At 42.0% G+C, this 72089-nt stretch overlaps 3 long non-coding RNA genes across 6 annotated transcripts; 1 reads left to right on the forward strand and 2 right to left on the reverse strand.

Moving 5' to 3' along the window:
- Positions 1-8912: 8912 nt before the first annotated feature.
- Positions 8913-13535, reverse strand: LOC106572765 (uncharacterized). 4 transcript variants are annotated; one of them, XR_006759316.1, is made up of 7 exons: positions 13442-13535; positions 13088-13310; positions 12869-12958; positions 12667-12709; positions 10841-11024; positions 10360-10440; positions 8913-9719 (listed from the first exon to the last, which is right to left on the reverse strand). It is a non-coding gene; the product is annotated as an uncharacterized lncRNA (long non-coding RNA). The 4 variants fall into 4 exon arrangements; XR_006759318.1 differs by having other exon boundaries at positions 12642-12709; XR_006759317.1 differs by having other exon boundaries at positions 10841-12709.
- Positions 13536-13680: 145 nt separating this feature from the next.
- LOC123727352 (uncharacterized) lies at positions 13681-15540 on the reverse strand. The gene is made up of 3 exons (XR_006759321.1): positions 14869-15540; positions 13963-14282; positions 13681-13832 (listed from the first exon to the last, which is right to left on the reverse strand). It is a non-coding gene; the product is annotated as an uncharacterized lncRNA (long non-coding RNA).
- Positions 15541-17897: 2357 nt separating this feature from the next.
- LOC123727150 (uncharacterized) lies at positions 17898-18968 on the forward strand. Its single transcript, XR_006759090.1, has 4 exons — positions 17898-18165; positions 18288-18443; positions 18608-18695; positions 18829-18968. It is a non-coding gene; the product is annotated as an uncharacterized lncRNA (long non-coding RNA).
- The last annotated feature ends 53121 nt before the right edge of the window (positions 18969-72089 follow it).

Here is a 72089-nt window from a genome sequence, read left to right on the forward strand (position 1 = left end):
AATATGAACTTGATAGAACTAAAAATGCATGCATTGTCTAACATAATGTCCTAGGAGTGTCATCTGATGGAGATTGTAAAAGGTTAGTGTATCATTTTAGCTGGTTTTATGGTTTTGGTGACCCTGTCTTTGACTTGACAAAACATTACACACAACTCTTGTAAATGTACTGTCCTAACATACTCTAAATTTATGCTTTCGCCGTAAAACCTTTTTGAAATCGTAAAACGTGGTTAGATTAAGGAGATGTTTATCTTTCAAATGGTGTAACATAGTTGTATTTTTGAAAAATTTGAATTTTGACATTTATTTGGATTCAAATTTGCCGCTCTTGAAATGCACCTGCTGTTGATGGAGTGCACCACAGGTGGCACGCTAGCGTCCCACCTAGCCCCAAGAGGTTAACCTCTCTAGGCTAGGCGGGACGAATTCGTCCCACCTACGTAACAGCCACGGCTATTCTGTGGCGCGATTTTCAAAACCTTAAAAATCCTATTACTTCAATTTCTCAAACATATGACTATTTTACAGCCATTTAAAGATAAGACTCTCGTTAATCTAACCACACTGTCCGATTTCAAAAAGGCTTTACAACGAAAGCAAAACATTAGATTATGTCAGCAGAGTACCAAGCCAGAAATAATCAGACACCCATTTTTCAAGCCAGCATATAATGTCACCAAAACCCAGAAGACAGCTAAATGCAGCACTCACCTTTGATGATCTTCATCAGATGACAACCCTAGGACATTATGTTATACAATACATGCATGTTTTGTTCAATCAAGTTCATATTTATATCAAAAACCAGCTTTTTACATTAGCATGTGACGTTCAGAACTAGCATACCCCCGCAAACTTCCGTGGAATTCGCTAACATTTTACTAAATTACTCACGATAAACGTTCACAAAAAGCGTAACAATTATTTTAAGAATTATAGATACAGACCTCCTCTATGCACTCGATATGTCCGATTTTAAAATAGCTTTTTGGTGAAAGCACATTTTGCAATATTCTAAGTACATAGCCCAGGCATCACGGGCTCGCTATTTAGACACCCGGCAAGTTTAGCACTCACCATAATCATATTTACTATTATAAAAATGTCATTACCTTTTGTTGTCTTCGTCAGAATACACACCCAGGACAGCTACTTCAATAACAAATGTTGGTTTGGTCCAAAATAATCCATCGTTATATCCGAATAGCGGCGTTTTGTTCGTGCGTTCCAGACACTATCCGAAATAGTAAAGAAGTGTCGCGCGCATGGCGCAATTCGTGACAATAAAATTCTAAGTATTCCATGACCGTACTTGGAAGCATGTCAACCGCTGTTTAAAATCAATTTTTACGACATTTTTCTCGTAGAAAAGCGATAATATTCCGACAGGGAATCTCCTTTTCGGCAAACAGAGGAAAAAAATCCCAAAGGCGGGGCGGTCGGGGGTCACGCGCATAAGCTAGTGTCTCTTGATCGGCCACTTGAGAAAGGCGATAATGTGTTTCAGCCTGGGGCTGGAATGACGACATTCTGTTTTTTTCCCCGGCTCTGAGCGCCTATGGACGACGTGGGAAGTGTCACGTTAGAGCAGAGATCCTTAGTAAATGATAGAGATGGAAAAGAAGTTCAACAAATGGTCAGACAGGCCACTTCCTGTAAAGGAATCTCTCAGGTTTTGACCTGCCATTTGAGTTCTGTTATACTCACAGACACCATTCAAACAGTTTTAGAAAATTTAGGGTGTTTTCTATCCATATGTAATAAGTATATGCATATTCTAGTTACTGAGTAGGAGTGGTAACCAGATTAAATCGGGTATGTTTTTTATCCAGCCGTGTCAATGCTGCCCCCTAGCCCTAACAGGTTAAATATAAAAACAGCATTTTACATCGGCGCGTGACGTTCAGAAAATATTTTCCCTCAAATGCATCCGGTGAATCAGCGCTACAATTTACTAAATTACTATTCGAAAACAGTTTTTAAATGTAATATTGTCATTCAAAGAATTATAGATTAACCTCTTACATCTAGACGTTCCGCTAGCGGAAGACCTGCTCCAATATCCAATGATAGGTGTGGCGCGAATTACAAATTCCTCAAAAATCCCAAAACTTCAGTTTTTCAAACTTAACATCTCGTGAATGCACCCGCATTGCCAGATTTAAAAATAACTTTACTGGGAAATCACACTTTGCAATAAAAGGGGATGCTATGCTCAGAAAAATAGGCTAGGCGATACAGGTTAGCGCCATCTTGGAACAATCTAATATCAAATATACTCTTGTATACTAATGTAAATATTCCCTTACCTTTGATTATCTTCATCAGAAGGCACTTCCAGGAATTCCCAGGTCCACAACAAATGTAGTTTTGTTCGAAAAAGTTTATAATTTATGTCCCAATAGCTTCTTCTTGTTAGCGCGTTCTGAAGGCTACTCAAAATGTACCGTAGTGTGCGGGACTTGTCGTCACGAATGTGCAAAAAATATATATTTAAGTTCGTTCAAACATGTCAAACGTTGTATAACATAAATATTTAGGGCCTTTTTCAACCAGAGCTTCAATAATATTCAAGGGGGACGATTGCATTGTCTTACTAAACGTTTCGAAAGGGGAGGGTAGCCATGGGCGCCCACGTCATAATGGTAATGGCCCTCCGCCTGTGACCAACTTCCAAAGCCTCTCTTTGGGTCAGTTTGTACCATTGCAGATTCAAACCACATTGTAAAGACTGTCGACATCTAGTGGAAGCCATTGGAAGTGCTCAATGAATCCTAACTCACGGTGTGTTGTATAGGCAAAGTGCTGAAGGTGAGTCCACAAATCAGATTTCCACTTCCTGTTAGGTTCTGTCTCGGGGTTTTGACTGCCATATGAGTTCTGTTATACTCACGGACACCATTCAAACAGTTGTAGAAACTTTAGTGTTTTCTATCCAAATCTACTAATTATATGCATATCCTAGCTTCTGAATTTGCGTAGGAGGCCGTTTAAAATGGGCACGTATTTTTTTCAACATTCGCTATAGCGCCCCCTATCCTTAACGTGCGCTAAGAGGTTTTAACATTAGAAGCCTTCTCCCTAAGTTTGCTTTATTCACTGCTTTAGCACAGTCTGCCAACCCGGATGTCCTAGCCGTGTCTGATGTCTGGCTTAGGAAGTCCACCAAAAACTCTGAAATCTTCATCCCTAACTACAACATTTTCAGACAAGATAGAACGGCCAAAGAGGGCGGTGTTGCAATCTACTGCAGAGATAGCCTGCAGAGTTCTGTCCTACTATCCAGGTCTGTACCCAAACAATTTGAACTTCTACTTTTAAAAATCCATCTCTCTAAAAACAATTCTCTCACTGTTGCCGCCTGCTATAGACCACCCTCTGCCAAACACCTGTGCTCTGTACACCATATGTGAACTGATTGCCCCCCATCTATCTTCAGAGCTCGTGCTGCTAGGTGACCTAAACTGGAACATGCTTAACACCCCAGCCATCCTACAATCTAAGCTTGATGCCCTCAATCTCACACAAATTATCAATGAACCTACCAGGTACCACCCCAAAGCCGTAAACACGGGCACCCTCATAGATATCATCCTAACCAACTTGCCCTTTAAATACACCTCTGCTGTTTTCAACCAAGATCTCAGCGATCACTGCCTCATTGCCAGCATCCGTAATGGGTCAGCGGTCAAACGACCTCCACTCATCACTGTCAAACACTCCCTGAAACATTTCAGCGAGCAAGCCTTTCTAATCGACCTGGCCAGGGTATCCTGGAAGGATATTGACCTCATCCCGTCAGTAGAGGATGCCTGGTTATTTTTTTTAAATGCCTTCCTCACCATCTTAAATAAGCATGCCCCATTCAAGAAATTTAGAACCAGGAACAGATATAGCCCTTGGTTCTCTCCAGACCTGACTGCCCTTAACCAACATAAAAACATCCTGTGGCGTTCTGCATTAGCATCGAACAGCCCCCGTGATATGCAACTGTTCAGGGAAGTTAGAAATCTTTTCTAACAGGCAGTTAGAAAAGACAAGGCTAGCTTTTTCAAGCAGAAATTTGCTTCCTGCAACACAAACTCAAAAAAGTTCTGGGACACTGTAAAGTCCATGGAGAATAAGAACACCTCCTCCCAGCTGCCCACTGCACTGAGGATAGGAAACTCTGTCACCTCCGATAAATCCACTATAATTGAGAATTTCAATAAGCATTTTTCTACGGCTGGCCATGCTTTCCACCTGGCTACCCCTACCGCGGTCAACAGGTCTGCACCCCCCACAGCTACTCGCCCAAGCCTTCCCCATTTCTCCTTCTCCCAAATCCAGTCAGCTGATGTTCTGAAAGAGCTGCAAAATCTGGACCCCTACAAATCAGCCGGGCTAGACAATCTGGACCCTTTCTTTCTAAAATTATCTGCCGAAATTGCTGCAACCCCTATTACTAGCCTGTTCAACCTCTCTTTCGTGTTGTCTGAGATTCCAAAAGATTGGAAAGCAGCTGCTGTCATCCCCCTCTTCAAAGGAGGGGACACTCTTGACCCAAACTGCTACAGATCTATATCTATCCTACCCTGCCTTTATAAGGTCTTCGAAAGCCAAGTCAACAAACAAATTACCGACCATTTCGAATCCCACCGCACCTTCTCCGGTATGCAATCTGGTTTCAGAGCTGGTTATGGGTGCACCTCAGACACGCTCAAGGTCCTAAACGATATCTTAACTGCCATCGATAAGAAACAATACTGTGCTGCCGTATTCATTGACCTGGCCAAGGCTTTCGACTCTGTCAATTACCACATCCTCATCGGCAGACTCAATAGCCTTGGTTTCTCAAATGATTGCCTCGCCTGGTTCACCAACTACTTCTCTGATAGAGTTCAGTGTGTCAAATCGGAGGGCCTGTTGTCCGGGCCTCTGGTAGTCTCTATGGGGGTGCCACAGGGTTCAATTCTTGGTCCAACTCTTTTCTCTGTATACATCAATGATGTCGCTCTTGCTGCTAGTGAGTCTCTGACCCACCTCTACGCAGACGACACCATTCTGTATACTTCTGGCCCTTCTTTGGACACTGTGTTAACCTGTTATGGCTAGGGGGCAGTATTTTCACGGCCGGATAAAAAACGTACCCGATTTAACCTCTCTGGGCTAGGCGGGACGAATTCGTCCCACCTACGCAACAGCCAGTGTAATCCAGTGGCGCGATTTTCAAATACCTTAGAAATGCTATTACTTCAATTTCTCAAACATATGACTATTTTACAGCATTTTAAAGACAAGACTCTCGTTAATCTAACCACACTGTCCGATTTCAAAAAGGCTTTACAACGAAAGCAAAACATTAGATTATGTCAGCAGAGTACCCAGCCAGAAATAATCAGACACCCATTTTTCAAGCTAGCATATAATGTGACATAAACCCAGAAGACAGCTAAATGCAGCACTAACCTTTGATGATCTTCATCAGATGACAACCCTAGGACATTATGTTATACAATACATGCATGTTTTGTTCAATCAAGTTCATATTTATATCAAAAACCAGCTTTTTACATTAGCATGTGACGTTCAGAACTAGCATACCCCCCGCAAACCTCCGGTGAATTTACTAAATTACTCACGATAAACGTTCACAAAAAACATAACAATTATTTTAAGAATTATAGATACAGAACTCCTTTGTGCACTCGATATGTCCGATTTTGAAATAGCTTTTCGGTGAAAGCACATTTTGCAATATTCTCAGTAGATAGCCCAGCCATCACGGCTAGCCATTTAGACACCCACCAAGTTTAGCCCTGACCAAACTCCGATTTACTATTACAAAAGTTTGATTACCTTTGATGTCTTCGTCAGAATGCACTACCAGGACTGCTACTTCAATAACAAATGTTGGTTTGGTCCAAAATAATCCATTGTTATATCCAAATAGCGGCGTTTTGTTTGTGCATTCCAGACACTATCCGAAATGGTAAATCAGGGTTACGAGCATGGCGCAATTCGTGACAAAAAATTTCTAAATATTCCATTACCATACTTCGAAGCATGTCTTAAAAGCTGTTTAAAATCCATTTTTATGCCATTTTTCTCGTAAAAAAGCGATAATATTCCGACCGGGAATCTGCGTTTCGGTAAACAGAGGAAAGAAAACAAAGCATTCGGTCGACGTGGGCACGCGCCTGAGTCTCACAGTACTGTAACCAGCCACTACCCAAACGCGCTACTTTTTTTCAGCCAGAGCCTGCAAAGCCACGATTCAGCTTTTTGCCGCCTTCTGAGAGCCCATTGGAGCCGTAGGAAGTGTCACGTAACAGCAGAGATCCTTTGTAATGGATAGAGATGGCAAAGAAGGCCAAGAAATGGTCAGACAGGGTACTTCCTGTACAGAATCTTCTCAGGTTTTGACCTGCCATTTGAGTTCTGTTATACCCACAGACACCATTCAAACAGTTTCAGAAACTTTGGAGTGTTTTCTATCCAAAGCCAATAATTATATGCATATTCTAGTTACTGATGGCTGGGCTATCTACTCAGAATATTGCAAAATGTGCTTTCACTGAAAAGCTATTTTAAAATTGGACACCTCGATTGCACAAAGGAGTTCTGTATCTATAATTCTTAAAATAATTGTTGTGTTTTTTGTGAACGTTTATCGTGAGTAATAGGTTTGCGGGGGGTATGCTAGCTCTGAACGTCACATGCTAATGTAAAAAGCTGGTTTTTGATATAAATATGAACTTGATTGAACAAAACATTCATGTATTGTATAACATAATGTCCTAGGAGTGTCATCTGATGAAGATCATCAAAGGTTAGTGCTGCATTTAGCTGTGGTTTTGTTTTTTGTGACATTATATGCTAGCTTGAAAAATGGGTGTCTGATTATTTCTGGCTGGGTACTCTGCTGACATAATCTAATGTTTTGCTTTCGCTGTAAAGCCTTTTTGAAATCGGACAGTGTGGTTAGATAAAGGAGAGTCTTGTCTTTAAAATGCTGTGAAATAGTCATATGTTTGAAAAATTGAAGTTTTTGTATTTTTGAGGAATTTGTAATTCGCGCCACGCCTATCATTGGATATTGGAGCAGGTGTTCCGCTAGCGGAACGTCTAGATGTAAAACCCTCCAGACGAGCTTCAATGCCATACAACTCTCCTTCCGTGGCCTCCAACTGCTCGTAAATATAAGTAAAATTAAATGCATGCTCTTCAACTGATCGCTGCCCGCACCTGCCCGCCTGTCCAGCATCACTACTCTGGACGGTTCTTACTTAGAATATGTGGACAACTACAAATACCTAGGTGTCTGGTTAGACTGTAAGCTCTCCTTCCAGACTCACATCAAACATCTCCAATCTTAAATCTAGAATTGGCTTCCTATTTCGCAACAAAACATCCTTCACTCAGGCTGCCAAACATACCCTCGTAAAACTGACCATCCTACCGATCCTCGACTTCGGCGATGTCATTTACAAAATAGCCTCCAATACCCTATTCAATAAACTGGATGCAGTCTATCACAGTGCCATCCGTTTTGTCACCAAAGCCCCATATACTACCCACCACTGTAACCTGTACGCTCTCGTTGGCTGGCCCTCTCTTCATACTCGTCGCCAAACCCACTGGCTCCAGGTCATCTACAAGACCCTGCTAGCTAAAGTCCACCCTTATCTCAGCTCACTGGTCACCATAGCAGCACCCACCTGTAGCACGCGCTCCAGCAGGTATATCTCTCTGGTCATCCCCAAAGCCAATTCCTCCTTTGGCAGTCTCTCCTTCCAGTTCTCTGCTGCCAATGACTGGAACGAACTTCAAAAATCTCTGAAACTGGAAATACTTATCTCTCTCACTAGCTTTAAGCACCAGCTGTCAGAGCAGCTCACAGATCTCTGCCCCTGTACATAGCCCATCTATACTTTAGCCCAAACAACTACCCCTTCCCCTACTGTATTTATTTATTTTGCTCCTTTGCACCCCAATATTTTCTATTTCTACTTTGCACTTTCTTCCACTACAAATCTACCATTCCAGTGTTTTGCTTGCTATATTGTATTTACTTTGCCACCATGGCCTTATTTGCCTTTACCTCCCTTATCTCACCTCATTTGCTCACATTGTATATAGACTTATTTTTCTACTGTATTGTTGACTGTATGTTTGTTTTACTCCATGTGTAACTCTGTGTTGTTGTATGTGTCGAACTGCTTTGCTTTATCTTGGCCAGGTCGCAATTGTAAATGAGAACTTGTTCTCAACTTGCCTACCTGGTTAAATAAAGGTGAAATAAATCAAATAAATAAATAAACATGCTACCTCAATTAGCCCGACTAATCGGTGCCTGTATATAGCCTTACAAATGTTCTTTTTCAGTGTTGTATTTATTTCTTTACTTATCTATTGTTTACCTAATACCTATTTTTTACTTAAAAATCACACTGTTGGTTAGGGCCTATAAGTAAGCATTTCACTGTAAGGTCTACAACTGTTGTATTCGGCGCACGTGACAAATAAACTTAGATTTGATTTGATTCTGGTGGAACCCCCCAAAAATATGAAGAGAAGCCAGTTTGGATTTGTCCTTCGGTGGCAAACTAGCTAGTTAAAATCAGCCCTTTCCTAAATTAGTCATGGATGGAGATAAGGATTTAGACTTGTGGTTTTACTTAATTCTCCGTAATGGCCAATGATTATAACTGTGACTCTGATCCAACCATTAATTCATACACTGTTTCTCTGGCCTGAGAGGATGGAAGATGTAGTAGTCTATACCCACCTAGCAAAATGTAGTTGAAAAGACGACTACGCCCGACGTCCAATCTCTGTTTGGTTTTGGTTGAAAGTTTCAACGACATGAAAACAACTTAATTTCAACGTACTTGCAGCCTATAAACATGAACGCAGTATAAGAAAAATTGGTCTATGGACATTTTATTAACAATCATACATCAATCCAGTATTTACACACAGTATTTGTGTACAACATTTGTTCTAATTGTCTTTATTCCACTAATGAAGAAGAATGACTCAAATCATCACCTGCTCATATTTCAAACATCCAACATGAAAAAGGATACATTTATTATTCCATGCCTTACCATTAAGTGAATTTTTGCCATTTACATTTTAACAAAGGCGTTTCAATTCGGTTTTGATATTTCATGTAACATTTAGTAATCGTCATTATTTATGCAACCAACTGACAATTTTTTTTACAATTATATTGTTTGCAAATAATGGAGTAAAACAAGCTTTGGATATTGCGTCATATTCTTACTCTTTTAATCAATGGCATCAACATATTGCAAAACTAATGAACCCAATGACCGACCAATCAACATTCTTGCAAAACTAATGAACAAAAATGTGCAAAAGTAACATATATTTTGGTCCATCTTAGAATCAAAAACTGTATGAATTCAGTATATCTTCCTCTGTTTCAAAATTATGTAAGTTTAGTATCACCTTTGAACCAATCCAGTGCATTTTTGTTAAAAAAGTTTTTTTTAAAGTCAACAATAAGTCAAAGGATTCAACTAATGAAAACTGAAAGAAATAAAATGGATCAAACAGATCAATCCCACTTTTCAAGCCTGTTTAAGGCGTTTGGTGGTGGCGTGGTAAACACCATCCCCTGGCTCTACCAGGGAAATGCTTAATAAGGTGGTCTCTCACAGCTCTGCGTATGTCATGTTCTGTGGCCTTGCTGTTCCATTTCTTGACTGCCAGTGCAACACAGAAATAAACATATTTAGTCATGTTATGTATATCGAACACTCAAAGTAATAGTAATGTAATGTAGCATCTATGTCCTCGGTTACACTTGGCACTTAAAGGTGACTTCTGTCATCCGATCACTCAAAGCTGCATTTGGTCTGGATGCACAAAAGTCATTGTGCTTGCATTAGGTTCAGATCTGCCAGGATGGGCATTGTGTTCAGAATTTGACAGTCTGGACGCAATCAGGCCACCAAATATGTATAAGCTATGTAAAGAGATGGGGTGAATGAGTGTGTAAAGTACACTACACAAATTACTTTCAGAATAACAAAGAACAAATATGGGTGCCTGAGAGGAAATAAACTGTCAAAAGGGGAGAGAAACTACATGAATCAGTGGACAATTTTTCAATAATGTAAATGAACATGACATTTTTTTTTGGTTACTACATGATTTCCATATGTGTTATTTCATAGTTTTGATGTCTTCAAGATTATTCTACAATGTAGAGAATAGTAAAAATAAAGACCCTTGAATGAGTAGGTGTGTCCAAACTTTTGACTGGTACTGTAGATGATGGAACATACTTGCTATTGCTTATGTGACATAAATATTTACCATCTAAACCATGTGATCTCTCACCTCTCTGGCTGTAGAATTGTTCTCACTCAACAGCTCTCAAACTGTGCTCCACCCTCGCTGGGTCCTCAGAGGAGAGGAAGGCTGGTAAGGGATGGAAGGATGAATGGATCAATCATTCAACAAGTCAGTAAAATAAAGGGAGTGTTGTCTCACAGACAACATTATGTTAATAAATGTAGTGTATAACAAGAGGTGTCCCAGCTCTGAGTCTGGGTTTGATTATGATACTGCTATCTCTTACCTATCCAGCTCTGAGTCTGGGTTTGATTATGATACTACTATCTCTTACCTATCCAGCTCTGAGTCTGGGTTTGATTATGATACTGCTATCTCTTACCTATCCAGCTCTGAGTCTGGGTTTAATTATGATACTACTATCTCTTACCTATCCAGCTCTGAGTCTGGGTTTGATTATGATACTACTATCTCTTACCTATCCAGCTCTGAGTCTGGGTTTGATTATGATACTACTATCTCTTACCTATCCATCTCTGAGTCTGTGTTTGTTCCTGATTTCTGGGCCACTGAAGCAGACTGGGATGTTACTGCCTGAGAGGTTAGTCTGCCCTTTGACCTCTTGAGGAAGCTCCAATGTCATCAAGCGGCTCTGTTTCTTCATCAGACAGTGGAGTCATACGTGAGAGGAGCTCCTTAGTCTGCCATTCCTGAGGGAGAGAAACACAGGACTGATTACAAGGCAGCCACAGAGTACTGTAGAGGTACATCTCAATAGTCTACAGTGGCTTCCTCTATCTGCTTTCTTTCATTGTCACTGATCTGAACAGGAGACAGGTGAAAGCATTATGGTATTTCTTTTCACCCATCTAGTTTGTTATATGACTAGGAAAGTCCCTGCAATTTTATTTCTGAAAGGTGTTAGGCAGAGTGGAAAGTACCCAATGCTTGCAGGCTTAGATTTACATTCTGTTTACTATCTGTCTGAGTAGTCTGACAAATTCAGCATAATAATTCTGCTAAACTGTGAATAGTTGTATTGTTGTTAGATTAATTGAATTGAAGATACATTTATCCATTGATTGTAGAGATAGAAAACAGGAAGGGGGGGGAGTAATGAGGAAGGAAACGGCCTAGAGCTCAGAGTGAAACCAACATGTATAGTTGTATACAGGGAATGTTAGGGACGATTTAAAAGTCTGTTGCTCTTTTATTTGTTCAGTTCGATGATTTGCATCTAGTCGTATGTTATGACTATGTGGTTTGTGGGGGATGTTAAAATACAGTCAACTGTAAATTATATGTCTACAGTAATTCAGTAAAAAGGTACTTTTGGGTGAATGTGTTTCCCACAGAACTGTGGATAGAAGTGTATTTACTTGCTGGTAGTAGAACCGGTTTCACAAGGGGAAAAAAAGAAGTGATACTATCTAGGCTACATTTTCTAGGGCCAACTCAGCGGAACGTTTTTGAATTCATGCATATTGTGCAGTTGAAGGTCATGCTGAGAACCACCTTAATGATTAGTACAACTTTTATTCTAATGTTGTATCGTACAGGGGCCATGTGTGGGTTCAGTGTATCGTGCAGGCGCCACGTGTGGGTTCAGTGTATCGTACAGGCACCACATGTGGGTTCAGTGTATCGTACAGGCACCACATGTGGGTTCAGTGTATCGTACAGGCACCACGTGTGGGTTCAGTGTATCGTACAGGCACCACATGTGGGTTCAGTGTATCGTACAGGCACCACGTGTGGGTTCAGTGTATCGTGCAGGCACCACATGTGGATTCAGTGTATCGTACAGGCACCACATGTGGGTTCAGTCTATGCCTATAGAAAAAGACAAAATATAGAAGCGGTATAGAAGCGGTATTCATAGACCAAACAGTTTAACAGATTTTTATTCAGGAGAATCACATTGAATCAGGCTATTCATTTCAGTGCAGCTGCGATCTTATACATAACCATAGCCTAAACGGAACCGAAAACAGAGGTCATGACAAAGCCTGCACATTTCAGCTATATTTCTCATTGATTTAGCCCACTATCGCCTACAGATTTGATACATAAAGCCCTTTATTTAATCTGGATTTCACAAAAAATAGTCTGAATTGGATCCTTTGACTTCTTCCCGCGCCATATGTGTCCCCAATTATGCTAAATACTTTTAGATACTAGTGCACTTAAAACACTGACAAATACAGTGTTTTACTGACAAATACAGTGTTTTACTCCACTTTGGCAACCCTCATAAAATCCTACTTAGCAACAGTAATATGCCAGAAACCAACTTCAAGAAACATTTGAATGTTGATCACATTTACCACAGTGTACAGACTCTGGACGTACCTCAGGTAGCATTTGTAATGATGAGTGTGGTCAGAGCTTGAATCTGTGGGAGAATAAACCAGTAATGAACAAGGACCGTGTGAAAGTGAAGCTATAGTTTCATAGTACTTTGACCATATCTTTGTTGTCATCATTGCATTGATAAGGTGAAGTAATAGAGCATACACCTTTAGTCATATGGCTGAAGTTCTTGACAACTCACCATTTACAAAACCAGCACCTGCAAGATGCTGTACTTTCTTCTGTTTCATTGTACTACATTGCTTGGTGTTTCCTCTAAATCTGATGATGCCTAATAGAAGGAAACATATTAGTCAATAAAACATTTCTAGTTGATCCCAGAGTAAGTAGAACAATAATAACATCTGCTCAGCTAACCTTAGAACAGAGACTGTTCAACATGTAGATTATATCAACATACCTCTACAGCATTTACTGTCACTGGAGAAAAAGTCACTGTTGTTGGACTTTTTATCATCCTTAGAATTATAATTCTTATTATTATTATTACAGGAGCTATTAGGACTGATGCCACAACAACACCAATGATGATACCACTTTGTATTCTTGAGGATTGTGGTCCACATTCAGAATTGGACAAATTAGTTCCTGGTCTAAGTTCTTGAAGACCTAAGGATTTACACCTGTAACACATAATAACAGTCTGAGACAACAATTTTATCATTTAACTTTCCGTTTTGTTGTAGATTTGTACTTTAGTATATTGTATTATTTATCTTACACTTTTGATGTATGTAAACATATGTGAACTCACTCGGTGTGTGTCTGGCAGGATGTAAATGATCCATCTGAATAGGTTTCACCAGTACAGTCAGCACACACACTATCTGTAGATGTTGTTCCTGCATAAATACATAATTGCATTTCATTTTTCCCCCAACTAATTTAATTCCATTAACTGTTAATGATTATTCACACTGAAGTTACCAACTTGACTAAATTGAATTATGACAACACAATTAGCTTTATGACTGAGACAGAAGACCAGCCTGTGTGGCTGATGTATTGACCAGGTTTACAGCTGCTGTGTCTCTGGGCTGCTCTACAAACATCCTTAGTTGGGTCTAGACAGTAGAACCCCTCCAGTGTCCCACAGACTGTGTCTGATGAAGGTGTACATGGCTGCTTTACCTTCAAACCCAAACCTATAGAGAAAACATGGCATGTATTATCTGATGCAGATACAACTGACACATCCTCATAGCATAACAACATAGACTAACATATCAGTGTTTGTGTCTGGGTTTCAGTACAGACACACAGCACCACTCTTACCTGCATCACAGTTGGTACACACTTTGCATTTTATGAGACCATTGGGCTCATCAAGAAATGTAGAATCAACACAGGGCACACAGCTGGTGCTGGTGAATTCAGTACAATGCTTATATCCACGATTTCCTGGGGAAGAGAGAATCACAATGTCATGTTTTTCTGTTAGTGTTGATGATGTATTAATGTCTGGTGATTCATATGATGTAAAGAGTGTCCTTACCTGGTGAACACATGGGACAACATTCCTCCCCTATTCTGTACTCAGCTCTACCACATGCAATACAGCATCCAATGCTTACAAGCACCAATATAATAGGTATCTGGAAGTAGAGAAAATGTGAGAAAACAAATCACAAAAATCTAATCTCATGGTGTGTATTCATAAAACTTACAGAAGTAGTTAACAAAATTCTAACCCAAATATTCACATTTCAAATAAAATTAGAGTAATTATTTGGGACCATTTTAAACAGTATTTTGTGAGTGGTGGCACCCCCTGGTGTTTTTTTATTTTGTCTTTAAAGGTGTGACACCAAACCCAAGATAATCTAGGTCAGCAATTCCCTAACTCGGTCTTGGGTATCCCAAGGGGTGAAAGTTTTGATTGTCGCCCTAGCACTTCATAGCTGACTCAAATAATCAAAGCTTGATGAGTTCATTATCTGAATCAGCTGTTTAGTGCTAGGGCAAAAAACTACATGTGCACCCCTTAGGGTTCCCAGGACAGAGTTTGGGAAACGCAGACCTAGTCAAAATGTACATCTCTCCACCACGTTTTTTCTAAAAGGTTTCATTAAAGACAGAACTAGTAGGCTAATAATAACTCTGATTTATATTTCATAGGGGAAATATTTAAATTGATAATAGTTTTTTAAACATGCCAAGCAAATCAGAAATGTTTCTTACAGTCCATATCAAGGTTTCAAACTGTGCCATGGTTCCTCATTCCTCTCCAACTCACTGGAAGACCCACACACTGGATTTGTGAAGTTCTTAGGAGTTTTGAAGTATCGAGATGAACTGACCTGTTGAATTCATGTGTTTCAGTAAATGTAAATCTAATCTTTTAAATTTGTAAATGATGATATCTTACTGAATTGAATCACTGAAGAAAAAATGAATTAGCTAGTAATCAACTTTGAGAAGTATGAAACAGAATTAGGCATGTAGTTATTAGAGAATGTTGCCCTCTTTGACACTTGATACAGCTACGACCGGAAGTGATTTTTGTAGTAGGTTAGGAGAGCATTTCCGCTAACCCTAACCCCTTTCCTAACCTTAACCTAACTCTCCTAACCTGCGGTGTATAACATCAGTAGTACACTATAGTACAGAGATTCCCAAGCTTTACTGTACCAGTGAGTGAAGAAACATGGTCTTTCTCCTTTTTTAACCAGCTCTTTTTAACCAGCTCATGTTTAAAATAAATACATGTTAAAACACCACTGGAGTCTGGAGATACAACTCACCACTTTAACTGGGCCTCTGAGTCTGTTTTATCCCTGTTGTGCCATCTGTCTCTGCTTCTCTGCTGTCACTGTCCCTCTGTCTGTGATTCTCCATGTTCTGATCTGTCACTCTGTCTGTAACTCTGTCTGTAACTTTGTTGTCAGCCTGTCTGTCTGTAATTCTCCTCAGTTGTCTGTCTGTCTGTCTGTCTGTCTATGTTTCTTCTTGTTCTCCTCTGCTGTCACTCTGCCCTCCCTACCCTTTTGTCAGCAGGTGTCACAGCAGTTCTTCTGTCACCCTGTCAATGACATCATCTGTATCCAGGACCATAAGGATTTCCTTTTAAGTTTCCATCAGCATAATGCCTCCAAGTGATCGTATGATAGGGTGCTCCTGAGTCGATGTTTTATGAATTTGAGAGTTGAGAAGCTCCTCTCACGGGCTACCTGGGTGACAGACAGGGTGAATAGGAACTTGTACCCTAGGCCTATAACATGGTAAGCCTCTGTCAACAAGATGTACCACCGTAAACGTTGATAACAACATACACAGTTCTTACATGTTGAACAACTTGTATTCATTATCTCCATTTACTCTTCATCATGTCCATCTGCAGGATTCTCACTCAGTCCTGGTTGTGTACTTCTCCACTGCTGATGTTTTCAGTCTCTCCCATTGACCGGCAAGACTAGTCAACTCACACTGCAAAGTGCTGACAGCTGCTCGGCTGTCAAACTTACGCAAGAGTTCGCTTAGTTTCGCAAGTGATATCTGGGGCAATCCATTATATTGTATCTCTGAGAACCTGCTGGGGTCCAGATGAGTAAGGTCTGTGTACAATGTGCCTGGTGTCAGCAAGCGCTGACAGATGCTCTCAGTGACTGTATCCATGATGACAGAGTGCACCTTAGTCTTGTAGACCCTCTCTGCATCCCTATCATGGTATCATGGCATGATCTTCCTTTTCTTTGTTCTCTTCTGAGGCATCTCAGCTTGCACTTCCAGTTCATTGTCTTCATCCTGTTCTTGGAGCTTGTCAGTGGACAAAGCTGTTTGCAGCCCTCTCCACAGCAAGTCCCTCACATTCTTTTGCAGAGCCTCGTGTTCCCAATACCATCCCGCTGTCAGGATGTCCATGCCACTGGTTTGTAGGTACTTGGAGAGAGGGGACATTTTCTCAAATATAGACAGACCTGTTTGGGCAGTGAAGATTGTGTTGTACCTTGAGCAGGGCCTCTGTTAATGCTCTGGACTTGCCATGTACAGTTGGCCTTTTACCTGCCATCTCTTCAATCGCCGTCAAGCTGAGAATTACATCCACAAACAGAGCATTTTGTGGGTCGCTAAAGAATACAAAGACCTTCTTCAGAGCGGCATCCTTGGCCCACCAGCGTGTTTCTAATAACTACATGCCTAATTCTGTTTCATACTTCTCAAAGTTGATAACTAGCTTATTCATTTTTTTTTCAGTGATTCAATTCAGTAAGATATCATCATTTACAAATTGAAAGGATTAGGTTTAAATTTACTGAAACACATGAATTCAACAGGTCAGTTCATCTCGATACTTCAAAACTCCTAAGTACGTCACAAATCCAGTGCGTGGGTCTTCCAGTGAGTTGGAGAGGAATGAGGAACCATGGCACAGTTTGAAACCTTGACATGGACTGTAAGAAACTTTTCTGATTTGCTTGGCATGTTTAAAAAACAATTATCAATTTAAATATTTCCCCTATGAAATATAAATCAGAGTTATTATTAGCCTACTAGTTCTGTCTTTAATGAAACCTTTTAGAAAAAACGTGGTGGAGAGATGTACATTTTCACTAGGTCAGCGTTTCCCAAACTCGGTCCTGGGAACCCTAAGGGGTGCACATGTAGTTTTTTGCCCTAGCACTAAACAGCTGATTCAGATCATGAACTCATCAAGCTTTGATTATTTGAGTCAGCTATGAAGTGCTAGGGCGACAATCAAAACTTTCACCCCTTGGGATCCCCAAGACCGAGTTAGGGAATTGCTGACCTAGATTATCTTGGGTCTGGTGTCACACCTTTAAAGACAAAATAAAAACACACCAGGGGGCGCCACCACACTCACAAAATACTGTTTAAAATGGTCCCACATAATTACTCTAATTTTATTTGAAATGTGAATATTTGGGTTAGAATTTTGTTAACTACTTCTGTAAGTTTTATGAATACACACCATCAGTTAAGATTTTTGTGATTTGTTTTCTGACATTTTCTCTACTTCCAGATACATATTATATTGGTTCTGGAAAGCATTGGATCCTGTATTGCATGTGGTAGAGCTGAGTACAGAATAGGGGATGAATGTTGTCCCATGTGTTTAAAAGGTAAGGACCCTCTCTTTACATCATATGAATCACCAGATGTTAATACATCATCAACACCAACATATAACTTTATACCTCTAAACATTGAACCCTGTTCCACATAATGATCCAGCCATCTATAAAATAGGTGATAGAGATTGCATAATGTGTAGGCCTGGTAAGGAACTTGTGTATTTCTATGAAGGGTTAATTATAATAATAACAACAATAATAATTATGATAATAATAATACCAAAACATAATTATTTTCTGGTTTTCTTTTCAACAGGATATCGTGTACATAGTCATTGTACTATATCTAAACATACACCTTTCTGTGTGGCCTGTATTGACTCCACCTTCCTTGATGAGCCCAGTGGTAAAACAACATGCAACAGCTGTACCACATGTGATCCAGGTGAGAATTCTGTGTTCTGGGCATAAACACTGAGCTACTTTACTATATCATCTGTTGTTTTAATGAAATACAACAGACTTTATATTTAACTTCAGATAACAAGTGACATGTTTTCTCTATAGGTTTGGGTTTGAAGGTAAAGCAGTCATGTAGACCTTCATCAGACAAAGTCTGTGGGACACTGGAGGGGTTCTACTGTCTAGACCCAACTAAGGATGGTTGTAGAGCAGCCCAGAGACACAGCAGCTGTAAACCTGGTCAATACATCAGTCACACTGGTTGGTCTTCTGTCTCAGTCATAAAACTAATTGTGTTGTCATAGTTCAATTTGGTCAAGTTGGTAACTTCAGTGTGAATAATCATTAACAGTTCATGGAATTAAATTAGTAGGTGAAAAACGAAATGCAACTTTTCATTAAGATTTCAACATGTATTTATGCAGGAACAACATCTACAGATACTGTGTGTTCTGACTGTACTGGTGATACCTATTCAGATGGATCATTAACAGCCTGCCAGACATACACACAGTAAGTTCACATATGTTTACATACATCAAAAGTGTAAGATAAATAATACAATATACTAAACTACAAATCTACAACAAAACGGAAAGTTAAATGATAAAATTGTTGTCTCAGACTGTTATATTATGTGTTACAGGTGTAAATCTTTAGGTCTTCAAGAACTTAGACCAGGAACTAATTTGTCCAATTCTGAATGTGGACCACAATCCTCAAAAATTCAAACTGGTATCATCATTGGTGTTGTTGTGGCATCAGTCCTAATAGCTCCTGCAATAATAATAAGAAGAAGAAAAAAAAAGGATATATAATTCTAAGGAGGATAAAAAGTCCAACAACAGTGACTTTTTCTCCAGTGACAGTAAATGCTGTAGAGGTATGTTGATATAATCTACATGTTGAACAGTCACTGTTCTAAGGTTAGCTGAGCAGATGTTATTATTGTTCTACTTACTCTGGGATCAACTAGAAAGGTTTTATTGACTAATATGTTTCCTTCTATTAGGCATCATCAGATTTAGAGGAAACACCAAGCAATGTAGTACAATGAAACAGAAGAAAGTACAGCATCTTGCAGGTGTTAGTTTTGTAAATGGTGAGTTGTCAAGAACTTCAGCCGTACGACTAAAGGTGTATGCTCTATTACTTCACCTTATCAATGCAATGATGACAACTAAGATATGGTCAAAGTACTATGAAACTATAGCCTGATTCAATGCGATTCTCCTGAATAAAAATATGTTAAACTGTTTGGTCTATGAATACCACTTCTATCTTTTTGGTCTTTTTCTACAGGCATAGGCTACCACTAATATATCGGCCCATCTCTAAGCTCTCCTGTTTGGCTAAAATTCTAGAGTCATTGGTGAATAGGCAACTACAATCTTTTGTAACGTTCGTCGTAAGGAGTGGACCAAAATGCAGCGGGTATATTGATCATCTTCTTTATTAATGAAGGAAAAACACTTAAACAAAACAAACGACGAAAACAGTCCCGTAAGGTGCACAGACTATACAGGAAACAACCACCCACAAACACAAGTGAAAACACACACAACTAAATATGGCCTCCAATCAGAGATAACAACAACCAGCTGCCTCTAATTGGAGGTCATTGACAAAACTAACATAGAAATAGACAAGCTAGAACATAAACCAAAAACACTGAAACACACAAAACAAACACCCCCTGCCAGGCCCTGACCAAACTACAATAACAAATAACCCCTTTTACTGGTTAGGACGTGACATCTTAACTGTTAACAGTACTCTTTCTAGTAATCAATCTGGCTTTAGACCTAAACACAGTACTATTACGGCCACTGTACGTGTTGTAAATGATATTACTAATGCCCTAGATATTAGAAAGTACCTTGCCGCCTTGTTCATAGATTTATCTAAAGCTTTTGACACTGTAGACCATGCGACACTTTTGGGTAAGCTGTCGTCAATAGGACTGGGATTGGATGCCTGTCGTTGGTTTCATTACTATCTAAAGGATAGAAGTCAGGCTGTTGGAGTCGACGGCATCCAGTCAGAGCCATTGGAGTTAGTTAAAGGGGTCCCACAAGGTTCTATACTTGGTCCATTACTGTTCACTCTCTACATAAACAATATCGGTGATGAGATAAGAAAGTGTAAAATTCATTTATATGCTGATGACACTGTCATGTACTCTATCGCTTCAACAGCTGACCAAGAATTATCACTATTGGAGACAGATTTTAAGATATTACAAGGGTCTTTTATACAGCTGAAACTTGTTATAAATGCAAAGAAAACACATTTTATGATTTTTAATAGGTTCAAAATGTTGGTTGAAAATACACTTGCACTTACGAGCTTAGATGGTTCTCAAATTAATCAGGTCTCTGCATATAAATACTTGGGGAAATGGTTGGATGATAAACTGTCTTTTAAAATGCATATTGACGAACTTTGTAAACGGCTAAAAATCAAGCCAGGCTTCCTCTATAGAAACAGGACATGTTTGTCCTCTACAAATAGAAGACAAAATGAGCAAGCTACTTTTATGTCTGTTATAGATGATGGGGATATTATTTATATGCATGCTACGGCATCAACACTTAAATCGCTGGATGCTACTTATCATTGCACACTTAGGTTTATTACAGGTGCTAGCTACAGAACTCACCACTGTGTTTTATATCAAAATGTGGGTTGGACTTCGCTGTCCGTGAGACGAGAACAACATGCTCTCGTGTTTGTCTATAAAGCACTTCTGAATAAGCTACCTTCTTATTTATCATCACTCATCAGTATTAGAATTATAATTCCTAAAACCAGGTCTCAAGCATGGATTACACTTGATGCCCATGTGATTTCCACAGAGTTGAGTATGGCTGCCTTTTCCTGTTACGCTCCTTGCCTATGGAATAGCCTGCAGACCAAACTTAAACTTGACTCTTGTCCCCCTTGCTCATTTTAAATATTTATTGGAGAGTTTTTATTCTTGTATTGCTTGTAACTGTTTCGGGTAATGCAAGTTCTTGTACTGTTAGTAGAATAACCTGTGTGTAAATGTAATCTGTTGCTGTATTGTTTTTGTTATCTGTGATCGTTTTGTTTGTCTTGTTTAGTTTTTTAATCATTGTACCTAAACTGTATGTGTAAATATATATACGCAGGGCCCAGCTGTAAAACAGACCTTGGTCTCAGTCTGTGTTCCTAGTTGAAATAAAGGTAAAATAATAATAATAATAATAATAATAATATTCTAAATTGCGGAGACTTAGGCCACCAAGAACCCATGTTGAGTGTGAGCAAGACCTTCGATAGTCTAGTGGACTATGCAGAAATAATCGTGTAATTCATTATTGTTAAAGCCTATATCGCTATATATAATCTGGACTGTTGTTTTTACTAAGGTTTAGCAAACAAGGGGTAGCATATGCTTTTTGCCCATTTCTATAACGAGTTAGGCCTATATCCTCACATACCCCCTCACTTCAAGCCCTGCTTTTAACCATAAGACATCTCAGTGATTGTGTTTGTTAAACAGGTAAACTTGTGGAAAACTGGGAACTCTGGGGAAAGGACAAGGACAACACTAAAAGGCCACTGAACACACACGTGGCACCTGTACGATACACTGAACCCACATGTGGTGCCTGTACGATAGACTGAACCCACATGTGGTGCCTGTACGATACACTGAACCCACACGTGGACCCTGCACGATACATTGAACCCACATGTGGTGCCTGTACGATACACTGAACCCACATGGGGTGCCTGTACGATACACTGAACCCACATGTGGACCCTGCACGATACATTGAACCCACATGTGGTGCCTGTACGATACACTGAACCCACATGGGGTGCCTGCACGATACACTGAACCCACATGTGGTGCCTGTACGATACACTGAACCCACATGTGGTGCCTGTATGATACACTGATCCCACATGTGGTGCCTGTAGGATACACTGATCCCACATGTGGTGCCTATAGGATACACTGAACCCACACGTGGTGCCTGTACGAACACTGAACCCACATGTGGTGCCTGTACAAACACTGAACCCACAGGTGGTGCCTGTACGATACAACATTAGAATACAAGTTGTACTAATCATTAAGGTGGTTGTCAGCATCACCTTCAACTGCACAATATGGATGAATTCAAAAACATTCCGCTGAGTTGGCCCTAGAAAATGTAGCCTAGATAGTATCACTTCTTTTTTTCCCCTTGTGAAACCGGTTCTACTACCAGCAAGTAAATACACTTCTATCCACAGTTCTGAGGGAAACACATTCACCCAAAAGCACCTTTTTACTGATTTTTTTTATTTTTTATTATTTTTTTATTTCACCTTTATTTAACTAGGTAGGCAAGTTGAGAACAAGTTCTCATTTACAATTGCGACCTGGCCAAGATAAAGCAAAGCAGTTCGACACATACAACAACACAGAGTTACACATGGAGTAAAACAAACATACAGTCAACAATACAGTAGAAAAATAAGTCTATATACAATGTGAGCAAATGAGGTGAGATAAGGGAGGTAAAGGCAAAAAAGGCCATGGTGGCAAAGTAAATACAATATAGCAAGCAAAACACTGGAATGGTAGATTTGTAGTGGAAGAAAGTGCAAAGTAGAAATAGAAAATAATGGGGTGCAAAGGAGCAAAATAAATAAATACAGTAGGGGAAGGGGTAGTTGTTTGGGCTAAAGTATAGATGGGCTATGTACAGGTGCAGAGATCTGTGAGCTGCTCTGACAGCTGGTGCTTAAAGCTAGTGAGGGAGATAAGTATTTCCAGTTTCAGAGATTTGTGTAGTTCGTTCCAGTCATTGGCAGCAGAGAACTGGAAGGAGAGACGGCCAAAGGAGGAATTGGCTTTGGGGGTGACCAGAGAGATATACCTGCTGGTGCGCGTGCTACAGGTGGGTGCTGCTATGGTGACCAGTGAGCTGAGATAAGGGGGGACTTTACCTACAAAACGGGTGGCACTGTGATAGACTGCATCCAGTTTATTGAATAGGGTATTGGAGGCTATTTTGTAAATGACATCGCCGAAGTCGAGGATCGGTAGGATGGTCAGTTTTACGAAGGTATGTTTGGCAGCCTGAGTGAAGGATGCTTTGTTGCGAAATAGGAAGCCAATTCTAGATTTAACTTTGGATTGGAGATGTTTGATGTGAGTCTGGAAGGAGAGCTTACAGTCTAACCAGACACCTAGGTATTTGTAGTTGTCCATATATTCTAAGTAAGAACCCGTCCAGAGTAGTGATGCTGGACGGGCGGGCAGGTGCGGGCAGCAATCAGTTGAAGAGCATGCATTTAGTTTTATTTATATTTACGAGCAGTTGGAGGCCACGGAAGGAGAGATGTATGGCATTGAAGCTCGTCTGGGGGGTTGTTAACACAGTGTGAAATGTTTCAGGGAGTGTTTGACAGTGATGAGTGGAGGTCGTTTGACCGCTGACCCATTACGGATGCAGGCAATGAGGCAGTGATCGCTGAGATCTTGGTTGAAAACAGCAGAGGTGTATTTAGAGGGCAAGTTGGTTAGGATGATATCTATGAGGGTGCCCGTGTTTACGGCTTTGGGGTGGTACCTGGTAGGTTCATTGATCATTTGTGTGAGATTGAGGGCATCAAGCTTAGATTGTAGGATGGCTGGGGTGTTAAGCATGTTCCAGTTTAGGTCACCTAGCAGCACGAGCTCTGAAGATAGATGGGGGCAATCAGTTCACATATGGTGGACAGAGCACAGGTGTTTGGCAGAGGGTGGTCTATAGCAGGCGACAACGGTGAGAGACTTGTTTTTAGAGAGATGGATTTTTAAAAGTAGAAGTTCAAATTGTTTGGGTACAGACCTGGATAGTAGGACAGAACTCTGCAGGCTATCTCTGCAGTAGATTGCAACACCGCCCCCTTTGGCCGTTCTATCTTGTCTGAAAATGTTGTAGTTAGGGATGAAGATTTCAGAGTTTTTGGTGGACTTCCTAAGCCAGACTTCAGACACGGCGAGGACATCCGGGTTGGCAGAGTGTGCTAAAGCAGTCAATAAAACAAACTTAGGGAGAAGGCTTCTAATGTTAACATGCATGAAACCAAGGCTATTACGGTTACAGAAGTCATCAAAAGAGAGCGCCTGGGGAATAGGAGTGGAGCTAGGCACTGCAGGGCCTGGATTCATCTCTACATCACCAGAGGAACAGAGGAGGAGTACATGTACATGTATTTTTGGTTAAAGTGACTAGGCATATATGATAAACAGAGAGTAGCAGTAGCGTAAAGGAGGGGATTGGCGGGTGGTGGGTGGTGGGTGGCGGGACACAATACAGATAGTCCGGGTAGCCAATGTGCAGGTGCACCGGTTAGTCGGGCTAATTGAGGTAGTATGTACATGTAGTTATGGTTAAAGTGGCTATGCATATATGAAGAACAGAGAGTAGCAGCAGTGTAAAAGAGGAGTTGGGGGGACAATGAAAATAGTCAGGGTAGCCATTTGATTACTTGTTCAGGAGTCTTATGGCTTGGTCCTAGACTTGGTGCTCCGGTACCGCTTGCCATGCTGTAGCAGAGAGAACAGTCTATGACTAGGATGGCTGGAGTCTTTGACTATTTTTAGGGCCTTCCTCTGACACCGCCTGGTACAGAGGTCCTGGATGGCAGGAAGCTTGGCCCCAGTGATGTACTGGGCCGTTCGCGCTACCCTCTGTAGTGCCTTGCGGTTGGAGGCCAAGCAATTGCCATACCAGGCAGTGATGCAGCCAGTCAGGATGCTCTCGATGGTGCAGCTGTAGAACCTTTTGAGGATCTGAGGACCCATGCCAAATCTTTTCAGTCTCCTGAGGTTTTGAATAGGTTTTGTCGTGCCCTCTTCATGACTGTCTTGGCGTGCTTGGACCATTCTAGTTTGTTGGTGATGTGGACACCAAGGATCTTGAAGCTCTCAACCTGTTCCACTACAGCCCTGTCGATGAGAATCGGGGCATGCTCGGTCCTCTTTTTCCTGTAGTCCACAATCATCTCCTTTGTCTTGATCAGGTTGTTGTCCTTGCACCACACGGCCAGGTCTCTGACCTCCTCCCTATAGGCTGTCTCGTCGTTGTCGGTGATCAGGCCTACCACTGTTGTGTCATCGGCAAATTAAATGATGGTGTTGGAGTCGTGCCTGGCCATGCAGTCATTAGTGAACAGGGAGTACAGGAGGAGGCTGAGCACATACCCCTGAGTTGCCCCTGTGTTGAGGATCAGCGTGGCAGATCCTACCCTCACCACCTCGGGGCAGCCCGATCTAGTTGCAGAGGGAGGTGTTTAGTCCCAGGGTCCTTAGCTTATTGATGAGCTTTGAGGGCACTATGGTGTTGAACGCTGAGCTGTAGTCAATGAATAACATTCTCACATAGGTGTTCCTTTTGTCCAGGTGTGAAAGGGCAATGTGGAGGGAAATAGAGATTGCATCATCTGTGAATCTGTTGGGGTGGTATGCAAATTGGAGTGGGTCTATGGTTTCTGGGATGATGCTGTTGATGTGAGCCATGACCAACCTTTCAAAGCACTTCATGGCTACAGACGTGAGTGCCATGGGTTGGGAGTCATTTAGGTAGGTTACCTTAGTGTTCTTGGGCACAGGCACAATGGTGGTCTGCTTAAAACATGTTGGTATTACAGCCTCGGACAGGGAGAGGTTGAAAATGTCAGTGAAGACACATGCCAGTTGGTCTGTGAGCATATAAGTGGTTTAGCTCATGTCACTGGGCAGCTCTCGGCTTTCCTTCCCTTTGTAGTCTGTAATGGTTTGCAAGCCCTGCCACATCCGACAAGTGTCAGAGCCGGTGTAGTACAATTGATCTTAGTCCTGTAATGATGCTTTGCCTTTTTGATGGTTCGTCAGTTGGCAGAGAACGATTTCTTATGAGCTTCCGGGTTAGAGTCCCGCTCCTTTAAAGCGGCAGCTCTAGCCTTTAGCTCAGTGTGGACGCTGCCTGTAATCAATGGCTTGTGGTTGGGGTATGTACGTTCGGTCACTGTGGGGACGTCGTCATCGATGCACTTATTGATGAAGCCCATGACTGATATGGTGTACTCCTCAATGCCATCGGAGGAATCCCGGGAAACATATTCCAGTCTGTACTTGCAAAACATTCCTGTAGCTTAGCATCTGCTTCATCTGACCACTTTTTTATTGATCTAGTCACTGGTGCCTCCTGCTTTAATTTTTGATTGTAAGCAGGAATCAGGAGGATAGAATTATGGTAATATTTGCCAAATGGAGAGTGAGGGAGAGCTTTGTATGCGTCTCTGTGTGTGGAGTATAGGTGGTCCAGCGTTTTCTTTGCCACTGGTTGCACATTTAACATGTTGATAGAAATTTTGCTAATAGGAGCACAGCCTCTGGGTGAGCGTTTTCTTGTTTGTTTATGGCAGAATACAGCTCATTCAATGCTGTCTTAGCGCCAGCCTCTGACTGTGGTGGTATGTACACAGCTACGAAAAATACAGATGAAAACTCTCTTGGTAGATAGTGTGGTCTACAGCTTATCATGAGAAACTCTACCTCAGGCGAGCAATAGCTTGAGACTTCCTTAGATATCGTGCACCAGCTGTTATTTACAAAAATACATAGCAAGCCGCCTCTTGTCTTACCAGACGCCGCTGTTCTATCCTGCCGGTGGAGCGTATAACCAGCCAGCTGTATGTTGATATTGTCGTTGTTCAGCCACGACTCCGAGATGCATAAAATGTTACAGTTTTTAACCTGTTAGGGCTAGGGGGCAGTATTTACACCGCCGGATAAAAAACGTACCCGTTTTAATCTGGTTACCACTCCTACCCAGTAACTAGAATATGCATATACTTATTACATATGGATAGAAAACACCCTAAAGTTTCTAAAACTGTTTGAATGGTGTCTGTGAGTATAACAGAACTCATTTGGCAGGCAAAAAACTGAGAAGGTTTCATGCAGGAAGTGGCCTGTTTGACAAGGTGTCGTTCTTCTTGTCTCTGTTTATTGAAGAGTGAGGATCTTAGCTGTCCCGAGACACTTCCTACGGCTGCCATAGGGTCTCAGAAGGCGGTAAAAAGCTAAATCGTGGCTTTGCAGGCTCTGGCTGAAAAAAAGTAGCGCGTTTGGGTAGTGGCTGGTTACAGTACTGTCAGACTCAGGCTCGTGCCCGCGTCGACCGAAAGCTTTGTTTACTTTCCTCTGTTTAGCTAAATGGACATTCCCGGTCGGAATATTATCGCTTTTTTACGAGAAAAATGGCATAAAAATTGATTTTAAACAGCGGTTGACATGCTTCGAAGTACGGTAATGGAATATTTAGATTTTTTTTGTCACGAATTGCGCCATGAGCGCGACCCTGATTTACCATTTCAGATAGTGTCTGGGACGCACGAACAAAACACCGCTATTCGGATATAACGATGGATTATTTTGGACCAAACCAACATTCGTTATTGAAGTAGCAGTCCTGGGAGTGCATTCTGACGAAGACAACAAAAGGTAATCAAAGTTTTATAATAGTAAATGTGATATTGGTGAGTGCTAAACTTGCCGGGTGTCTAAATAGCTAGCCCGTGATGCCTGGGCTATGTACTTAGAATATTGCAAAATGTGCTTTCACCAAAAAGCTATTTTAAAATCGGACATATCGAGTGCATAGAGGAGTTCTGTATCTATAATTCTTAAAATAATTGTTATGCTTTTTGTGAACGTTTATCGTGAGTAATTTAGTAAATTGTTAGCGAATTCCCCGGAAGTTTGCGGGGAATTTGCTAGTTCTGAACGTCACATGCTAATGTAAAAAGCTGGTTTTTGATATAAATATGAACTTGATTGAACAAAACATGCATGTATTGTATAACATAATGTCCTAGGGTTGTCATCTGATGAAGATCATCAAAGGTTAGTGCTGCATTTAGCTGTCTTCTGGGTTTTTGTGACATTATATGCTAGCTTGAAAGATGGGTGTCTGATTATTTCTGGCTTGGTACTCTGCTGACATAATCTAATGTGTTGCTTTCGTTGTAAAGCCTTTTTGAAATCGGACAGTGTGGTTAGATTAACGAGAGTCTTGTCTTTAACCTGTTAGGGCTAGGGGGCAGTATTTGCACGGCTGGATAAAAAAAATGTACCCGATTTAATCTGGTTACTAATCCTACCCAGTAACTAGAATATGCATATACTTATTATATATGGATAGAAAACACCATAAAGTTTCTAAAACTGTTTGAATGGTGTCTGTGAGTATAACAGAACTCATTTGGCAGGCAAAACCCTGAGACATTTTCTGACAGGAAGTGGATACCTGATGTGTTGTATTACCTTTAAACCTATGCCATTGAAAAACACAGGGGCTGAGGAATATTTTGGCACTTCCTATTGCTTCCACTAGATGTCACCAGCCTTTACAAAGTGTTTTGAGTCTTCTGGAGGGAGATCTGACCGAACAAGAGCCATGGAACGATGATGGCCCATTAGACACCTGGCGCACGAGTTCATGTTGGGTACCCTCGTTCCAATACGTTATAAAAGAGAATGCATTCGTCCACCTTGAATATTATTCATGTTCTGGTTAAAAAAGGCCCTAATGATTTATGCTATACAACGTTTGACATGCTTGAACGAACGTAAATATATTTTTTCCCCTCGTTCATGAAGTGAAGTCCGGCGGGCTTAGATCATGTGCTAACAAGACGGAGATTTTTGGACATAAATGATGAGCTTTTTTGAACAAAACTACATTCGTTATGGACCTGTGATACCTGAAAGTGACATCTGATGAAGAGAATCAAAGGTAATGGATTATTTACATAGTATTTTCGATTTTAGATCTCCCCAACATGACGGCAAGTCTGTATCGCAACGCGTATTTTTCTGGGCGCAGTGCTCAGATTATTGCAAAGTGTGATTTCCCAGTAAGGTTATTTTTAAATCTGGCAAGTTGATTGCGTTCAAGAGATGTAAATCTATAATTCTTTAAATGACAATATAATATTTTACCAATGTTTTCTAATTTTAATTATTTAATTTGTGGTGCTGACTTGACTGCCGGTTATTGGAGGCAAACGATTTCCTCAACATCAATGCCATAGTAAAACGCTGTTTTTGGATATAAATATGAACTTGATAGAACTAAAAATGCATGCATTGTCTAACATAATGTCCTAGGAGTGTCATCTGATGGAGATTGTAAAAGGTTAGTGCATCATTTTAGCTGGTTTTATGGTTTTGGTGACCCTGTCTTTGAATTGACAAAACATTACACACAACTCTTGTAAATGTACTGTCCTAACATACTCTAAATTTATGCTTTCGCCGTAAAACCTTTTTGAAATCGTAAAACGTGGTTAGATTAAGGAGATGTTTATCTTTCAAAGGGTGTAAAATAGTTGTATGTTTGAAAAATTAGAATTTTGACATTTATTTGGATTCAAATTTGCCGCTCTTGAAATGCACCTGCTGTTGATGGAGTGCACCACGGGTGGGACGCTTGCGTCCCACCTAGCCCATAGAGGTTAAATAGCTGTAAAATAGTCATATGTTTGAGAAATTGAAGTAATAGCATTTCAATGGTTTTGAAAATCGCGCCACAGGATTCAACTGGCTGTTACGTAGGTGGGACGAAGTCGTCCCGCCGGTCCCATAGAGGTTAATGTCCCGTTGGTAGTTTAATTTTCCGCGTAGCTCGTCAATTTTGTTCTCAAAAGATTGCACGTTTGCGAGCAGAATGGAGGGAAGTTGGGGTTTATTCGATCGCCTACGAATTCTCAGCAGGCAGCCTGCTCTTCGGCCCCTCTTTCTTTCACCATGCAAGATTAGATTAGTTTTAGGTCAAATTTCAGAAGATAACATTACATGCAGCCTATATATCAATTTCAAATGTTAACAAATGATTAATTCCTAACTCTGACCAAGTTAACTAAGGGTTAACCTCATTCTGTATGGCTTGGTGTCTGTCTCAGATTGAGTTGCTTCTCTGTCCAACAGGGCTAGGAACCCTCCATGTTCAGGACCCCACCCAGAGCTGGCATCTCTCAGCCTGTGGAGCTCCTCTTCTAGCCTGGCTGTATCCTGCTGTATGTCTGCTCTTTTCCTGCACCTCCTTCTCCACCTCCCTCCGATTCCTGACCTCCTCTGACAGACACACTATCAACTCCACGTTTAATATAAAGAAACACAGAAAAGTCTGTGAGATGACGAAGGTTACTTCAGCGCCACATTTTCACTATTTTTTATATACATTTGTCTTTTCATTAGTTTTATTTTAGTTTGACAGGTTTTATATTTAATTCTAGATGTGTGTTGTGCTCTGCTGGTTCTGGTATCAGTTTTAGTTTGAACAGTCTAATTCTAGATCTCTGCTGGTTCTGGTATCAGTTTTAGTTTCAAAAGTCTAATTCTAGATCTCTGTTGTTTCTGGTATCAGTTTTAGTTTCAACAGTCTAATTCTAGATCTCTGTTGTTTCTGGTATCAGTTTTAGTTTCAACAGTCTAATTCTAGATCTCTGTTGGTTCTGGTATTAGTTTTAGTTTCAACAGTCTAATTCTAGAACTCTGTTGGTTCTGGTATCAGTTTTAGTTTCAACAGTCTAATTCTAGATCTCTGTTGGTTCTGGTATCAGTTTTAGTTTCAACAGTCTAATTCTAGATCTCTGTTGGTTCTGGTATCAGTTTTAGTTTCAACAGTCTAATTCTAGATCTCTGTTGGTTCTGGTATCAGTTTTAGTTTCAACAGTCTAATTCTAGATCTCTGTTGTTTCTGGTATCAGTTTTAGTTTCAACAGTCTAATTCTAGATCTCTGTTGGTTCTGGTATCAGTTTTAGTTTCAACAGTCTAATTCTAGATCTCTGTTGGTTCTGGTATCAGTTTTAGTTTCAACAGTCTAATTCTAGATCTCTGTTGTTTCTGGTATCAGTTTTAGTTTCAACAGTCTAATTCTAGATCTCTGTTGTTTCTGGTATCAGTTTTAGTTTCAACAGTCTAATTCTAGATCTCTGTTGTTTCTGGTATCAGTTTTAGTTTCAACAGTCTAATTCTAGATCTCTGTTGTTTCTGGTATCAGTTTTAGTTTCAACAGTCTAATTCTAGATCTCTGTTGTTTCTGGTATCAGTTTTAGTTTCAACAGTCTAATTCTAGATCTCTGTTGGTTCTGGTATCAGTTTTAGTTTCAACAGTCTAATTCTAGATCTCTGTTGTTTCTGGTATCAGTTTTAGTTTCAACAGTCTAATTCTAGATCTCTGTTGTTTCTGGTATCAGTTTTAGTTTCAACAGTCTAATTCTAGATCTCTGTTGTTTCTGGTATCAGTTTTAGTTTCAACAGTCTAATTCTAGATCTCTGTTGTTTCTGGTATCAGTTTTAGTTTCAACAGTCTAATTCTAGATCTCTGTTGTTTCTGGTATCAGTTTTAGTTTCAACAGTCTAATTCTAGATCTCTGTTGGTTCTGGTATCAGTTTTAGTTTCAACAGTCTAATTCTAGATCTCTGTTGTTTCTGGTATCAGTTTTAGTTTCAACAGTCTAATTCTAGATCTCTGTTGGTTCTGGTATCAGTTTTAGTTTCAACAGTCTAATTCTAGATCTCTGTTGTTTCTGGTATCAGTTTTAGTTTCAACAGTCTAATTCTAGATCTCTGTTGTTTCTGGTATCAGTTTTAGTTTCAACAGTCTAATTCTAGATCTCTGTTGTTTCTGGTATCAGTTTTAGTTTCAACAGTCTAATTCTAGATCTCTGTTGTTTCTGGTATCAGTTTTAGTTTCAACAGTCTAATTCTAGATCTCTGTTGTTTCTGGTATCAGTTTTAGTTTCAACAGTCTAATTCTAGATCTCTGTTGTTTCTGGTATCAGTTTTAGTTTCAACAGTCTAATTCTAGATCTCTGTTGTTTCTGGTATCAGTTTTAGTTTCAACAGTCTAATTCTAGATCTCTGTTGTTTCTGGTATCAGTTTTAGTTTCAACAGTCTAATTCTAGATCTCTGTTGGTTCTGGTATCAGTTTTAGTTTCAACAGTCTAATTCTAGATCTCTGTTGTTTCTGGTATCAGTTTTAGTTTCAACAGTCTAATTCTAGATCTCTGTTGTTTCTGGTATCAGTTTTAGTTTCAACAGTCTAATTCTAGATCTCTGTTGTTTCTGGTATCAGTTTTAGTTTCAACAGTCTAATTCTAGATCTCTGTTGTTTCTGGTATCAGTTTTAGTTTCAACAGTCTAATTCTAGATCTCTGTTGTTTCTGGTATCAGTTTTAGTTTCAACAGTCTAATTCTAGATCTCTGTTGTTTCTGGTATCAGTTTTAGTTTCAACAGTCTAATTCTAGATCTCTGTTGGTTCTGGTATCAGTTTTAGTTTCAACAGTCTAATTCTAGATCTCTGTTGTTTCTGGTATCAGTTTTAGTTTCAACAGTCTAATTCTAGATCTCTGTTGTTTCTGGTATCAGTTTTAGTTTCAACAGTCTAATTCTAGATCTCTGTTGTTTCTAGTATCAGTTTTAGTTTCAACAGTCTAATTCTAGATCTCTGTTGTTTCTGGTATCAGTTTTAGTTTCAACAGTCTAATTCTAGATCTCTGTTGTTTCTGGTATCAGTTTTAGTTTCAACAGTCTAATTCTAGATCTCTGTTGGTTCTGGTATCAGTTTTAGTTTCAACAGTCTAATTCTAGATCTCTGTTGTTTCTGGTATCAGTTTTAGTTTCAACAGTCTAATTCTAGATCTCTGTTGTTTCTGGTATCAGTTTTAGTTTCAACAGTCTAATTCTAGATCTCTGTTGTTTCTGGTATCAGTTTTAGTTTCAACAGTCTAATTCTAGATCTCTGTTGTTTCTGGTATCAGTTTTAGTTTCAACAGTCTAATTCTAGATCTCTGTTGGTTCTGGTATCAGTTTTAGTTTCAACAGTCTAATTCTAGATCTCTGTTGTTTCTGGTATCAGTTTTAGTTTCAACAGTCTAATTCTAGATCTCTGTTGGTTCTGGTATCAGTTTTAGTTTCAACAGTCTAATTCTAGATCTCTGTTGTTTCTGGTATCAGTTTTAGTTTCAACAGTCTAATTCTAGATCTCTGTTGGTTCTGGTATCAGTTTTAGTTTCAACAGTCTAATTCTAGATCTCTGTTGTTTCTGGTATCAGTTTTAGTTTCAACAGTCTAATTCTAGATCTCTGTTGTTTCTGGTATCAGTCTTGTGACCTGAAGTTTCAAGGTTTTACCTTCTTTTTTGTTTCTTTTTAATTTTGTTTTAGTTGAAATGTTAGTCAACCTTTACGGTTCAAATGCAGAGGGATAGATGACACTGTTAAAGTTATAGTACTTTTATACTGTAGTTAGTGTCAGGGAAAGAGGGATAGAAGACACTGTTATAGTTAGATCACTTTTATACTGTAGTTAGGGTCAGAGATAGAGGGATACTGTTAAAGTTATAGCACTGCTGTAGTAATCAGTATATGTCTATATACCCATTATACCAAAGGTCACACGTTGATGTTCAGTACATAAGCTACAATACTCACTGAACTCTGAAATATACAGTACAGAGAAGTTCCTACTTCCTACCTGATCTCTGACCACATCCTCATAATGAGAAATGGTCAGTTCTGTCAGCTCCTCCTGAAGCACACAGATCTCTTGGTCTTTCTTCACCTCTTCAAACTGACAGATTAGTGATTTCCTCACCTAACATCAGTATGTTCTGCTCCTTTAAAAAGAGGCATTACAATATTATAACTACAGTCAATACCAACCTCCAATATGATGCCCACCCCACTGAGCCAACCATAGTGCTAACAACCATCAGATCCTTCTAGATCTACTAGGGGCCATTTAAATAGCCTATTTGACATGTTTAGTGCAGTAACTTAAAAAATAAGGACATATTTTAATCATGATGAATGACTGTATTTGTAATTTTACGACAAGGCTGTTTCTCTCCCTTTTGTTTTCAATGTCTGTTCTACCTCTTGGTGACTCAACTGCTTTTTCATTTGAAAATGCGGTGCTAAACTCAATCGAATTTTCCATGTCCTTCGCCTTTTTTAAGAAAAATAATTACAATTTTGCTTGTAACAAAAAAACAGACAAAATAATATTGTGAATGTCAGCAGCCCTGACTTGGCCTGGCTGAAGGCTTTCGTCGTTATTTTTGCCTGCTCCCAGGTGTAGGATATTGCTCCATGCATGGGCGGATTGGCCGTGTGATTTCGGGGATTTGATTTCTATAGGCGGCAAGTTTTTTTCACGGGACCTCCTGTGTGCACGCGCTTGCAAATGTTGTTAATGGGTGTTATAATAAAGACCATAGGCAGCTGTTGAGTTTCAAGTTTGGAGAAGCATACAATTTATTTAGCGTTTCTATCGATCTGAGTGACAGTTATGATTATTTTTAAATACACATTTCATCGAACAATTTCTTTCAATAATAACGTTTTTGTTTCTCAAAATGATGGCCACGTGTTTAATCATAAAAATCTGAATTAGAATTAAACTAATGTAAGAGTACCAGCCTTTGCAATGTGGACACATTGATACACTGTGATCCATTTGCGGCTAAATAAATTAGTGCATGGAACTCATAGATAGCCTATAGGCCAATGCCGCAATAGGCCTATAACTTACATCGTCAACTATGTAAAATACAAAGGCCTAAGGTCAACAAATAAAAACTGTAGAAAATATCCTGATGAAAAATCAGGTTCTTTCAATCGCATTAATCTCGACTCAGCTGGTCTGCCTCCCTTTCTATCTGTCTTGACTTGAACTAGCTGTATCTAGTGAAGTGCAACATTGTACCAATACAGGAGGTGCACACGCTCTATCAAATTCATATTTACATTTACATCATTTAGCAGACGCTCTTATCCAGAGCGACTTACAAGTTGGTGCATTCACCTTATGATATTATGAAGAAAGATAAGTAGTTTGTATTTTGAATTATTTTAGTTAGATAGGGGTGATTATATAATTTTGGCAAAACAACAATTTACTTTAGGGGAAGCCAGCATTCGAACAGTGCACTTTTCCACGTGCCAAATGTCATTTCTAATTCGCAAATGGCTGAAACCAGAGTTATGCATATAATAATGAGATGCTCATGTCTCCGCCCTAACAATGCGGGTCGTCCCAAAGGCGGAAATGCAGGTGACAAGCTCAGGTCTGCATATTATGCCCATAGAAACGCATTGGTTTATTCAGAACAAATTTTGGCGAAATTGAGCCCTCTCACTTCGCCTCTTCCTCTATGCTGAAAATAGCAAGCAAAACAGCGTCCCTCTCTTTTGTTATATGTAGCCCACGTCTCTGATGCTGTCTGATCAGAAATTGTATGACATGCCATATACTTTTGGTCCAGACATAATCAGATACATGGTCTATACGTAATGAGGGGCGCTGTTTCGTTCGCTCGGATGCTTTAACTGAGATTGATGAGTCTCTCTGTCTACTTGCGTTTCGGTCAAGGTAGCAAGAAAACAGAGAAAGACACTCACGCACACTGACACAAATCATGCTGCCTAATGCTTCCAGTTAGGCTGTATATTGTACAGTTGCAAGAAAACATATGTGAACCCTTTGGAATTACCTGGATTTCTGTATAAATTGGTCAAAACATGTGATCTGATCTTCCTCTAAGTCACAATAATATACAAACACAGTGTGCTTAAACTAATAGCACACAAATTATTGTATTTTTCTTGTCTATATTGAATACATAATTTAAACATTCACAGTGTAGGTTGGAAAAAGTATGTGAACCCCAAGGCTAATGACTTCTCCATAAGCTAATTGGAGTCATGAGTCAGATAACCTGGAGTTCAATCAATGAGACGAGATTGGAGATGTTGGTTAGAGCTGCCCTTGAAAAATTAAAGGAGAGCCGCACACTCTAGGAGCTCAGATGCAATAATGGAATAACCTAATATCCAACGTTTCGACAGACAAGCTGTCTTCATAAGGGTATAATGACAAACACTGCGAGGTGACTCGTGTATATAGTATCAAAGGACACACACAGGTGCCTGATATCATTCGGCTGTCGGGCTGTATCATTAGTTAATTAAAATAGCATACAATAAACATAAATGGATAGCATACGATCATAGATACAATTTGGCTACATCGGCCTACAAACATATACAATAGCAAAATCACAAGAATCACAAGAATCAGATCAAAGTCTACGTTGAGACAGAAGGGAGCAAGGGTCTTTAAATTAAATATCTCACGAATGAAACCACACAAAAATGCACAAAACACACGAAATCTGCTGAAATACATTATGCACATATATGGACGAATTTAATATGAGGTTGGTGTGGAATTTAAGGCGTGTCACAGGTTGAGAATTTGGTGAAACTTTATTTCATAGTGTTTTAAATCTATTCATAGGTACTGAAAATAATAATAAAAAAATTCATGATTTGAGTAAACATTAGATTATTCAAATCGTATTACTTAAAATAAAATCAGGATTATCAGGGGCGGCAGGTATCCCCGAGCTGACAACATCTGTCGTTCTGCCCCTGAACAAGTAAGTTAACCCACTGTTCCTAGGCCGTCATTGTAAATAACAATTTGTTCTTAACTGACTTGCCTAGTTAAATAAAAATAAAAAATGATGCTGAGACATTTAACTCAAAGTGAGCGCAGGGGTTGCCTTGAAATGTTCGTCATAACAGATCCATTAATCTTCCTCAGAATCCTATTACACCTCTTGAATCAGGATGCCGTATGGACGAATGGAGCGTTCCACTATTCTCTTCTCTTCCTCCTTCGATGTATTTTCTGGAACACGAACTAGCCAGTATTCATTCTTTTTACATTTCTCTCTCTCCTTTGGATTGATCCTGTTCTGCATTACCACTCTGTAGCTTTTCTCATTCTTCTTTGATTTAAAAGTAGTGGAAAAACTACTGGCAATATCTAAAACTGGGGTTGAGTAGATTCCTCTCCCGTACAGCTTCCTTTTCCCTGCTTCGTAGTGAAAGCTGATGATGCCTTTGGCTCCATCTTCACTGGTTCCATGGAAGGAGACAGGCCACTCACCCGGTGCAGACTCACTTCTCCATCCAGTTGGGCCCAGCCAATTCCGATCCGGGTATTTATCCAGAACCTTCACAGCCATTCGGTACCACCCCAATGGACGGTGGTATGGCTCATCTCCCCTCATGCACCGGGGCGATGTAGTCATATTGGTGAAGTCGTAGTCAAACCGATGGTCAAAGAACTCTTCTACATCTATGAAGAACTCTTCTTCAACATCACAATAATGATGTGCTAAGAAGAATCTGTGGTGATAGTCGAGAAGAGATATATTTGGATTGATTCCATGCTTTATACACTTCCCTAAGAGTGCGGATAGCGCTTCACAAACTAACTCCTTGTCCAGCATGATTGCAGAGCAGGTGTCCGTAGCAAAGAAGTGAGTAGGAGTTTCTAGAAACTCGATCAGTCTCTTGCTTTAAAATGAGCAGTGTTGCTAGGTCTAGCATCTGAAACCCCGCCCACAGGGCATTGATCAATAAACCACATGTTTTTCTGAGAGTGATCTACTCATAGACTTTCGGTTTCTGTATGAGGGTTTTGCGGCCGGAGTCCGCACCTTTTGGGGGGTACTGTAACGCCCTAGCCATAGAGAGGGTTTTTTGTTCTCTATTTTTGGTTAGGCCAGGATGTGACATGGGTGGGCGTTCTAGGTTTCTTTTTCTATGTTGGTGGTTTTCTTTGTTTCGGCTGTGTATGGCTCTCAATCAGGAACAGGTGTAGATCGTTGTTGCTGATTGAGAGTCATACATAGACAGCCTGTTTTTCCTTTGGGGTTTGTGGGTGAATCATTTCTGTTTAGTGTTTGCACCTGACAGTACTGTTTGGCTGTCGGTTTTTTTGGTGTAACGTGTTCGTTCTTGAATAAATTCATTTAAGATGAACACACCGCTGCACCTTGGTCTCATTTTGACGACGGCCGTTACAGGCTACAAGATTAACCTAACTAAATCAGAGGCTATGCCACTTGGTAACCTTCACTCTGTACCTAATACTTCTCCCCCCTTCCCTTTTAAATGGTCTCCCTCAGGTTTTACGTTTCTGGGTATATTCGTAACTCCTAAATTCCAACAAAGGTACAAAGCCAATTTTGTTCCCTTGTTTGACACAATAAGACAGGATCTGGAGCGCTGGAACTCTCTTCCGATTTCATGGTTGGGTAGAATATCCCTCTTGAAAATGAACATTTTACCTAGGCTACTCTACCCAATCCAAATGATCCCAGTATTACTCTCCAATAAGGTAATAAAGGATGTAAATGGATGGCTAAGTTCCTTTATATGGAGTAAACGCAAGCCAAGACTTAAGATGGCAATATTGCAGCTGCCAAGTTCTATGGGTGGCTTGGATCTGCCCAATATCAGGTTCTATCAGTGGTATGCCCACCTATGTTATATTTCAGACTGGATCACAAACGATGACTCCTCTATTTGGTTAGACATTGAGACTTCTCTTTCAAAATACCCCTTACAGGATCTTTTATTTTTCACAAGTTTCAAGTCTGTAAAAGATCACTGTAACAACCCCATTACACTTAAAACACTCAAAGTATGGAGGTCAGTTCAACGTTTCCTGGGAAGGTCCAAACTAACCTCTGCTCTTACCCCAATTCTTAACAACCCAGATTTTGGCCCAGGATTGCTGGATGCTGGCTTTAACTTTTGGCTTAATAAGGGCATACGCAGACTAAATGACTTATTTGCGGATAAGATTTTATTGTCATTTGAGCAGATGGTCGAGAAATATCAACTCCCAAAGCAGGACTTTTTCCGTTTCCTACAAGTAAGACATTATATTCTGAACAGCACCACCTTAATTGGCAACCCTGATATGTCTGTCATTGAAAGAATGCTTTTCTTCCCACAAAGGAAAATGTCTGTAAGTCTGTTTTATGATGCTTTTAAGGTCCTTTTCTGCTGTCGACACACAGAGGGTGAAACAAGTGTGGGAGAAAGAACTGTCTGTTACTATTGACGAAGAGATGTGGGAGGACATTTGGAAATATGCAAAAACAATATCTATATGTAATCGTACTAGAGCAATTCAATTAAGAATAATACACAGATTGCATATATCCCCAAATCGCAGACATGCTTTTAGCCCCTCTTCCTCTTCTCCTCAGTGTCTTAAATGTAAAACTGATACAGGCACCCTAACACATTGTTTATGGTCATGTACCAAAATACAAAGATATTGGTCTGGTGTTCTGCAAGAAAAGATCCTAGGGGTCGATCTAGAATTGGACCCAGTTTCTCTACTGTTAGGTCTCCCTAGTAGGCATGTAACTTCTGTGGGTAAGAGGAGGCTTTACAACATCCTCACCTTCGCAGAGAGGAAAAACATACTTTTACAGTGGATTAGTGATAAGGTTCCCTCTATTAAAGATTAGCATAAGATACTATTTGAATGGGTGTCGCTGGAATATCTGACATGTACATTGCATTCTAAGACAGATCAGTTCTACAAAGTATGGGAACCTTACCTAAATTACCTAGAACCTGAAGTATCAGCTATTATGCTGCAAGGATTCTCTTAGAACGGTGATCTATGTATTTCAGAATTACACTGTACGTTCCATCTGGGGAACTCAACTTCTTGGTTTAAACTGAGCTTTTTGAAATTTTTTTAATTTTAATTTATTTATTTTATTTATTTTTTAATTTCTGTTTATGTTTGTTTAAAATGTATGTATTGAGAGACGCAATGAGGGGGATGGGGTGAGAGAAGCGCTGAGCGGGGAGAGGAAAATGGTGTGTGTGTGTGTGTGTGTGTGGACTATGCATATCCTAGCTTCTGGGCCAGAGTAACAGGCAGTTTACTTTGGGCATGTTTGTCATCCAAACTTCAAAATACTGACCCCTACCACTTCCTGTCCCTCACCGTCCCTGGGCACATATATCCCTGGACTTCGTCACTGGTCTCCCCCGTCTGATGGCAACACTGTTATCCTTACAGTGGTAGACCGGTTTTCCAAAGCTGCCAATTTCATTCCTCTCCCCAAGCTACCCTCAACCAAGGAGATGGCCCAGCTCATGATGCAACACGTCTTCCGGATCCATGGTCTTCCGGAGAACATGGTCTCCGACTGGGGTCCTCAGTTTTCATCCTGGTTCTGGAAGGCGTTCTGCAAGCTCATTGGGTCATCGGCCAGCCTGTCCTCCGGGTTCCACATCCCAGTCTAACGGGCAGTCGGAGCGAGCCAACTCTTTGCTGCCTTGTCTCCGCCAACTCCACCAACTGGAGCCAGCAACTTGTGTGGGTAGAGTACGCCCACAACACCATCCCCTGCTCAGCCACTGGTCTCTCGCCTTTAAAAAAAAATGTACTCCTCAATTTCTTATTCAATTGGTAATTACAGTCTTGTCGCATTGCTGCAACTCTCGTACAGACTCGGAAGAGGCAAAGAGACTTGTGTCCTCTGAAACACAACCCAGACAAACCATACTGCTTCTTGACACAATGCCCACTTAACCCAGCCACACCAATGTGTCAGAGGTAACACCATACACCTGGTGACGATGTCAGCATCCACTGCCCCCAGCCCACCACAAGAGTCGCTAGTGCATGACGGGACAAGAACATCCCCTGCGGGCCAAACCCTCCCCTAACCCAGACGATGCTGGGCCTATTGTGCACCGCCCCATGGGTCTCCCGGTTGCAGCCAGTTGCAACAGTGCCTGGACTCAAACCAGGATCTCTAGTGGCACAGCTAGCACTGTGATGCAGTGCATTAGACCACTGCACCACTCGGGAGGCCTGGATATCAGCCCCTGCTCTTCCCGGAGCAGGAAAAGTTCAGCATACCCTCGGCCTAGATGTCCGTCCGCCCGATGTTGCTGTACATGGAAGAGAGCCCGGTCGGCTCTTCTCAAGACCACCTCCAGGTATAGACGACAGGCGGACTGCGACCGGACCCCAGCTCCGCTAATCGTCTCGGGCAGAAGGTATGGCAGTCTACTCGGGATCTGCACCTCCGGGTGGAATCCCGCAAACTTTCACCTCGTTTTATCGGCCCTTTCCCCCATCTCCAAGATTCTTAGAAACTCTGCTGTTTGTCTTCTGTTGCCACTTACCCTCTGTATACATCCCACTTTTCATGTGTCTAGGATTAAACCTATGTCTCACAGCCCTTTGTCTGCTGTTTCCAGGCCCACCCCTTTTCCCCGTCCCAACCAGCGTACACGTTGAGGCGCCTCCTGAAGGTTTGGCCACGGGACAGGGGATTCCAGTACCTGGTTGACTGCCCCGTTTATATAATAAAGACCTGTTATTCAAAAATCAAATCACATTTTATTGGTCATATACATATGGTTAGCAGATGTTAATGCGAGTGTAGCGAAATGCTTGTGCTTCTACTTCCGACAGTGCAGTAATATCTAACAAGTAATCTAACAACTCCCCATGAACTACCTAATGCACACAAATCTAAAGGGGTGGATGAGAATATGCACATTTAAATATATAGATGAGCGATGTCCGAGCGGCATAGGCAAGGTGCGATAGATGGTATAAAATACAGTATATACATATGATATGAGTAATGTAAGATATGTAACATTATTAAAGTGGAATTATTTAAAGTGGCACTATTTAAAGTAACTAGTGATACATTTATTAAAGTGGCCAGTGATTGGGCCTCAATGTAGGCAGCAGCCTCTCTGAGTTAGTGATTGCCGTTCAGCAGTCTGATGGCCTTGAGATAGAAGCTGTTTTTCAGTCTCGGTCCCAGCTTTGATGTACCTGTACAGACCTCGCATTCTGGATGGTAGCAGTGTGAACAGCCAGTGGCTCGGGTGGTTGTTGTCCTTGATGATCTTTTTGGCCTTCCTGTGACATCAGGTGCTGTAAGTGTCATAGAGGGCAGGTAGTTTTCCCCCGGTGATGCGTTGTGCAGACCGCACCACCCTCTGGAGAGCCTTGCGGTTGAGGGCGGTGCAGTTGCCAATCCAAGGCAGTGATACAGCCTGACAAGATGCTCTCGAATATGCATCGGTAAAAGTTTGTCAGGGTTTTGGGTGACAAGCCTCCTGAGGTTGAAGAGGCACTGTTGCGCCTTCTTCACAGCACTGTCTGTGTGGGTGGACCATTTCAATTTGTCTGTGATTTGAACGCCGAGGAACTTAAAACTTTCCACCTTATCCACTGCTGTCCCTTCGATGTGGATAGGGGGGTGCTCCACGATCATCCCCTTTGTTTTGTTGACGTTGAGTGAGAGGCTTTTTTCCTGACACCACACTCTGAGTGCCCTCACATCCTCCCTGTATGCTGTCTCATCGATGTTGGTAATCAAGCCCGCTACTGTTGTGTCATCTGCAAACTTGATGATTGAGTTGGAGGCGTGCATGGCCAAGCAGTTGTGGGTGAACAGGGAGTACAGGAGGGGGCTGAGCACACACCCTTGTGGGGCCCCAGTGTTGAGGGTCAGCGAAGTGGACATGTTGTTTCCTACCGTCACCACCTGGGGCGGCTCGTCAGAAAGTCCAAGACCCAATTGCACAGGGCGGGGTTGAGTCCCAAGGCCTCCAGCTTGGAGGGTGCTAAGGTGTTGAATGCTGAGCTGTAGTCAATGAACAGCTTTCTTACAATGGTATTCCTCTTGTCCAGATGGGATAGGCCAGTGTGCACTGTCTGCATTTGGGTCTTATCCTGAGCCGTGATCATTTTGCTTATTCAACCTTTATTTTTACCAGGTTGTACACCTTCGAAGTCAGAAAATGACAAAACATGTATTTTTTTTTTTTTTGGGGTGATGACATGGGTAGTATCCAGTTACCTAGTATCGAGTTGACTCACGTGTTTAACGTGTTTAACCTGTTTGGCAATCTGTTATCCGTGGGGTACAAAACGTTGACCTGGATGAAGATTTATCAAATTTCAATCAAACTATCCCTAGAGGTACCTGCATGGGGGGAGAAGAGCCTGATCACTGACTTCAGTCTGGTTGTTAGACTCCAGGAGGAGAAAACACAGCCAGGATGATCTTCAGTCTCAGCCTCTCATGCTGGAAGACATGAAACCAGGTTTAATTATGACTTAATAAACAATAAACCTATTATTAATAGTTAGTATACTTATTTTCTTTATAAATCCTTCATTAAGTATGCCTTACAATTAATGCCTTGCATGATTGCTATAGAAATGTTTGTGATCATACGCACATCCTTAAAAAAATACAGTAAGTGCTGGGCTAATAAAGTCTAGATAAAAACAGTATAGAAGTGTTGTCATTAAATGTGGTAGTAAGGAGCATATACAGTGTCCAGGTCTTTCTGTTATTTGTATATCTACGTCATTGGTCACTACATCACTGGTCGCTACATCATTGGTCGCTACATCATTGGTCAATACATCATTGGTGACTACATCATTGGTGACTACATCACTCCATACAGTGACAGCATGATGCAGATGACAATGAATGAGAGAGGTCAGTCATACCCTGGTCTGTATCTACTCCAGATTACTATGAATGAGGAGAGGTCAGTCATACCCTGGTCTGTATCTACTCCAGATTACTATGAATGAGGAGAGGTCAGTCATACCCTGGTCTGTATCTACTCCAGATTACTATAAATGAGGAGAGAGGTCAGTCATACCCTGGTCTGTATCTACTCCAGATGACTATGAATGAGGAGAGAGGTCAGTCATACCCTGGTCTGTATCTACTCCAGATTACTATGAATGAGGAGAGGTCCGTCATACCCTGGTCTGTATCTACTCCAGATGACTATAAATGAGGAGAGAGGTCAGTCATACCCTGGTCTGTATCTACTCCAGATTACTATAAATGAGGAGAGAGGTCAGTCATACCCTGGTCTGTATCTACTCCAGATTACTATGAATGAGGAGAGAGGTCAGTCATATCCTGGTCTGTACTCCAGATTACCATGAATGAGGAGAGGTCCGTCATACCCTGGTCTGTACTCCAGATTACTATGAATGAGGAGAGAGGTCAGTCATACCCTGGTCTGTATCTACTCCAGATTACTATGAATGAGGAGAGGTCAGTCATACCCTGGTCTGTATTTACTCCAGATTACTATAAATGAGGAGAGAGGTCAGTCATACCCTGGTCTGTATCTACTCCAGATGACTATGAATGAGGAGAGAGGTCAGTCATACCCTGGTCTGTATCTACTCCAGATTACTATGAATGAGGAGAGGTCCGTCATACCCTGGTCTGTATCTACTCCAGATGACTATAAATGAGGAGAGAGGTCAGTCATACCCTGGTCTGTATCTACTCCAGGGCCACTAGGCTGTTGTTGCTCTGCAGGTTCAGAGAGTCAGTGGTCTCCTGGCAGACTTGGGCCTCTCTCTTCAGGCTCCTCTGGGCTTCTCTCTCTACCTTCCGTGTCCGGCTGACCTGCTTCGTCTAACCTTTAACCTCAGCTGCTTCCTGTTTCCTCTGGGACACTTCCTCCTGCAGCTGGACTACAACCTGGAGAATCACAGACTCAGTTGATCAATGACTAATACCTTGTATTACAGTTTTTCTCAATTGCTAAAACACAATTTCTGAAACCTTGCTCCATTTCCTGAAAACATTAAACACAAAACCTCATCTTCAGGCACTATTTACATAACACTGCTCTCAAATCATAAACAAAGTGGTCAAAATGATATACACTCTCAAGCAGTCAGTAAACAATACACCGAAAAATAGAAAACACATTGTTCAAAACATACAATTCTCAGGGAGAAGTACATTTTGAATCAAAAAAATATTAATATTTTTCCGTCATTATCTTTTGATGAACGAAAACATGTTCTATCATAGTAGCTCAAAATTGATCAGAAATTACTACTCTGCTTTGCTCTTTTCAATTTAGTTTTTTGTTCTTCCTCCTCCTTGTACCCCTATTTTTACAGTACTGTACCCTGCATCTCACAAACTTGTCCTTTGTCTCTGTGAGAATGTAATTCTTGTTCTTTGTTGATATGAACCTGCAACCAGTCAAAATCTATTGAGCAGTCAGTACTGTTAATAAATGGAAAGCACAATGTTCAGGGCCATACAATTTGTCCATTGTACAGTATACAGCCTACAATGCACTGTACTACAGTATACAATACTAAAAGGGACAAAAACTGAAACTGACATTGTCCCACACTATCACATAGCTGGTAATGGGATTCTCATTTAGCTCTTGACCCTGCTGCTCTTGAACCTGCTGCTCAAATAAAATATATCTTAGATTGGCAATAAATGTTAGAAGGTGCTGGGTGTTATATGGCCCGAGTGTAACATGGTGATGTAGAACACCATGGTTGCTGATAGCAGCACAGATTGTGACATTGCCACCTTGTTGACCAGGGACTTCAACAATGGCCCGCTGTCCAATCATGTTTCGGCCTCTCCTTCTCCTCTTTGTTAGATTGACGCCTGCTTCATCGACAAAGATGAACTCATGGGGTCTGTCCAAGGATTCCAAGTCAAATATTGTCTGTGTAGAAGTACAATATACTGTATGTAGGATTTTGTAAGTCATACAGAGACAGTGCTATACTGTAGAGTACAATTAGGCCTACTGTATGCACTTCTGATTCACATACATTGTATGTACTGAAGAGTAATGTCATTCACATAGTATGTGTTAGTACTGTAGACAATCTGGATTACAGTAAATGTTTCTGAATGTACACTTACTTGCACATAATGAGCTCGCAGTTCTTTCACCCTTGGTGAGTTGCGCTCAAAAGGTACTCTGTATACTTGTTTCATTCGCATCCTGTTACGATGGAGGACACAGTCAATTGTGGAAATGCTCACACTGTCGATTCCCTGGAAGTGTGTGTTGTCTTGTATGTATCACTCGTTCCTGGATTTCTCTGAGTCATAGTGCATTATCTTGAAGGACCATGCCAACTATAACGGCCTCTTGCTCCCGAGTGAATATAGCTGTCCTTCCACCTGCACGTGGCAGCCTTGCAATTCTACAAAAAGTAGTTGTGCAGTTACAAAACATCTTCATGCAGTACAATACATACAGTGATTAACTTTACAAATGTCTATTGAAACAGCTGCATATAGTGTAGTACAGTAAATTTGCAATTACAAAAATACAGTAGTATACTGTACCTGTTCTCTTCTCTGTCTTCCTCTTCCTCTTCGTCCTCCTCTTCCTCTTTCTTGCCCTCCTCCTCCTCGTTGCCCACCTCGCATACGCACTCGCCCTCGTCCTCTCACATGGTTTCTTCTATCCATTCTCAGACTTTCTCCTTCCCACCTTCAACAACCTGTTTGCTCTCTGAACTGGCTTATATTGGTTGTGTCGCATCATTTGAAACAGGTTAAATCAATTTTGAGTGGTTGTGTTCAATCAATGACATGTGTTCTCTGTTTGTATTTGATTGTTGCCACTTGTGTTTACCAGTATGGATGACATGTGCATTAGAGTGCAGAATGTGTTTTTAGAATGAGAATGTGTTTAGAGTTTTGCTGAAAAGTCTAAGTGAGATCTGCAAATTGTGTTTTACCATGTGAAATGTTTTAAGGCATTGACAACAGACTGTATAATTAGCTAAATGAGTCCAGGCAACTGAGAACTTTGTTCAGCCAATGGGTTTTAGTGTTTTAGCAATTGAGAAAAACTGTAATACTGGATTGATGTTAGACTTAGTTCATATCTGTTAATGTTACTGCCACTTGAGGGCAGTACAACCTATCCCAACCTATCCCATGACTGTATGTAAGCCCTAGGTTGCTGGAGAGCCTGTGTGGCTCAGTTGGTAGAGCATGGTGTTTGCAACGCCAGGGTTGTGGGTTCAATTCTCATGGGGGACCAGTACAGAAAGAAATGTATGCGTTTACTACTGTAAGTTGCTCTGGATAAGAGCGTCTGCTAAAATGTCTCAAAAAATTTGATACATTATCTAAACCCTTTCTTTTACATTGAACTCAGCTGCTTCCTGTTTAGTCTTAGTTAATATCTCTTAATGTTACTGACACTAGAGGTCAGTACAACCTAGCCAGTGATGTTTGCTTTTTCTAAATAATAAACATGTATTTTGCTACAATGGACTCACTAGCGTGCACACTCACCAAAACAGATATATTATATTCCAGCACATGCTGACATGGTGATAAAGACATGGACAAAGTCAACTGATAATATGATTATATTTGTGACAATCCTCTTGTGGTTCTGGAAAATAATATGATTGGAGCTGTAGCAAGCGTTCTATGGCATCAGTCAGAATAAAGGATCAGTTGGAAGATTGTTATGACTCGCTTCACTTGACTCAACCACTTTCAGGATCTCTCATTGAAGATACGTTTATTATGATCCCCAGTAGGTACTGTTCCTGTGGAAGCAGGGATTCTGAGTCTCCAAACATCTACAGCCACATTAAATAGTTGAGGTGTCCTTGATTTAGTCCAAGATGGCGTAGCAGTGCAGACGTGTTTTGTTCGTCCTCTCGTGTACTTTTGTATTTTTCGTCCTTTTTGTATATATTTCAATTTTATTTTCAATCTCTTTTCCATTTTAACTCAACTATACCTTCCGGTAACCTGCCTCACCCAATGTGATACGGAACTGCTATAATTTTTTATTTTTAGACCTTATAGCCAGAACCACCTAGCCATCAGCAGCTAACCAGCTAATTGGCTACAAGCTATTTAGTCATTGTTAGCTATTTAGTCATTGTTAGACCTTATAGCCAGAACCACCTAGCTATCAGCAGCTAACCAGCTAATTAGCTACAAGCTATTTTGTCATTGTTAGCTTCTGCACAGATACCATACCTTTTTTTAGCCTGGATAATACTCGCCAGCCTACCAGTATCGGACTGTCTCTCCACTACAACGCCGGATTCCTGCCGTAATCCCAGGACCATTACTCCTGATCTTCACAGCTAGCTAGCTGCCACCGAGTGACCCAGTACTGAAGCTATCCATGAGCCAGGCCAGGCCCACCTCCCGCCCTACTCAGCTGTTCACCCGGACTCCACCCAAACACGGCTAGAATCCACTACTCCACCGGATCCTTGCTGTAAGCTCTGGACCTTGGCACCGGATCACCGCTGCTACCGAGTGGCTATAGTGGCTAATGCCCTGCCCCAAAGCTAGCAACAGTTAGCCGTGAGCCAGGCGCATCTCCCAGCTAGCAAACTAAATCACTACAACTACAATACCTCTTTCGTCATCTGGCTTGGATCCTTTGTCGACACGGCACCCCGCCGCACCACCACGACTGGTCTTCCGATGAATACTGCATCCGCTGTGCCTTCAACCGGCCTCCGTCGGACGTCGGAGCAGACGCTTCTACTATCTGTCGGCCCCAGCCACGAACTCAGGCTCTGTGTGTAGTTAACCGACCCTCTCTGCCCATTCATTGCCATTTTACCTGTTGTTGTTGTTTTAGCTGATTAGCTGTTGTTGTCTTACCCGTTGTTGTCTTAGCTAGCTCTCCCAATCAACACCTGTGACTGCTTTATGCCTTGCTTTATGTCTCTCTCAAATGTCAATATGCCTTGAAAACCTTTGTTTAGGTTAGTTATCATTGTTTTAGTTTACAATGGAGCCCCTAGTTCCACTCATACCTCTGATACCTCCTTTGTCCCACCTCCCACACATGCGGTGACCTCACCCATTATAACCAGTATGTCCAGAGATGCAACCTCTCTTATTATCACTCAGTGCCTGGGCTTACCTCCGCTGTACCCACACCCCACCATACCCCTGTCTGCACATTATGCCCTGAATCTATTCTACCACGCCCAGAAATCTGCTCTTTTTATTCTTTGTCCCCAACGCTCTAGACAATCAGTTTTGATAGCCTTTAGCCGTATCCTCATCCTACTCCTCCTCTGTTCCTCTGGTGATGTGTAGGTAAACCCAGGCCCTGCGTGTCCCCAGTCACCCTCATTTGTTGACTTCTGTGATCGAAAAAGCCTTGGTTTCATGCATGTTAACATCAGAAGCCTCCTCCCTAAGTTTGTTTTACTCACTGCTTTAGCACACTCTGCCAAACCTGATGTCCTTGCCGTATCTGAATCCTGGCTTAGGAAGGCCACCAAAAATTCTGAGATTTCCATACCCAACTACAAGATTTTCCGTCAAGATAGAACTGCCAAAGGGGGAGGAGTTGCAATCTACTGCAGAGATAGCCTGCAAAGTTCTGTCATACTTTCCAGGTCTATACCCAAACAGTTGGAACTTCTCATTTTTAAAATGAATCTCTCCAGAAATAAGTCTCTCACTGTTGCCGCCTGTTGTCGACCCCCCTCCGCTCCCAGCTGTGCCCTGGACACCATATGTGAATTGATCGCCCCCCATGTAGCTTCAGAGTTCGTTCTGTTAGGTGACCTAAACTGGGATATGATTAACACCCTGGCAGTCCTACAATCTAAGCTAGATGCCCTCAATCTCACACAAATAATCAAGGAACCCACCAGGTACAACCCTAAATCCGTAAACATGTGCACCCTCATAGACATTATCCTGACCAACTTGCCCTCCAAATACACCTCTGCTGTTTTCAATCAGGATCTCAGCGATCACTGCCTCATTGCCTGTATCCGCTATGGGTCCGCTGTCAAACGACCACCCCTCATCACTGTCAAATGCTCCCTAAAACACTTCTGCGAGCAGTCCTTTCTAATCGACCTGGCCCGGGTATTCTGGAGGGATATTGACCTCATCCCGTCAGTCGAGGATGCCTGGTCATTCTTTAAAAGTAATTTCCTCACCATCTTAGATAAACATGCCCCTTTCAAAAAATGCAGAACTAAGAACAGATATAGGCCTTGGTTCACTCCAGACCTGACTGCCCTTGACCAGCACAAAAACATTCTGTGGCAGACTGCAATAGCATCGAATAGCCCCCGCGATATGCAACTGTTCAGGGAAGTCAGGAACCAATACACGCAGTCAGTCAGGAAAGCAAAGGCTAGCTTTTTCAAGCAGAAATTTGCATCCTGTAGCTCTAACTCCAAAAAGTTTTTCTGGATTTTTTGTTGTTATTCTGTCTCTCACTGTTCAAATAAACCTACCATTAAAATTATAGACTGATCATTTCTTTGTCAGTGGGCCAACGTACAAAATCAGCAGGGGATCAAATACTTTGTTCCCTCACTGTATATCTATCCTGCCCTGCCTCTCTAAAGTCTTCGAAAGCCAAGTTAATAAACAGATCACTGACCATTTCGAATCCCACCGTATCTTCTCCGCTGTGCAATCCGGTTTCCGAACCGGTCACGGGTGCACATCAGCCACGCTCAAGGTACTAAACGATATCATAACCGCCATCGATAAAAGACAGTACTGTGCAGCCATCTTCATTGACCTGGCCAAGGCTTTCGACTCTGTTAATCACCGTATTCTTATCGGCAGACTAAATAGCCTTGGTTTCTCTGACTGCCTCGCCTGGTTCACCAACTACTTTGCAGATAGAGTTCAGTGTGTCAAATCGGAGGGCCTGTTGTCCGGACCTCTGGCAGTCTCTATGGGGGTACCACAGGGTTCAATTCTCGGGCCGACTCTTTTCTCTGTATATATCAATGATGTCGCTCTTGCTGCGGGTGATTCCCTGATCCACCTCTACGCAGACGACACCATTCTGATTACTTCTGGCCCTTCCTTGGACACTGTGCTAACTAACCTCCAAACGAGCTTCAATGCTATACAACACTCCTTCCGTGGCCTCCAACTGCTCTTAAACGCTAGTAAAACCAAATGCATGCTTTTCAACCGGTCGCTGCCCGCACCCGCCCGCCCGACTAGCATCACCACCCTGGACGGTTCTGACCTAGAATATGTGGATGTAACTGTGTAGGTTCTGTCCCTCTCTTTGCCCCAACCTGGGCTCGAACCAGGGACCCTTGCACACATCAACAACTGACACCCCGCGAAGCATTGTTACCCATCGCGCCACAAAAGCCGCGGCCCTTGCAACGCAAGGGGAAACCTTACTTCAAGTCTCAGAGCGAGTGACGTCACTGATTAAAACGCTATTAGCGCGCACCACCGCTAACTAACTAGCCATTTCACATCGGTTACACTCACCCCCCCTTTGAACTCCTCCTTTTCCACAGCAACCAATGATCCGGTAAACAGCATCAATGTAACTGTGTAGGTTCCGTCCCTCTCTTCGCCCCAACCCGGGCTCCAACCAGGGACCCTTGCACACATCAACAACTGACACCCCAAGAAGAATAGTTACCCATCGCGCCACAAAAGCCGCGGTTCTTGCAACACAAGGGGAAACCCTACTTCAAGTCTCAGAGCGAGTGACGTCACTGATTGAAACCCTATTAGCGCGCACCACCGCTAACTAACTAGCCATTTCACATCGGTTACATGGACAACTACAAATACCTAGGTGTCTGGTAAGACTTTAAACTCTCCTTCCAGACTCATATTAAACATCTCCAATCCAAAATCCAATCTTGAATTGGCTTTCTATTTCACAACAAAATCATCCTTCACTGACGCCGCCAAACTTACCTTAGTATAACTGACTATCCTACCGATCCTCGACTTCAGCGATGTCATCTACAAAAAAAAAATTAAATGCATGAAATGAAAATGAAATGTATGTACTCACTACTGTAAGTCGCTCTGGATAAGAGCGTCTGCTAAATGACTAAAATGTAAATGTAAATCTACAAAATAGCTTCCAATACTCTACTCAGCAAACTGGATGCAGTCTTTCACAGTGCCATCCGTTTTGTTACCAAATCACCTTATACCACCCACCACTGTGACCTGTATGCTCTAGTCGGCTGGCCCTCGCTACATATTCATTGCCAGACCCACTGGCTCCAGGTCATCTGTAAGTCTATGCTAGGTAAAGCTCCGCCTTATCTCAGTTCACTGGTCACGATAACAACACCCACCCGTAGCACACGATCCAGCAGGTATATCTCACTGATCATCCCCAAAGCCAACACCTCATTTGGCCGCCTTTCCTTCCAGTTCTCTGCTGCCAGTGACTGGGACGAATTGCAAAAATCGCTGAAACTGGAGACTTATATTTCCCTCACCAACTTTAAACATCAGCTATCTGAGCTGCTAACTGATCACTGTAGCTGTACATAGCCCATCTGTAATTATCCCACCCAATCTACCTACCTCATCCCCATACTGTTTTTATTTACTTTTCTGCTAATTTGCACACCAGTATCTCTACTTGCACATCATCATCTGTTCAGTTATACCTCGTGTTAATCTGCTAAATTGTAATTCTCCGCTACTATGGCCTATTTATTGCCTACCTCCTCATGCCTTTTGCACACACTGTATATAGACTTTCTTTTTCTACTGTCATTGACTTGTTTATTGTGTTATTAACTTGTTTATTGTTTATTCAATTTTATTCCATGTGTAACACTGTGTTGTTGTCTGTGTCACACAGCTTTGCTTTATCTTGGCCAGGTCACAGTTGTAAATGAGAACTTGTTCTCAACTAGCCTACATGGTTAAATAAAGGTGAAATAAATAAAAAATACATTTAGCTTGTCAGGCCCAATGGAACCCGTAGTCCCAGAAGTGCAAACCAAGTAAGCCAAATAATTCACACCTGAAGTTTTCTAAATATTTCACAGTTCAAAAATCCACAGTTCACACATGTAGCCTAATATCCAAATCTACACACTCTATGCATGTTCATACCTTCCTGGACTGTAGCTGGACCAACCTGTCCTTCACTACCTTCCTGGACATGGCTTGTAGCTGGACCAACCAATGCTTCACTACCTTCCTGGACATGGCCTGTAGCTGGATCAACCTGTCCTTACAACTACAGTCACTACCAACCTCCAATATGGTGCCCACCCCACTGAGCCAACCATAGTGCTAACAACCATCAGATCCTTCTACATCTACTAGGGGCCATTTAAAGTGTCTATAGGGAGGTTTTCAGACTGGGCCACACCAATCTGTATAAAATGATGAACCTTCTCATGTAGTAGGGTCATGTACCATGGTACCTTACCCCCTGTGTTCTCAGCCATGGTGGTACTGGTGAAGTTAGACTTGTTCGGATGTCCCTCTCTAGCTGCTCCTGGGTCCAAGCAGGCTAAACCTGCCATTTCCTTTTGTGGAGCCATTAACCTGCAGGCTTCAGTTACATGCAAGAAACATTCATTAACTTTCACTTAACTCATTAAAAGTATAGTTTTATTTTTACACAAGCTGTTTGTTTTACCTCTCCAACACTAAACAAATGTTTATTTCAATGTTTTGTTTAGACGTGTTATTACCAATGGGCATATGATTTTATTAATGGAAATTGGAAGGGTTACATTCATTATCATACATTCAATAAGCAGGCAACATGAGAAGGACGTCATCTTAGACTGGAGGGAGGGGGCAGATTTAGGGATGATTTTACGATGCTCTGCTGTTGCTCTGGCACATGATGGACACTTCTGACTGTTCTCAATTGAAGGCAGATGGATCTTCTCTCTCTGACCGTTGACTGGATTCCTAAGCGTGAATAAATGTGAAATTAAAAATGTAAATCACAGTTCATGAACTGGATTCAAAGTGGGGTTCCCACCGGACAAGAAAGGTTGAGTTTGACAGTCTGTGATGCTGCTATAGACCGTTACAACATTATAGAAAATGTCTGGTAAGTCTGGGTACCTGGTTTTCCTGGGAGTGTGGAGGGGTCCAGCAAGTCCTTCCCAGGAGCAGATGTATAATAGATAGTCTGTTGGTTCATTGAGTATACAGCATATTGCACTTTCCCTGTAAATATGTAGCTATAATGAATTCTATTGTGTCATTTCTGTGTTTTCATGTTTGTTTGTACCATCTTGTTAAGCACATGACCAAATTAATTTCCCCCTAGTGGGATAATAAAGTTGATCTGAATCTGAATGTTAGGTTTTGGCTGCACTCATGGCTGTGTTTGGCCTACCTGGTGACTCACCTGCTGCTCTCATCATTATTTACCTTGGAGGGATATACTGCAGGTGGAAATCACCATCAGGAAATGTTTACTAAATGTACAGTTAAAGTCGGAAGTTTACATACACCTTAGCCAAATACATTTAACATTTAAACTCAGTTTTTCACAATTCCTGACATTTAATCCTAGTAAAAATTCCCTGTTTTAGGTCAGTTAGGATCACCACTTTATTTTAAGAATGTAAAATGTCAGAATAATAGTAGAAAGAATGATTTATTTCAGCTTTTATTTCTTTCATCACATTCCCAGTGGGTCAGAGGTTTACATTCACTCAATTCATATTCGGTAGCATTGCCTTTAAATTGTTTAACTTGGGTCAAAAGTTTTGGGTAGCCTTCCACAAGATTGCCACAATAAGTTGGGACAGAGCTGGTGTAACTGAGTCAGGATTGTAGGCCTCCTTGCTCGCAGACGCTTTTTCAGTTCTGCCGACACATTTTCTATAGGATTGAGGTAAGAGCTTTGTGATTGCCACTCCAATACCTTGACTTTGTTGTCCTTAAGCCATTTTGCCACAATTTTGGAAGTATGCTTGGGGTCATTGTCCATTTGGAAGACCCATTTGCGACCAAGCTTTAACTTCCTGACTGATGTCTTGAGATGCTTCAATATAATAATCCTCTTGAGGATACCCTAGGATAGGGGGCGCCACAGTGCATTTTGAAAAAAAATCGTTCCCATTTTCAACGGCCTACTAATCAAACTCAGAAGCTAGGGCATGCATATACTTATTATATATGGATAGAAAACACCCTAAAGTTTCTAAAACTGTTTGAATGGTGTCTGTGAGTATAACAGAACTCAAATGGCAGTCAAAACCCCGAGACCGATTGAAACAGGAAGTGGAATTCTGAATTGTGGACTCGACTTCTCATCTTTCCCTATTAATCACACCGTTAACAATGGTTCAGTGAGCACTTCCTATTGCTTCCACTAGATGTCGCCAGTCTTTTCACAGTGGTTTGAGCCTTATACAGTCGAAACTCAGTGAATGACACGCATTGGAAATTGGTCACAGGGGATGGGCCATCACCATTATGACGCCGGCGGCCATGTCTACCCCCACCTTTGGAAACGGTTTGAAACACAATGAAATCATCCCCCCTCGAATCTTATTGGCTCTCTTGGTGTTACAGGCCCTGAAGATTAATGTTTTACAACGTTTGACATGTTTGAACGAACCTACAGGCGGGAAAATCTCATTTTATCCGAAACTTCAGGCTGCGCATGTCGGAGAATTTGGAGAGAGCCCTAGGACGCGCTACCAACAGCAGGCTAATGGAACGTGAAGGAAGGACTTTTTCGACCGAAAATACATCTGTTGTGGACCTGGGATTCCTGGAAGTGCTTTCTGATGAAGACAACTAAAGGTAGGCGATTATTGACAATATTATACAAGATGAGATGTGACATGCGATTGTTCCAAGATGGCGCCGAGCTCTGTATATTAGCTCATTTTCTGAGTATCGCATCTCCTTTTATCGCAAAGTGTGATTACCCAGTAAAGTTAATTTAAAATCTGGTATGACAGGTGTTCTCAAGAGATATTCATCTATAAATGTTAGATTGACAATATAAATTAAAAAAATCGTTATCGGATAGTAATTTAGGGAATTGTAGCATTGTTTCCCGGGACGCATTTGAGGGGAAAATAGTCAGTCAACGTTACGCGCCCGATGTAAAATGCTGTTTTTATATATAAATATGACCTTTATTGAACAAAAGAATGCATGCATTGTATAGCATGATGTCCTAGGTGTGTCATCTGATGAAGTTTGTAAAAGGTTAGTGCTGCATTTAGCTGTTTTTTGGTTATTTGTGATGCAAGTGGTTGGTCGGAAAATGGCTATGTTGCTGCTTTTTACGATGGACTCATCTAACATAATCTAATGATTTGCTTTTCCTGTAAAACCTTTTTGAAATCGGACGACGTGGGTCGATTCAGGAGAGGTGTATCTATAAAAAAATATATATATATATATATAAAAAAAAAAATTAATTATGATTTTTTTTTAATGCTAATTGGCGATATGATTTTTCGCTGGATTTTGATCCCGCTAACGGGATCAGACGCTGAAGAGGTTTTAAGAATGTGGTTAACTGTTTAGATTGAGCACATCTACACTAAATCTATACTTTGTCATGACGATATAAAACGGTTTGTAACGGAAAAGCTGGGAGTGGAGAAGCAGGTGCAGGGGGTGAGTTTATGAATACAGGAAACGATACAAAAACCAAGAGTAGCGTCTGGACATTAAACATATAACCAATACTGCCTGGGTAATGGAACTAAGGGAGTTACAGGTATAGGGGAGGTATTCAGCGAAATGATGAAGTCCATGTCTTTCTCATGATGAGGCGCAGGTGCGCATAACGATTGTGCCAGGTGTGGTTGTCAGAGCCAGTGATTAGTAAACCGGCGATGTCGAACGCTGGAGAGGGAAAGCGGGAGTAGACATGACACAGATGGATGTGTTCCAGACAAGTATGGCCATACCATCCATATTTTGCAGGGGTTCTTAAACTTAAACTTAAACTGGGACCCAAATGCAAAAACTATGTTTTTCTGGGACCCAAACTTATGAAAATATGCAACTATGTGTAGATATTGGTACATTTCATTACCCGTATGCCTAAAACAAATGCAATATAGACAAAAACGAATTAAAATAAATACCCATATAAATAGCTATTCATGTTTATTTTTCCCCATTAAAAACACTCGTACATATCTGTCCTGGTTGGAACTGTTGCTGTTAAAATACAATAAATTATTTTCATTCTGTTCTGGAATAAAGTGATTGATCACATCACACAGATGTATAACAGAACACACACACACAGGCTCAGTTTTTGATAGTGCAACCCTAAGTAACAGTACAGATGAAAAATGATCAGGCCTACAGTACATGTTACTGTAGAAAGTATTGTTGTAAAAAAACTAAGTTGGAACTGTTGCTGTTAAAATACAATAACTATTTGTTTATTCTGAACTGGAATAAACTGATAGATCAAATCACACAGGTTAAAGTTTTCAACAAGCATGTCTATTCTGGACTCCGGTTTTGACAGTGTAACACGGAGGTCATGCTCAGCACCAGGGGCGAAAATCTGACATCAACTTTGGAGGGGACAATTACATTACATTTTCTCAAGAGCAATTCCTGAGGGGGACTCCAAAAGTAGTGCTGTAACACATAGCCTACGTTGTAATATGTTAAATGTATATTGAGGAACCATAATTACTACTACTGGATAATTGATAGGTACAGTAGTTAACAGAAGGGTTGTCCCAACTTGTTCAAATGTTTAAATCATCATAATACTACTACTAATAATAGTTATAGCAGTGTTCCTTATCAGTCCAGTATGTCTGCAGGTATTTGTATTTACAACCAGCAATACCAAGAAAGGCCAGTAGGTGGCAATGGTACTGTACACTGTATGGGTGCAGTTTTCGTAAATACAATGAACATGATGTGATCTCGTCTAAAATAATCTCCATTGAGTAACATCACAAAGTTGTTCTCCGTATTGAATTGACCTTTTAATTGTACTTTTTCTGATACATTTATAAAGTCATTAAATATGTGCCACTGGCCTGAGTGTACTACAATAGCTTTACAAGAACAAAAAGCTAAAAATAAGTACAGTTCTAAAAGCAAAATAACTACTTCAATGAATAACCCAAATAAATCAACCAAAATATCCTTCAGTCTGTGTCTCAACTCTTCAAACAGCAGCTATGGACAAGTATGTCACACAAAGTATGCAATTTTAAATAAAATAACATGAAATAAATAATTAGTAAGTGTACTGTCATGTACTAAAAACTGAAAACTACTAAACAAAAGAACAAATATCATACTATACACCAGGGGTTCTCAAACAGGGGTCCATGGAGCCCTAGGGGTCCCTGGTGTAATTGCAAGGGGTCCGTGAAATAAAAAAGTGTAATGAATATATTCAGTACCACAAGGTTTCCAGTAACTTTACATATAATATAGAGGGGGTGGAGGTCCCTGAGGACCGCTCAAAACCTTGCCTGCCTTGCCTCAAAATATGCAGGGGTTCTAGTACCCCTCACTGCTATACACACTACTGAACAAAAGAACCGAACATATGTTTGCGGGTTTCAATGGATCCAACAAATTGCTGGCAGATATTTTCCCTCTTGAGACTGTCCAGCCTGTCTTTATGTACATTACAGACAACTACGCCGTTCAGTCTCTCTTGGCCAGTGCTAGCCCGTAGCCAAGTCTTTAACCTGCGGAGTGCACTGAAACTCCTCTCAGCCTCACATGAAGACACTGGCACCACAAACAAAATTCTGATCAGCACCTCAACTTGGTCAAACAACCCCCGCACCTCCACTGGAAGCCTCCTGAGGACCTCTGCTGCCTCTCCACTGCTGCTACAGGGGTATTTGTTGTGAAAGAGAGGGATCTGCACTGAAAGAGAATCTATGTTCAGCTCTGGGTACTGATCTAGAGACTCATCCAACTCCCCCGTGAGAAGCGCTCTTTCTAACTTTTGCAGGACGTTTAGACTGCCCTGGTGAAAACGGTCGCCAAACTGAACCTCCACACCATCCAACACTTAAAAAAATTCTGCCCTATAGTGATCCACTGCTTTGCCAGCAAATCGTCTTGAGTGCGTCTCAATGGATTCAATGGATTCAATAGAGTCAATCAATGTTGTTGCTTTCTCATACAGTGCAAGGTAGCTTTCGTCATTTCTCTTGCCCCTAAGAGATGACCGCACACACTCGACTGCAGCCTGCATACCAGAGACAGTCTGAGTTTTCTTCTGCAGTGAAATGTTTAGACATTCAAGCTCTCCAAGAACAGCCAAGGCAAGTGTGAGGCCCAACACAGTCTTGCCTTTGCTGAAGTGCTCGAATAAGCCACTGGCAGTTGAAGCTGTCTTGGATGCAGTTTTTGCCATCTCCTCTAGGCTGCTTAGTACCCGCTCATACTGCCCTAGCACAGCTCTAATAGCAGTATTCTGCACAGTCCACCTCGTTGGACATAGGGGTTTCAGGGTGGTCAGATTTGTATCTTTGGACGTGGCAATTGATTCAAACATGCTCTTAAACTTTCCTGACTGGCCATAGAGGACACCTAACTGATGGACCCAAGAAAGGGAATCCCGGATCAGTGGGGAGGCTGTGCAGCCAGCCTGTGTAATCAGATTTACACAGTGTGCTCCACAATGCACATAGAGGGCTAATGGCTGCTGCCTCCTCACAATTGCCTGTGCACCTGTGTATTTTCCTGCCATGTTTGAGGCACCATCGTAACTCTGCCCACGTAAGCCAGACATGGGCAAATTGAGCCTCAACAACACATCAGTTGCCACTTTCGCAATGCCCTCGCCTGTTGTCTCCGACACCCTGTATAGCCCAATAAACTCCTTGTGAGGGACAAGGTCAGGTTCAACATAACGCAGGCAGACACTCTCCTGTTCAGCACCAGAGACATCTTGAGTACCATCAACAATTACTGAAAATTGTACAATCGGAAGAGACCTAATCTCAGCTGCAATGCCTTGAATGACTGTATTGGCCATGATGTTCAGAATTTCATTCTGTGCTTTGGGGCCTGTGTACATTGTGGTACGCTCTGTTAACCACTTCAGTAAAATGGGATCATTCTCTTCTGCCCTAAGTTTCTAAAGCTGGTATAAATTCCCACTGTCATCCGTGTGGCCTCTAAAGGCTTGTCCCTGTCTTACTACATGCCGCACCGAACTAACAATTTTCATCAAGCAATGCCTTGCGTCCTCCTGCTGTTTACCCCACGCGCTGGATAACTGGGCACTGATTGGATGTAGCTGGTGTGCTGTTACAGTTACAAAGTGGCGGTGGGTTTGGCAGTTTTGATGTGCTGTGAATTTTTCAATGGCTTTTCTCCAGTTCCTAAATCCTGCACTAATGAAGGCAGCATCTGCTCTTTGGCCAAAAGATGGCTGGCTTGAAAACCCTTGGCTACAGTGAAAACACAACACTCCTTTTATTGATGGGTTATAATGAAGCCAGGGCAAATCGTGAAACCATCTCTCTTGAAACGTCAACACTCTGTTGGCAAGAGTTTGAGCTTCTATAAATTGTGGCTGTGGCTGATATGGTTTTGTGCCATCACTGAGGTAACTGGACAATGCTGTGCCACTGTCCCCTATACTGGTGCTGCTGGCAACAAGGGTGACACCTGGTCCTGCCGTGACACTGTCCTCTGAAGTCTCTCTCCCTGGCTCTTTCCCTTTCACCACCCTCACTGACTCACAGTCTGTCTCCTAGAAAATAAATAAGGTGTTTGCCGTACTCCTAACTACCGGTACCCAAAACTACACAATTAATCAAAAAGGCAATACCATTGCCTTAAACAAATCTTAGTTCAGTCACCAGTTTAAGTTGAGAGTTGGGGTATCTATGGCATTTTCCAATTATGTCCCTATTTTACAAGTTTAAAAAAATTTGAACCTTTCATAATGTTGCCAAACAAAGACTCAAACTTACCTGAGACTCCCTGTCTCTGCCAGTCTGTCCCTGCATATCTGTCCCCAACTCTGCTGTCTGTGTGCCATCTGTTGCCTGCTCTGCCTAATGACATCAATGTGAAACATTTCTATTAGCATTTCACTTCTTTCTTATGAACATTTTTATCAACTAGTCTTTGAGATATTAGGCTACTAGGGTTCTTACTTTGCGTTTTGGTGTACTGAAAAATACTCTGATGTCTGTCTTTTTTCTTTTTTTCTGCCATTTTTCTACCTGGCTGGCTGGCTGGCTACACACACAAAGTGTGTAGGTTATTTACAGTAGGAGATGGGCTTCTATCATCTTATCTTCTATCATTCTATATAGACTTCGATCTAAAAGGTAGCTAGCAAATGTGAAACGGATTAAAATGACAACAGTTGACAGCTGTATGAGTTCATCATTTACACAACATATGCTGCATCCTTTTGTAATTTTAATCGTTTGTTTCATATTGGCTGGCTTCCAACAATAGCTGAATTTGCAAAGCTAGTGAGCACCAATTCCGTTTCAGTGGTGTTTGCTATAATCTTTGCTACCCTGATTAAATAAAATTGAAAATAAAATTAATAAATAAAAGTTCCCTTGCGACAATTTAGCTTTTGCAACGAGACCATTAAATATATTTAAGACAATGGTAGAAGAGAGTGTAGTTCTGTTCAGTTTGTACTTCAGTTTATCGCTAACCTTATCACAGGGACTTTGAAGCACTAACTTACATCATCTGCATGCTGATTCCATCTTTGACGAGGCCACATAAATGGAATAGGTACTAGCTAGCTTAATAGTTAATATTTGCCCGCTAGCTCTGCATATTCAGCTAGTGTGTGTGCGCGATTGACTGGATTAACCTCACGTCAGTTACGTTCTTTGAGTGCCTTTCAGACAGTAGATACGACCTCTCTGTTACCTAGCAACTTAAGGAACTGGCAGTGGATCAAACCATTGTGAGGCAAAGGGTGGGGGTGTCGCAATCTTTTGAAACTTAAAAACGCGCTATTAAGTAATCAGCACAATTGCTTTCATTGCGTATTATTAATATTATTTAAATTACATAGTTATGTTTCAGTGATATATTGGGGGGGACAAATCATATTTTTCCCAGGATGGAGGGGTCGTGTCCCCCCGTCCCCCCGGGATTTCCACCCCTGCTCAGCACTGAGTCTGGTTCTGTAAGTATGCCAGAGTTGTTTTCCTATGGAGAGGCATGCTGGTGTCGTGTCTTTGGCTATGCCGGATTAAGTGATATAACATGCTAACTTATAAAATGATTTCTCTGTAATTAATATTACCTGATTAAGCTAATCATGTAAATGTAATTAACTAGAAAGTCGGGGCACCACGGAAGAACGTTTATAGAGCTGTTATCTTCCGAATAAACTCTTAAAATACTTAGTAATATTTTACCTTGATAGCAGTCAATATTAACCCTTGTCTTATTTTCAGTCTCATAATGAAAGTTGTAAGTTCTTGGCTATCTTCACGAACCCTGGCTAACAAGTTGAATCAGCAATACAAAATTGGGTTTAATTATTTATTTACTAAATACCTAACTAATCACACAGAATTACAAATACACAGAATACAATGTCGTCATACAGAAAACGTCCCGGTAGACGGAACAGATATGACGGCTGGTTACACAAAGGAAAGGGGGTTGGGCTTGAATGAAAGAGCGGGAAGATTTAGGAACAGAGAAACAGCAGCTATGCTATCGTAAATACATTATCTTATGCATTCTAAATTACCGCCCATTTGGAAAAGGAAAATGCAATAAATATTTACTCTGAGCTGCGCTTCGGTAGATTGGTCGTAGATGCTGGCCGGGTTGGCCAACAGATCTTCCTGTTACTCGGAAGAATGTCTCTGGTGGTCAATTGGATACGTGGTGGTATCTTCGTCCGTCTGTTAGACTGGATCCGTCGTCCGTCCTTTCCTAGCCCACGTTACAGCGGCCGCTGCTAACTCAACGGCTAGGAAGTAGCACTTCTGTAGTGAATAAGCTCAAAGTTCATACCAGTTCATACCATAGCTCACGCCGAGGTTGGCTTAGTTGACATGTGTGTCCTTCTAACGTAGAGGCTGCAGACCTCCGGTACTGGAACCACCTGGTTATCTTTTCGTCAAAGGATTATATAGTGGAGAGGGGGAGGGAGGTGTTTCATCGTTTATAACCCCTGTCTCTTCACAGGGTTGGCCACTGATCGAGCAGGGCACTTTCCTTATGAAAACCCAAATCTCTCATTCGGAAGCTAAAATTACATTTCATCTCCTAACAAACATTTTCAATATCAAACATTTCAATTGCATAACAATTCCATGTGACTCTGATAACTAGAGGGTGTATACTTTCTCAGATACAGTTTATGTCGTCCTGTCATCAGTCATAATGTCTCAGATGACAACCGAACTGACATACATACTCATTACGTTCCCAAGCATATTTCCAACTGGTTTTATTAACAAAATATGTGGTACCTTTCCACATTTGTTTGATGTTCCCAGACTCTCTATATTTAACACAGGCTATTCAAGTCCTTCAGTAGACTCAGAGAGGGGAAGTGGTAAAAGGTATTTATGGGGGGGGGGGGTCATAAACCTTACCCACAGGCCAACGTCATGACACTGGTCTATTTTGTCAAATACCTCACAATGTGTATACTTACATTTTTTCAAGTCGGACACCATTTTAAATCAGGAGAATCTCCTTTTTGTAATTATGTAAATCTGGGCAGCGAGCCCGGTTGTCATCGATCACTAGACCAGGAATAGAAGTTTTTTTTTTCTCCCTACTTTCTCATTACTCAGACATAAGCACAGTTGACACCATTGAGGTGCGGATGTTAATTTTCTAGACAAGTAGTTTTTTCCGGTTTTGTCTGAAGAACAGATTGTAATGGTAAAATAAAAATGGGTAAATGTTTGTGACATTTAGGCGAAATTGAATTCTAAGCTTCACACCAGTCAAAAGAGGCTCTGCTATGGGCTCGTATTCCAGTTTAGCCAACGTTCTTTTGCCATTTTTCAGCTTTCGGTGAATTTTGACTCGGTTCTATTTTGAAGTTTAACCGTTGTGGCTAGCTTGAGTCAATTTGATGACATTGATGTGTGATGTCGAGTGGGAATTCTTCCTCGTTTGGGAAGAAACAAGTCTGAAACCTTGAACAAAGACTGTTGACATCTAGTGGAAGCCATAGGATTTGCAATCTGGGAGCTGGATTTAACATTGTCTCTACAGTCATGGCCAAAGGTTTTGAGAATGACACAAATATTAATTTTCACAAAGTCTGCTGCCTCAGTTTGTATGATGGCAATTTGCATATACTCCAGAATGTTATGAAGAGTGATCAGATGAATTGCAAAGTCCCTCTTTGCCATGCCAATGGACTGAATCCCCCAAAAACATTTCCACTGCATTTCAGCCCTGCCACAAAAGGACCAGCTGACATGTCAGTGATTCTCTCGTTAACACAGGTGTGAGGTTGACGAGGGCAAGGCTGGCGATCACACTGTCATGCTGATTGAGTTCGAATAACAGACTGGAAGCTTCAAAAGGAGGGTGGTGCTTGGAATCATTGTTCCTCCTCTGTCAATCATGGTTACTTGCAAGGAAACACGTGCGGTCATCATTGCTTTGCACAAAAAAGGCTTCACAGGCAAGGATATTGCTGTCAGTAAGATTGCACCTAATCAACCATTTATCGGATCATCAAGAACTTCAAGGAGAGTAGTTCAATTGTTGTGAAGAAGGCTTCAGGGCACCCAAGAAAGTCCAGCAAGCGCCAGGACCGTCTCCTAAAGTTGATTCAGCTGCAGGATCGGGGCACCACCAGTACAGAGCTTGCTCAGAAATGGCAGCAGGCAGGTGTGAGTGCATCTGCACGTACAGTGAGGCGAAGACTTTTGGAGGATGGCCTGGTGTCAAGAAGGGCAGCAAAGAAGCCACTTCTCTCCAGGAAAAACATCAGGGACAGACTGATATTATGCAAAAGGTACAGGGATTGGACTGCTGAGGACTGGGGTAAAGTCATTTTCTCTGATGAATCCCCTTTCCAATTGTTTGGGGCATCTGGAAAAAAGCTTGTCCGGAGAAGACAAGGTGAGCGCTACCATCAGTCCTGTGTCATGCCAACAGTAAAGCATCCTGAGACCATTCATGTGTGGGAAGAAGCTAGCTAGCTAACGAAGAACAACAAAGAATATCTAGTTAACAGAAGAAAAGAAAGAGAAAATCAGGACAGAAGAAAAAGGATATCAAAGTGAAACAGTTCTCTAAAGACACAAGAGACAATAATACAAGAAACAACACTTCTGTAGCTTGTCAACTATGTGTCTGTCTATCCCTGTTCTCTCCTCTCTGCACAGGCCATACAAACGCTTCACACCGCGTGGCCGCTGCCACTCTAACCTGGTGGTCCCAGCGCGCACGACCCACGTGGAGTTCCAGGTCACCGGCAGCCTCTGGAACTGCCGGTCTGCAGCCAACAAGGCTGAGTTCATCTCAGCCTATGCTACCCTCCAGTCCCTAGACTTCCTGGCGCTGACGGAAACATGGATTACCACAGATAACACTGCTACTTCTACTGCTCTCTCTTCGTCTGCCCACGTGTTCTCGCATACCCCTAGAGCATCGAGCCAGCGGGGTGGTGGCACTGGAATCCTCATCTCTCCCAAGTGGACATTCTCTCTTTCTCCCCTGACCCATCTGTCTATCTCCTCATTTGAATTCCATGCTGTCACAGTTACCAGCCCTTTCAAGCTTAACATCCTTATCATTTATCGCCCTCCAGGTTCCCTTGGAGAGTTCATCAATGAGCTTGACAAGTTCCTTTCCTAGGATGGCTCACCTCTCACAGTTCTGGGTGACTTTAACCTCCCCACGTCTACCTTTGACTCATTCCTCTCTGCCTCCTTCTTTCCACTCCTCTGCCTCTTTTGACCTCACCCTCTCACCTTCCCCCCCTACTCACAAGGCAGGCAATACGCTTGACCTCATCTTTACTAGATGCTGTTCTTCCACTAATCTCATTGCAAATCCCCTCCAAATCTCCGACCACTACCTTGTATCCTTTTCCCTCTTGCTCTCATCCAACACTTCTCACTCTGCCCCTACTCGGATGGTATTGCGCCGTCCCAACCTTCGCTCTCTCTCTCCCGCTACTCTCTCCTCTTCCATCCTATCATCTCTTCCCTCTGCTCAAACCTTCTCCAACCTATCTCCTGATTCTGCCTCCTCAACCCTCCTCTCCTCCCTTTCTGCATCCTTTGATTTTCTCTGTCGCCTATCCTCCAGGCCGGCTCGGTCCTCCCCTCCTGCTCCGTGGCTCGACGACTCACCACGAGCTCACAGAACAGGGCTCCGGGCAGCCGAGCGGAAATGGAGGAAAACTCGCCTCCTGGCATCCTTTCACTCCCTCCTCTCTACATTCTCCTCTTCTGTCTCTGCTGCTAAAGCCACTTTCTACCACTCTAAATTCCAAGCATCTGCCTCTAACCCTAGGAAGCTCTTTGCTACCTTCTCCTCCCTCCTGAATCCTCCCCCCCCTCCTCCCTCTCTGCGGATGACTTCGTCAACCATTTTGAAAAGAAGGTTGACGATATCCGATCCTCGTTTGCTAAGTCAAACGACACCGCTGGTCCTGCTCACACTGCCCTACCCTGTGCTTTGACCTCTTTCTCCCCTCTCTCTCCAGATGAAATCTCGCGTCTTGTGACGGCCGGCCGCCCAACAACCTGCCCACGTGACCCTATCCCCTCCTCTCTTCTCCAGACCATTTCCGGAGACCTTCTCCCCTTCCTCACCTCGCTCATCAACTCATCCTTGACCGCTGGCTACGTCCCTTCCGTCTTCAAGAGAGCGAGAGTTGCACCCCTTCTGAAAAAACCTACACTCGATCCCTCCGATGTCAACAACTACAGACCAGTATCCCTTCTTTCTTTTCTCTCCAAAACTCTTGAACGTGCCGTCCTTGGCCAGCTCTCCTGCTATCTCTCTCAGAATGACCTTCTTGATCCTAATCAGTCAGGTTTCAAGACTGGGCATTCAACTGAGACTGCTCTTCTCTGTGTCACGGAGGCTCTCCGCACTGCTAAAGCTAACTCTCTCTCCTCTGCTCTCATCCTTCTAGACCTATCTGCTGCCTTTGATACTGTGAACCATCAGATCCTCCTCTCCACCCTCTCCGAGTTGGGCATCTCCAGCGCGGCCCACGCTTGGATTGCGTCCTACCTGACAGGTCGCTCCTACCAGGTGGCGTGGCGAGAATCTGTCTCCGCACCATGCGCTCTCACCACTGGTGTCCCCCAGGGCTCTGTTCTAGGCCCTCTCCTATTCTCGCTATACACCAAGTCACTTGGCTCTGTCATATCCTCACATGGTCTCTCCTATCATTGCTATGCAGACGACACACAATTAATCTTCTCCTTTCCCCCTTCTGATAACCAGGCGGCGAATCGCATCTCTGCATGTCTGTCAGACATATCAGTGTGGATGATGGATCACCAGCTCAAGCTGAACCTCGGCAAGACGGAGCTGCTCTTCCTCCCGGGGAAGGACTGCCCGTTCCATGATCTCGCCATCACGGTTGACAACTCCCTTGTGTCCTCCTCCCAGAGTGCTAAGAACCTTGGCGTGATCCTGGACAACACCCTGTCATTCTCCACTAACATCAAGGCGGTGACCCGATCCTGTAGGTTCATGCTCTACAACATTCGCAGAGTACGACCCTGCCTCACACAGGAAGCGGCGCAGGTCCTAATCCAGGCACTTGTCATCTCCCGTCTGGATTACTGCAACTCGCTGTTGGCTGGGCTCCCTGCCTGTGCCATTAAACCCCTACAACTCATCCAGAACGCCGCAGCCCGTCTGGTGTTCAACCTTCCCAAGTTCTCTCACGTCACCCCGCTCCTCCGCTCTCTCCACTGGCTTCCAGTTGAAGCTCGCATCCGCTACAAGACCATGGTGATTGCCTACGGAGCTATGAAGGGAACGGCACCTCCATACCTTCAGGCTCTGATCAGGCCCTACACCCAAACAAGGGCACTGCGTTCATCCACCTCTGGCCTGCTCGCCTCCCTACCTCTGAGGAAGCACAGTTCCCGCTCAGCCCAGTCAAAACTGTTCGCTGCTCTGGCACCCCAATGGTGGAACAAGCTCCCTCACGACGCCAGGACAGCGGAGTCAATCACCACCTTCCGGAGACACCTGAAACCCCACCTCTTTAAGGAATACCTAGGATAGGATAAAGTAATCCTTCTAACCCCCCCCTTAAAAGATTTAGATGCACTATTGTAAAGTGGTTGTTCCACTGGATATCATAAGGTGAATGCACCAATTTGTAAGTCGCTCTGGATAAGAGCGTCTGCTAAATGACTTAAATGTAATGTAATGTGGCGGATGGTCTCCTGAGGGATTTCCTCCCAGACCTGGACTAAAGCATCTGCCAACTCCTGGACAGTCTGTGGTGCAACGTGGCGTTGGTGGATGGAGCGAGACATGATGTCCCAGATGTGCTCAATTGGATTCAGGTCTGGGGAACGGGCGGGCCAGTCCATAGCATCAATGCCTTCCTCTTGCAGGAACTGCTGACACACTCCAGCCACATGAGGTCTAGCATTGTTTTGCATTAGGAGGAACCCAGGGCCAACCGCACCAGCATATGGTCTCACAAGGGGTCTGAGGATCTCATCTCGGTACCTAATGGCAGTCAGGCTACCTCTGGCGAGCACATGGAGGGCTGTGCGGCCCCCCAAAGAAATGCCACCCCACACCATGACTGACCCACCGCCAAACCGGTCATGCTGGAGGATGTTGCAGGCAGCAGAACGTTCTCCACGGGCGTCTCCAGACTCTGTCACGTCTGTCACATGTGCTCAGTGTGAACCTGCTTTCATCTGTGAAGAGCACAGGGCGCCAGTGGTGAATTTGCCAATCTTGGTGTTCTCTGGCAAATGCCAAACGTCCTGCACGGTGTTGGGCTGTAAGCACAACCCCACCTGTTGACGTCGGGCCCTCATACCACCCTCATGGAGTCTGTTTCTGACCGTTTGAGCAGACACATGCACATTTGTGGCCTGCTGGAGGTCATTTTGCAGGGCTCTGGCAGTGTTCCTCCTGCTCCTCCTTGCACAAAGGTGGAGGTAGCGGTCCTGCTGCTGGGTTGTTGGCCTCCTCCACGTCTCCTGATGTACTGGCCTGTCTCCTGGTAGCGCCTCCATGCTCTGGACACTACGCTGACAGACACAGCAAACCTTCTTGCCACAGCTCGCATTGATGTGCCATCCTGGATGAGCTGCACTACCTGAGCCACTTGTGTGGGTTGTAGACTCCGTCTCATGCTACCACTAGAGTGAAAGCACCGCCAGCATTCAAAAGTGACTAAAACATCAGCCAGGAAGCATAGGAACTGAGAAGTGGTCTGGTCTCCACCTGCAGAACCACTCCTTTATTGGGGGTGTCTTGCTTATTGCCTATACTTTCCACCTGTTGTCTATTCCATTTGCACAACAGAATGTCAAATTTATTGTCAATCAGTGTTGCTTCCTAAGTGGACAGTTTGATTTCACAGAAGTGTGATTGACTTGGAGTTACATTGTGTTGTTTAAGTGTTCCCTTTTATTTTTTTGAGCAGTATATTTAAGTATCAAAAGTAACAGTATGAATAAAACATTTCTTATATTAAGCCAACAAGACAGCACAATTTTCATGTTTTTTCCATTTTTCTGATAGCCAGGGGCACACTCCAACACTCAGACATAATTTACAAATGAAACGTTTGTGTTTAGTGAGTCTGCCAGATCAAAGGCAGTAGGGACAACCAGGGAGGTTCTGTTGATAAGTGTGTGAATTTGACAATTTTCTGTCCTGCCAAGCATTCAAAATGTAATGAGTAATTTTGGGTGACAGGGGATATGTGTGGAGTAAATGGTACATTAAAGTATTTTTTTGTTAAGTAATATATATACCACTGCGTGTCAGATCGGTCTGTCAAAAGAAGTGACAGTAGTAAGTTCACCTGGTTAACTCTGGAATATCAGATCAACATTCAGTTGTCAAACAACAAATTAAATGTGAATTCGGTCAGAAGTTTTATAAAGAGTCCAAGTTTTTGACTTGCAAATCCAATTTATTTTCCAGACATAATTGATTTAAAAAAATGTACTTGAACATAGTTGTTCAAATGCTGATTTAGCACCATTGTGCCCAGTCAGCACTCCACTGTGGGTAATATAATGAGCTCTAGTACTGTATTAGATCAGCTTGGTTTTCCTGGTAGTTTCGAGGGCTCCAGTTAGTCTTTAACAGTAGTGTGTGCACATGTTGAGTCTTGGCTCCACTCATTAAGGCTGTCTTTAGTCTACCAGGTGTCTCACACACCATCTTCAGGATGTCATTTTGTAAAGTCCCTGTTCACTTTTCAAAAATGGGTGATTCAAATGATGGTGAACCAGCTTTTTAGTACTGATGTGGATTTTATTTTGGGGAAAAGCACCCCATTATACAAGGTATGTTTTATATGCAAATTAGGTGTAGACTAATTTGCTAAAATAAGTCTGTAGAGGTTATTTTTTTTATTTTAGATGACATAATTTGTGTAAAATGTTAGTTGCATGAGGGTTTTGTTTTACAGGCCAGCTGGGGCATATTCATTAAGCTGAATCTGTTCCAAAACATTTCTTACACATAAGCAAACGAAATGGGGGAGGGACCTAACTGAATTTGTCCGATAGAAACTCTTGGTTTGTTTCTTAAATGGTAAACGTTTTCCATAATTAATACACCCCCTGGAAAGTCCATGTGTGTCATGAACAGCATTAGCATGAGCAATAATTGTGTCATCTGCGGTTCGCCTTCAAAATAGCTTTCAGAGCAGCTTACCGATCACTGTACCAGTACAGTTCGTATAGCATTTAGCCGTACCCTTATCCTACTTCTCCTCTGGTGATGTAGAGGTTAATCCAGGTCCTGCAGTGCCTAGCTCCACACCCACTCCCCAGGTGCTCTCATTTGTTGACTTCTGTAACCGTAAAAGCCTTGGTTTCATGCATGTTAACATTAGAAGCCTACTCCCTAAGTTTGTTTTGCACACTCTGCCAACCCGGATGTCTTAGCCGTGTCTGAATCCTGGCTTAGGAAAACCACCAAAAACCCTGAAATCTCCATCGCTAACTATAACATTTTCCGCCAAGATAGAACTGCCAAAGGGGGTGGAGTTGCAATCTACTGCAGAGACAGCCTGCAGAGTTCTGTCATGCTATCCAGGTCTGTGCCCAAACAGTTTGAGCTTCTACTTTTAAATATCCACCTTTCCAGAAATGTCTCACTGTTGCCGCTTGTTACAGACCCCCTCAACCCCCAGCTGCGCCCTGGACACCATATGTGAATTAATTGCCCCCATCTATCTTCAGTGTGTACTGTTAGGTGACCTAAACTGGGATATGCTTAACACCCCGGCCGTCCTACAATCTAAATTAGATGCCCTCAATCTCACCCAAATTATCATGGAACCTACCAGGTACAACCCCAAATCCGTAAACTCGGGCACCCTCATAGATATTATCCTGACCAACCTGTCCTCTAAATACACCTCTGCTGTCTTCAACCAGGATCGCAGCGATTACTGCCTCATTGCCTGCATCCATAATGGGTCCGCGGTCAAACGACCACCCTTCATCAGTCAAACGCTCCCTAAAACACTTCAGCGAGCAGGCCTTTCTAATCGACCTGGCCCGGGTATCCTGGAAAGATATTGACCTCATTCCGTCAGTAGAGGATGCCTGGTTATTCTTTAAAAGTGCTTTCCTCACCATCTTAAATAAGCATGCCCCATTCAGAAAATGTAGAACCAGGAACAGATATAGCCCTTGGTTCTCTACAGACCTGACTGCCCTTGACCAGCACAAAAACATCCTGTGGCGTTCTACTTTAGCATCGAATAGCCCCCGCGATATGCAACTTTTCAGGGAAGTTAGGAAAGCAAAGGCTAGCTTTTTCAAACAGAAATTTGCATCCTGCAGCACAAACTCCAAAAAGTTCTGGGACACTGTAAAGTCCATGGAGAATAAGAGCACCTCCTCCCAGCTGCCCACTGCACTGAGGCTAGGAAACACTGTCACCACTGATAAATCGACGATTATCGAATTTCAATAAGCATTTTTCTACGGCTGGCCTTGCTTTTCACCTGGCTACCCCTAACCTGGTCAACAGCTCTGCACCCCCCACAGCAACTTGCCCAAGCCTCCCCCATTTCTCCTTCACACAAATCCAGATAGCTGATGTTCTGAAAGAGCTGCAAAATCTGGATCCCGACAAATCAGCCGGGCTAGACAATCTGGACCCTCTCTTTATAAAATTATCCACTGCACTTGTTGCAACCCCTATTACTAGCCTGTTCAATCTCTTTCGTATCGTCTGAGATCCCCAAAGA

Source organism: Salmo salar, chromosome ssa15 (assembly GCF_905237065.1).
Source record: "Salmo salar chromosome ssa15, Ssal_v3.1, whole genome shotgun sequence".
Taxonomy (NCBI): Eukaryota; Metazoa; Chordata; class Actinopteri; order Salmoniformes; family Salmonidae; genus Salmo; species Salmo salar.